The sequence below is a fragment of the Scomber japonicus genome, chromosome 7 (genome assembly GCF_027409825.1).
Source record: "Scomber japonicus isolate fScoJap1 chromosome 7, fScoJap1.pri, whole genome shotgun sequence".
Taxonomy (NCBI): domain Eukaryota; kingdom Metazoa; phylum Chordata; class Actinopteri; order Scombriformes; family Scombridae; genus Scomber; species Scomber japonicus.
This window is the reverse complement of record NC_070584.1, coordinates 29730261-29802349: the sequence shown is the minus strand read 5'-3', so window position 1 is coordinate 29802349 and position 72089 is coordinate 29730261. Positions and strand designations below refer to the sequence as shown.

At 38.6% G+C, this 72089-nt stretch overlaps 1 protein-coding gene across 1 annotated transcript; it reads right to left on the bottom strand.

The window, feature by feature from the left end:
- Positions 1-12772: 12772 nt before the first annotated feature.
- Positions 12773-64684, bottom strand: brinp3a.1 (bone morphogenetic protein/retinoic acid inducible neural-specific 3a, tandem duplicate 1). The gene is made up of 7 exons (XM_053322282.1): positions 64431-64684; positions 45833-46023; positions 42782-42966; positions 24892-24997; positions 24214-24450; positions 18949-19171; positions 12773-13889 (listed from the first exon to the last, which is right to left on the bottom strand). Exons 1-7 carry the CDS (start codon positions 64682-64684, stop codon positions 12773-12775), a joined length of 2313 nt encoding a protein of 770 aa, XP_053178257.1.
- Between the last annotated feature and the right edge of the window lie 7405 nt (positions 64685-72089).

The following is a 72089-nucleotide window of genomic DNA, read 5'->3' as shown; positions in this document are numbered from 1 at the left end:
TCTCTCTCTCTCTCTCTCTCTCTCTCTCTCTCTCTCTCTCTCTCTCTCTCTCTCCCCTCGCTACAAGATTGCTTCATCCTCCGAGAGCAGATGCCCCATAATGCAATTGCTAGTCAGGCAGCATCCGGCACATTACTTACTCCATTAGCTGCAGTCAGATAGAAAGACACATGGAATTTGCCCAAAAAAAATACAAATTTAAAAACAATAAATGATAGAGAAGGAAGCAGAAAACAGGAAATACACTAAGTGGTTTGGGAGACGGGTAATTACAGATGGCGTTTAACAGGGAATGAAAATTGCTTCGGAAATATTTTTTATGTTCTGGTTTGCGTGGAGAATGAATTAAAAACAGCACAATTTTCATGTAACTCCTTTAAAAAAGGAGAGCAAAATAATATGGCTGCCTGTACAGTAATTAGATTACATTGTGTGTATATATAACGTAATACACCTACTTTTTTGTATGTGTTTATCCAAAACCAGCTTATAACGATACACCCTAAAACATCTTTGTATTTAGGTCAACCGTTCCTATTTTGTTGCTATTAATGTATTAAAATAAAATAATGAAAGGGGAATTTAATACAAAGTTAACACGTTTCAAGACCCTATACTTTATTGTGTTGGTGGTGTTTGAGAGGGGACTCCTATCTGTGGATAAACAGAGTCAAATTCAATGACAATTCAAACTATTCACATGCACAATAGTGTTTTGAGTGGCTTCATAGATTTCACCAAAAGAGTCTTTCACCTTTTTCCTCTTAGTCCTCTATTCAACACCATAAGATTATTGTTATTATTTGGACACTTTCTAAAAGCAGCTTTTAGTGTTTGTAAGATAGCGAATTGATTGAAGTTTACACACTCTCAACACCGAAACCTTGGAACACGATGCATGCTTTCAACACAGCCTAAAAACACTTGAACTTTTCTCATTAAATGCCGCCACAGCTCTGCTAGCCTCTCCAAGCTGAGCTGGAGCGGGGCATCAGCTTTGATTGCTCCCTGGCCTGGAGTGGAGCTGCAGACCCACACACAGGGTTTGCAGTGGGCAGGTGCAGGAAAAGGCCCTGATAATTGGCTGGCTATAGCATGGCCAGGCCTCCGGTGGGGCTGGGCTGTGACTCCTGAGGAAGACACACAAAATGAGCTACTGCATCAAAAATTGAGGTTGGCAACCTCCATGCACGTCTGGGCGATTTTTCAAATGAGCATTTCTTGGCCCCAGAGGATACCACGGTGCTCCTGCTATCATAAGCAATTGGAATAGAAATGGAAACAAAATACTTTTTTTTTTTCTGGCATGCATAAGTAGGTTGGGCAAGAGGGCAAGCTGTGATGTTCAAAGAGTGGTGGATAAGAGAGCAGGAACAAAAAGAGACATGTGTTTTTATTTTCTAAAGAAATGAGGTTAGCATATTTTGGTTACTGGAGTCTTTCCTTTAAGCCTCAAATTTCATTCTCCTGTTCTTTAAAGAGTGAGAAGAGATCTGAGAAATGAGCTTTGAGTCCTAATGAGAACTGTAAAGGCTGCGTGGTGCATCCTGCTGCTGCCTCTGACAGAGCTTTGAAAGCCCAGAGCAGAAATAGCTCAGTTTTCAGATCAGAGCTCCTAAAGCTCTTTTTAAAAGTTTGATAAATGTTACTCTAGACAAGCTTTCTTTAATCCAAAGCAGCTATAATAACACTTGTCTGCATTGTGCCATAATGTAGCTCAGGATGAAATGATGAAATATGAAATAGGGGTTCATTTTTAACTTCTCTAAATTTCCAAGACAGAAAATGCAAATGTAATTCCAGGCGGGATTTGATAATATTGTTCCAAATTTTAATTAGCTCAAAACTGACCATCATTTAGCAAGTGTTGAGTCTCTGGAGACACACACCTGGCTCACCGGCTCTGTTGGATAAGGAGCCAGAAAAGGAAGTAGGAATTATTCATCACAGAACAAATACAGCAACTCTAATATTATGCTAGCAGCAACAGCCACTAGCTACTGGGAGGACTTCACTGTTGGACATATATAACAAGAAAATGAGGATTTTCACATATTTTGACATATAAAAAATGTTGGGCATAAAAGTTCATGCAAGGACCTGAAATAAGAACTTGGAGAGTGTGTTGATTATTTGATATTACTGTGTAAAGTTGCATTGATTGATTTTTTTTGGTCACTAAGGGGCAGTGGAAGAAGATTCATACACAGTGTGAAAATATTATAATCTTAAAAAAATGTTTTAAGTTGGTTAACATATCAACAGTGATCTATTTATTCAGGAGACACAGATTAACATTAGCTTTTATTTGGAGTCTTCTGGCTGATTCCAGTATCCACAGTTTCTTTTTTTAGCTCTTGTTTTGGTATCTAACACCTACTGAAGGAAATATTTGAGAGTGATGAAATTTAACCAAAACAGTACATTTGTAAATTGTTTTAACTACATCAGTTGTGATTCTGGAAACATCATGGAGTTCATATTTATGTTCTTGTCCTTCTTTTTTTATCATGAGTAAAATATATGGCTACATATATGGCTACATCACCCGATTTGACTGTTATGATACCATTGAATAGGCGTCATCCTGATACAATCATCCCACACATATGGGTCAGTAGGGGCATACTCTACCTACTAGTAGGTGCAGGAGGTCATTATCACCCATTCATCTGGTTGATCCAATGCTATTAAAGCCCAGTAGGTACAGAAGGTTTGTTATCGAGCAGAGCAGTCAAAATGGCTTTTACTTTCAGTGGGAAAACAACATTTTAAGATATTTTTGGCATTAGAATCCTGAAATGCATTGGATCAACCAGATTAATGGGTGATAATGACCTCCTGCACCTACTAGTAGGTAGAGTATGCCCCTACTGGCCCATATGTGTGGGATGATTGTATCAGGATTACGCCTATTCAGTGGTATGATAACAGTCAAATTGGGTGGCTACATGGTTAACTTTCCCAGCTAGTTGCTAACACTGCCTGTCTGCTGTTTGTTACTGAACAGTGTGCAGGTGCTTTATTAGAGCTTCTTACTGTAGCTATAAAACAGCTTTCTGCTGTGACTGGAATTGAGGTCGCTCTCACAAAAGAGAGCTTCCAGGTTAAAAAAAAACAAAACTATGAACTAAAAGCGGCTAAATAGCTCCATCGAACAGAAAGGGTAATTGATCATTCTCTGTAAGTTTCTCACTAAGAGCAACACCTTCAACACTGTGCAGCTTTAAAGGAAACCAATTGAACAGGATGAACACAGCGCAGCAGTAACTACTGGGATGTCTGCAGGTAATTCTTCAAGCTGTTTATAAAGTATAAAGTTAGAATGGGGAAATCTAATCTTTCTACTCTATTATCTCAAATAGTTTAATCTCTTCAGAGCTATCCTGAAATCTGATGATTTGGGGAAAAAAAGCTTCCCTCGGATCCAGTTCACATGTCTCGCCTGAACAGAACTTGGCAGAGTTGATTGAGGGACACATTTGCATTTGGCCGACCAAATCACTATTTTTATAGACCCTTTTCGCAATTACATATTCCCCGTGTTAATGTAACTTTCAGATGGAATTAGTTCTTTATGTGCTCCGATGCTTGTAGTCCATTAATTTAGTTTTATTACCGCTAAATTAGATTCACTTACCTCCTCTGGCAAGGCAGCATAATGTGCATAAAAATAACTTATACCCCTAAACATTTGTTCTCAAAATACTCAGCTCAAGTACACTGTAGGTAGGCCACACAAATGTCAATAACCTTCAAAACTCCTTCGTGTTTCGGACTTTTATTGTAATATGAACTAAATAACTCATTTGAATTCTTCTAAAAAACTAATGTCTGCCTCTGCTAGACTAGGGCATCATGTCGCCCTGCCTGCTTTAAGTTTCTAAGGGAATTATTTCTCTGAGGATCTGGCATTGAAATGATGAAATTATTGTCACCTTCACCCACCACATTCTGTGCAGACGGCGCTCTTTCACTTTTCATCATTTAACATTATGTTTTAGTGCCACTATTAAGGCATTATGAGTTTGCATGAGTGCTTTCTTTCTGCTGGAGAAAGAGGCTGCCACTTCCCAGGTCACTTTGGGAATTGTGTCTGATTGCAGCTTGTGTGGTGAACTATGAAGTACATTTTCAAAAAGCCACGAAGATTGCTCTGTTGGGAACTACAGCTAGGAGTAAGCTGAAGGGGAAAGAACAGTGAATGCAGAACAATAAAAGCAGAAGCTGATTGCGGAAATATTTTGACTCACAAATCACACATCATCTGCCTCTGGAGGAGGGAAATGCTGCTACTTGAGTCTTGTAAGCCCATCATGTGAAGAACATAAACTGTCCCACTGAGTTATAATAAGATGTAGACATAAACACGTGATAAAGTAGTTATAAATTAAACATAGTAAAATAAAAGAGCTTGAGCTTCTACTCACGATTAACGCCAATATAAGACATAATCACAGTTTTCAAAGGGTGGCTATTGCGTGGAGAAATTTGTTGTGTCATTTTCAGCATTTGAATTGAACTGTTATTACCCTTTGATATGATTTGTTTGATAGAAAACAAGGCTGTATACAGGCTGTTTTATTGAACTGTTTGCTCACTCATACCTGCATGTTAATGTTTCCCTTTGATGTGGCATCAAATGTACTGCATTACATTGTAGAGGGAGACATAACGGTTAGTAGTTTAGCCCAGCAGCTGTGGAATAGATGACTCTGTACTGGAACTGTATGTGCAGATGAAAAAGATGAAGATGAAAGATGAGTGAATAGACTTAGACGTGTATATATTATGTAATGTAATGTCAGTAATACTCCATGACCTTGGTATCAATAGTAGAAATGAGTTCACTTCATGTGCCAATATTTGAATGATGTTATCTACTTTTCTATTAATGGGTTTGCCAAAAACCAGTTTATTGATTTATTGAGCCTAAAAACATCCATTTATTTAAGTGGACTGTTGCTAATATTTTAATAAGATTGCAAGAAAATGACTGATTTAGCATTATTAATGTACCTTTGAATAGACAACTGTTTCCACTCAGGCGGGGAGTTCCGGTCCTCTGAAATGAGGCCAACGCGGAAGTAACTTAGAACTGCGTTCTATCAAAAGGCCACCAGGGGGTGACCGTTTTGGTGTCAAAAGGACTTCCGTCTCTATACAAGTCAATGGAGAATTCACCAACTTCTCACTTGATTTCTAACCTCAGTAAACGTTTTCAAAATGTGTTTATGGTCTCAATCGCTAGTTTAAAGCCTTCTTCAATGCAGTATGATGTTCATTTGTGACATTTTGGCCTCCCTGATTTTATATGTGATGATAGAGCAGGGTATGCATTAGGGCGTGGCTACGTCCTGATTGACAGGTTGATTGCCCAATGTCCTCGAGATCCAGCCCTCGCAACCATAGCAACCTCCCCGCTCCGCCCATGGCCCCGCCTCATGCCCATAAAAGTAAAATCTGTGTTTTTATTTTTCCCAGCATGCACCTGAAATTTTCAAGATGGCGCTGGGCAGATTCAAAACTATTGGCTTCCGAGCAGCAGTCCACAAACCAATGGGTGACGTCATGGATGTTACGTCCATTTCTTTTATACTGTCTGTGTTTCCATTATCATATCAACTTGAAAAATGATATATTAGTAGTTTTTTTTACAGCTAGTTTATGCTGGCCAAAAATAAGTTAATGCACATTTGAGTTGACAAGTATGGCCCATTATAATAACTTATTTTTCTTCTCCATATGTAAACAGAGCCAAATATGATGACAATCTTATGCTTCACACTCTCAAAAAGTGCTTTGAATACCCGTGAAACTTGATAGTTTTTATTCCAACAGAATCTTATTATCTTTTGCTAATCTTCTATTCAAGACAGTGGATGAAATTTAACATTAATATTCATGTGAAATTGGATTCTTTCAAAAGAGCTCCTCTACATTCTTTAACTAATGAGTTGATTGAAACCAACTTATTTTGAATTTTGTAAATAGATGGAATATATAATAAAGATAATAATTAAGTCATTGTTTCAGTATTTCTTCATCAGTATGACTCATGCATGTATAATGGTTATTTAATTATTACAAAAGAAAGACTTGCACCCTTGACATGGACTAAAGATATGAATAAAATATTCACATATGCTTTATATATTTCCACTATCTTTTTGGTTTGAGTGAAAATTTCTATTAATTTGAATTAAAAACATAGAAAAGGATGGGTTTTGTTCTGACTATAAAGCTGTGGGTTAGATTCCTGATTTCTGTTTTAAAGGTCAAGCTCTAACTCCTCTCAGCATAGATAGAAACCTCCTCATTATTTAGTTATGTCCCAAACATCACAGAGCTGCTATCTCATGATCTGTGTGAGAGAAACAGTCAGTATCACCAAAAGACATAAGAAATAAGACAAGCCAAAGTTAATCTTTTCTTTTTAAATTCTTTGTGGCATTGAACACATTTTCTTTCATGATGAATGGGAAGTCATTTCCTTCAGTTACTGCCTGTGCCGAGCTTGATATCCCATTACACCTTCAGAAAACGTGGATATGTTTTCAATCCTGGTCTGTTGACAATATACTAAAGGTGGACAAATCTTAAATCATGTCAAAATACAAGGTCATACTTTTCCTTTTAACTTTGATGGGGACATTTTTTTAGTTGGGCGGCCTCTCAGCTAGTGTGTGTGTGTGTGTGTGTGTGTGTGTGTGTGTGTGTACCTGCTTTCACTCTTTCCTCTTTTATATGCACACTCATACACACAGAGCCCAAAATGTTAACCCTGAATGCCTGAAACTAGAATATAATGATTTTTCTTCTCTACATTTTATTTTGCTACTAAACTATAAATCTGAGGCTAATATCAATATTTATAAATATATCATAAACTATCACAATAAATGTTACAATTAAATAAATGTGTAGGAATCTGTAGGTAATGCGTTGCTGTTTTAAAACCTCACCTGAGATTCTTTCCTTTCAGTTTGTGGATTTGGGCAACACGACTCAAGAGTTTCACGAGAAAGCTTCAGCGCTGCTCAAACCTCTCTGAAAATCATCTCAAAAATGTCTTTTATTTTTCATTCAACTCCTGAACTTATGGCTAAATTTTTCAGAGCACACCTGAGAAGCTATACGGCTTCAACGGACAATATGTAGCTTATTTAGCTCCTAAATAATGTTCATGTCTTAATGACACACATGCAGTAATAACTCTGCTCTTTATCCACCAACAAACATAAAAGGGGACAGATGGCATTAAATAGAAGATGTTCCTCTCACTAATTTCAAAGATTAGTGTTTGGATCGATTACAGAAGATTTTTATTGACTAAGCTCAACTGTTACTGACTCTTTGGCTCTTCTTTAAAAAGGGACCAGATGTCTTAATTTGCTATTGGGATGAATTTCCACCAAACATAATGCAGTTGTTTAGTTAGAGTGCGTGTCTGAGCAACGATCACAAATAAGCCAACAACACCTAACGCCTGAAATTAAATACAATATCAAATAATCTTAGTTTTGTCCAGTGAGGTTGTTTTTAAACATTTGACATTGGAACTTTTAAGGTATAAATACTAACTCGCTTCAGATTCTCCACCTCACCGACTCCACTTTTTGCTGCTGCTTGGTATCCTGCATCTTTTACTTTTTATCATAATAGTGTTTTTTTTGCAGAAAACACACAAACTCTGCAGAGATCTTACAGTTGACATTATGTGGATTTAAAGCAGCTGGATTGTTTGAGATTGATAAACAAAATAATGGTATAGGGACAATGATTTCAGTCAGGAGAGACTAGAGAATGAAAAATAAAGAGTTGCTTATTATACTGATGAAACTGATTATTTGGTAATGTCAAAAGTATTTGGACTCTGCAGGGACTCTTTTGAATCGAAGGAAGCAGCAGCAAAATAGATTCTCCCCCCCAGTGGGGTCCAGATACTGGCAGTGGTGTCTGATGACTTCTGCTGAGATTGATCGGGCTGATGAGGTTAATGAAGTGATGCACTGATGAATCTGCAAAGACTGGGCGGTGATAGATAGGTGGTGGGTCATGCAAAATAGTATCAAGACAGCAATAAAGCAGAGAGGACATAAAACAAATTTAAAAAGACATCTACATTGTGATAGGCTGATGAAGAAGGTGTGTCACTGTGCTTTTGGTCTTAATTGATGCCCGAGAAATGACAGGCAGGAAATGATGAGCTATGAGAGGGATGGAAAATAAAACTATAGAGGTGAGAATGCAAAAGGATGGTATTCCTGTCTGTACTTGCACCAAGCTTCATATTGTCATAGCAACTCATACCTAAATCCATGCTCATGCAAAATGATGTTGTCTACACTATAGTCATGCACTTTGACTCATCTACTTCTCTATTTTGTTTCGGTAGATTGATTATAATGCACTTATTGGTTGTCAGAGCATGAAGAAATTTGATTTACGCCTTTCCCTCTGTTCCCAGTTGGACCTGTGGTATAATGAAAATATCACATTTTTAGCATCACAGTGAATCTGAATAAAAGTGTTGGCTTGTTTGAGTCATGGAGCAAAAAAAAAAACACAAATTCCACACAGACGTTGGCTTTGATTGGCGTCATGCATAGATAATTCCAAAACCAAATCATTATGCAGGAAAATAATGACAAAAGCAAAACACTAGACACTCCGGTGCATGGTGGGGCTGATGTTTCATTCCATTAAATGCTGGAAGGGGGAAAATTCCCTGCTGGTAGGGTGTAATTACAGTATTAGTATGTTATCCTGGTTCAGCTCAGATACGATGAAAGAAATGATACATTGATACTTATGAAATTTCATTTAGCTAGCAAAAAAAAAGAAAGGTGTTTCCCACGCAACTGTTAATGCTATGACGTGTCAGTCCGAGCTAAATAGGAACATTTTACTCTAATGTTTAGGGTTGCATTGTGCTGGAGCCTATCCTAGCATTTACTTAGTAGGAGGAAGAGTACAACTTAAACAAGACTTGGCAGTATATTACAGGTTTATCAGAGAAGCTCAACTTTATACTCCTAATTCATATGTTTATGTAAATCATCCTGTTGTCCTCGAGTCAAGGAAGGAAGGAAGGAGGGAAGGAAGGGAGAAAGGAGGAAGGAAAGGAGGAAGGAAGGCAGGAGGAAGGAAGGATGGAAGGGAGGAATGAGGAAGAAGGAAGGAAAGGAGGGAGGAAGGCAGGAAGAAAGAAGGAAGGGAGAAAGGAGGAAGGAAAAAGGCAGGAAAGGAGGGGGGAAGGCAGGAAAGAAGGAAGGAAAGAAGGAAGGTAGGAAAAGCGGAAGGAAGGGAGAAAGGAGGAAGCAAAGGAGGGAAGAAAGACAGAAGGAAGGAAGGAAGGAAGGAAGGAAGGAGGGAGGAACAGTCAAAACAGACAGGGTCAATTTGAGGAACAACACAAAGATTAAACATATTCAAAGTAATTCTGTGCTGCTAATATTTTTTCTTTATGCTGGAGTGATGTCGGAAAGCAGCATCTTGGAAAACATGAAGTTGAGAAATCTTCCTCTTCTTCCTGCTCAGAATTTCCACTTGATGCGTGCTTTTATTCCACTATTAAAGTCAGAAGGAGCAATTTGCATTCGGTGGACATCTCTGGCAGGAAGCATCACCATCTTTGCCGTCTAAACGTGCGATGGGGAATACTCCGGGCGATTTGAGTCTCAGAACCTGCTTTTCTACACTGACTGCTTTCATCATGTGAAATAGTTAAACATCAGAAAGAAATAAGAGAATGGCTGTGCAGTGATGCAGTTTGGGGCTTCGTACTACATGTAGCTCGAAGCACATGGGGGACTCAGAGTGTGATGCTTTTATTTCACTGCTTGGAGTAAGACATAAACCCCTGCAAATTACAACAGACTTCAAACCACTGGGAGAACCACCTGAGATAACGGGCTTTGATGCCGTGTTTCCCTGACTGCTTCCAGCAGCCATCCATCAGTGTGAATCCAAAAGAGAGATCTAAAGCCCGGAAATTCTTTTCCCGTTACTACAGAGGACCGTAAGCATTGTTGCATGTCTTTAAAATCAGCTACACATAATCAGCTGCTGAATCAGATGCACAGAAAACGTAAAGAGCTTTCACATCACAGGAGAAAACACTTTTTGGCATAAAGGTCTCATGGCTGGGATTTAATAAAAAATAAAATAATTAATGAGCCAAATAAAAACTAAAATACCAGCCCTTCTTTAAAATCAGTGTTTTGGTTTTATAAACTACTTGCTTTATAACCAAGCCATCAAAGCAAATTAGAATAGTTTCACTTATTTTACTTTTTTTTTTTTAATTTTTTCAAAAAGTTGTATTAAAAAGTTGTGATTATGAGATGCCATTTTTCGAATGTGAGACAGCTCATCATAATACCAAACAACTCTACATTGCATTTTTCCAAAGATGAAATGGTTTTGAATGCAATTATCTGCACAGGCGGTATTGGGTGCTTTTGACTGGGATCCCCTAGGACTAATTAAAACAGAAACAGAAAACAATGATATGAAGTCATTAGAAACAAACTGATTGACAAAACCATAACAAAACTGGAATGAAAGAATAAAGTACCTGTGAGATAAGACAAGAAATATACCTCTGTGGGGGTCTGCACAGTCGGCACTTTAAATACTTACTTTAGTTTACATATAAATTACACTTACATCATTTTTAGTGTTAAAATGATAAATAGACCTTTTTCACAGCTGACATTTTGTTTTGTCATAGTAGGAAAAGCTGAAGTTGTTACTAATAAGAAAAACAATGGCTCTGTTGTACTCCCACTGTGCCATGATACTATGACAGTGAGCCAGTACGCACAATATCACAATCCTGAAACCCAAGAAACTAAATGAGTTCAGCTGCCATTAACCCTCCTGTTGTCCTCGAGTCAAGGAAGGAAAGGAGGAAGAAAGAAGGAAAGGAGGAATGAAGGAAGGGAGGGAGGAAGAAGGAAGGAAAGGAAGGAAGGAAGGGAGGAAAGGAAAGAAGGAAGGGAGGGAGGGAGGAAGGAAGGAAGGAAAGAAGGAGGGAGAAAGGAAAAGAGGATGAGAGGAAGGAAGGAAAGAGGGAAGTTGGGGGGAAGAAAGAGAGAAGGAAGGAGGGAGGAAGGAAGGAAGGAAAAGAAGGAGGGAGGAAAGAAGGAAGGAAGGAAAAAAGGAAGGAAAGAAAGAAAGAAAGAAAGAAAGAAAGAAAGAAGGAAAGAAGGAAAGAAGGAAAGAAGGAAAGAAAGAAAGAAAGAAAGAAAATGACATCTGTAAAAATAGCCTATTCCCATATATGTTATACTTAAATATGTTGTGTTGGTGTTTTTCACATATATTCCAAACTATATTTTAATTATTATATTCATAGTGAGTATAATTAGTGTATATTGTTGTATATGTTTATTTTATGTAGGTTAAATTGTTATAATTACATCCAAGAATTACAGTTGTTTCTCAAGAACCTATCTCAGTCATTATTATATCAATATTTAACACCATACCGCTTAGAAAAAGGTATAGTTTGTATCTGGCAATGACTTCATGTTTGGAGTTTACCGTCAAACAACTTTGTTATGATTTAAATGTGAATAAGCTGCACCTTCACAAGTATGGCCTCAAAAAGTTGGCTCTCTGTCAACAGCTCCTGATAAATTTTAAGCCAGCTTTGAAGAACTGAGAAATCCAGCCTTGTGTCAAGTAATCAACAGTCAAATCAAGGTAACTCGCTTATCCACTTAGGAACGAGGCCAAGAACTTCTTCACAGCAGAGATCTGACACGGCACAGCAGGGGAAGCGTGTGCCAGGTGTTGCTGTTCCTGCCGCTATACGTCAAAAAAGGTCTGTTTAAAACCCGTCGGCGGTATCACACATACGACATGAACACTATCTATAGACCACACATAAAAATGTTTTTTATTTAGTGTATTAACAAATTGTATTATACATTTTATAGACAGTGTTTTTGTAACTTTTTGTTTCACAAATAACAGTATTATAAAAATAAAAGCACATGTAACATATATTGTGATGGTGGTGTCATTTTTTTTATCCTCGGCAAATCTGGAGTAATACATCATCTGTTTATTCATTTGTTTTATTCTTTTCATACAAAAAAATGTGTAATAGAGTTACAAACCAAAAAGAAAAAGAAAAAAGAGGAGTGATTTTATTGTTGCATGGAAAGCATAAAACAACGAGGTGCCCATCATGTCCTACTGTAGGTTAAAAGGGAAAGTGATGATATTAAAACAATTCTTTTTATTTATTTTACCCCCGAAAAAAAAAATGTAATGAGAAAAATCACAAATGAAATAAACAACAACAAAAAGAAAAATCACGCTGGTGTTGAAATGTTTATATATTTGTGAGATGATTACATTGCTTGGGTAATACTTCATCAGCAAAAGCTTTCATTTACGTATGTGAGTGATTCAAATTTGTGCAATCTACAAACGTTAGCACATCGGCAACATATCAGTGATGGCAGAGTTTGAAATCTATAATCGTCGACTGTCAAAGTTATTATATTCTTCTGGAGAGAGAAAAAAAAAGAAGCTATGAGGCAAGTTTGGTGAAATCCTCCTTAATTCTACTATGTTGTACAAATTCATACGAAAGCTGACATGAGAATCTCAAATGCACTCTTGAGATTCACGATGACAATGAAAATGCCCCCCAAATGTCCCTTGCATGGCTCCAGAATTGCTCTTAACCATCATCAGGCATGTGTGATAACTGCTCTGCCATCTGTTCACCTGGCCTCCTGCCCACTTATTAGCTACATAATTTGGTTGTTTCATATTCCATCGAGTTGGGCTGCTTGGCACTGAAAGTCTGCAACGCTGCCTGGATCCTGGCAACGTCTGTAGTGGAGAGTTTGAGCCGGTGCCGCAGCAGACAGGAGAAGAGGTCCAGAGGCTGAGCTCCAGGTGGGGAGAGCCTGTTGACCCGATCCCGGATCTCGAGCAGCTGCAGCAAGGCCGAGTCCTGCGATCCCTGAGTGTACGGGTAATCGAGCTGTAAAATCAAGTCTTGGATCGCTTCTGGGTCAAAGTGCATACTATAGCCATACACCTGGATGCTGTTGATCTTCATGTAGCCGAGATTTCGACCCGGTTCCATGTACTCCAAAGGTTCGTAATATACTGTTCCATTTCCATTACTGGCGGGGCCTCTGATCCGGCTCCGGAGGTAAAAGTGGACTGTCTCAAAAAATGTTTTCCACTTATTGCCCAAAGTCAATGTCCAGTTGTAACAGTCATAGGGGAGGTCTAATTTAGTCCTCTCCCAGTCTGGGTAGTTGTTCTGGTCAATGGGCATGATCCAACTCTCAGAGTGACTACCCCCAAATGGATTGATATATACAGACAGCATGGGATCCAGAGTGCTGTTCTTGGTAAGGCAGATCTGAAGAGACATCCCCAGGAGCATGTGGACATGGTTTGACTTGTATTTATTACTTTTCAGCGTCAGCAGCATCCTCTTCCTCCATGACGGGTCGAACCAGTTATTCAGCCTGACATCATTGCTGACAAAGATCCCGTGGATGCTGATGCGGTTGTCACGTTTCTGCAAAAGGTAGCGTAACTCCAGGTCCTGCAGGTCCGTCTCGAAGCCGATGTAGTGGTCAGTGGAGTCGGGTACTTCGTTGCGGCACAAGCCCTGGCTCAGCATGTAACCTGGGTTGCAGGTGGCGCAGCGGGAGCGGTTCTCATAAGAGCAGGAGGCGCAGGAAGTGCCCTCGCCCACTGTGCAGGGGATCACACCCTGGCAGGGGGGATGCTCGTAGGGGCAGGAGCAACTCCGAGTCTCCTCAAGATATGAGCCAATGTGGTTGTTCTCACTGCAGTACATGATGGAGAGGATGTAGTTCATCCAGTAAGTGAAGGGTCTGAAACAGAGACAGAGACAGGCCAATATGTTAGATTCACTGTACATATAAATACATCTATGAAATATTTTCTCCATGGAAACATATTTGATGAAAGGGAATTCTGCACACTTAGATCTATGCCGTATTCACTTTATTTCTGAGCTTTCCTTTTCAGAGCATGCATGAGTCAATAATGAACGAGGCAGGTAAAAATAATCATTGGCAATATTCAATACACCTCTGCACATCCTGGTGGTAAGAAACTCCACATGTGGGTAACTGTAATTTTTAAGTGAGGCATACAAATGGATGTCACACACAAAAAAGGGTGGATTTAAATATAGAAGAAAAAAAAACATACAACCAGGAAGCACAGTATAATATACCTTTATGCTCCTGAGGAAACATATAAAGATGGATTAAAAACATTTATTATCAAACTATATCTTGAGTATTGTGACAAAGGTTTAATGCAGCTGAAAACTTAAAAGATAAACCTCTCATTTTATATTTTTCTCATTGTTAGCAAGTCCTATGAAACACCCTAACCCCTAACCCCTAACCCTACCCCTACCCCTAACCCCAAAACCCTACCCCTACCCCTAACCCCTAACCCTAGCCCAAAAACAACAATGTGTTAGATTGTCCTTAAATCCTTTCTAACTTGTTCAGTGGCACTCAAACTGAGCTGATAAATTATTGCTGACAGTGTAAATCCTTAAAAACAGGTCACAAATGTTTCATTTCATATTTAACAAAGGCTCATTATTTTTTAATAACACCTGGGCACTGTGGTTTCTTTAATAAATGCCACTTAAACAGCAATAAACAGTGTACGGAAGTATTTTTAGCAAAATGCAGCTCTTTAAGACAGGTGAAACTATCAATTCATGTTTTTAGTCTTTTCATGGCATTTATTTACAATTATTCCCTTATAAATTGAATAAGAGCAAATATATGGGACTAAATAAGCATTAATCAAAGTTAAAATTGAGGGTGGGCGGGGGAGGGGGGGGGGGAAATCCATCAATTATAAATAAGTTAAATACAAAAACAGCCCCAAAAACAGTGCTGTATTAATATTATTGTAAAGTATTGTTTATATTCAAAATTCAGTGCTGAAAATACCAACAAGAAAAGGACAGACATATTTGAAATTCATCAATGTACCAACACCCTAACACTTCAGTAAGAAACCGATAATAAATATATATTTAATGTCTAAGCGCATTGTTTTACATGGCATAGGCTATGTGATATCAAGACTCCATTTATCATTCAGCCCAGAGTTATGATTCAGATCTACTGACAAGGACGATAAAAGTAACAACAGAAAAATGTATTATTTATCCAAAGGCACAAAGTCTAATAGTAAATCAAAATTCTTCAGACTGTTATGTGGAAAGGGAACAGATGGACCGCATGACAAGAATATAATGTCTTAGATCAGTTTTTCACTCTCTTTGTTTCACATCTGTCACATTCCTGGGTCCACTTTTGTTCTGTAGCAGTTTTGTTATTGTGGTCATGCTCAGCAGCTAAATTAATTGAAGGGAAACAATGGTTGCATGTATAAATAATCTACCTTAAAAAACACTTTTCGAAGGGAGGGAAAAAATGTACTCATGCAGCTGCCAACTAAATAATAGCTAGGCTGCATAGTGTTTCCTGGGCAATGGGGAGTTCACAGCAAAACCTTAACGTTAAAGATAAATATTAGATCAAAGACAATAATGAAATGATAAAAAAAGAGTCAGCCAACTTTCTTTAAAAACTCTGCAAACCAGGTTCATATGAGGAATATTTCAGCATTTCAAAACTAGTGACTATCTCAGAGACATAATTATCATAATTCAGGAATCCCAAAGCAACTATAATAATATTATGCTACACTATGTAAGATGATCTAGTAATTATGCACCATATGGGGAAGAAACCTGTTGTTGCACATTTTAATCTGGCTTTTTTTATATGCCTATGTTGTCAGACTCAACAATGCTGAGGAAATAAAGAGGAGTCAGGTTTTGCTGTGTTCATTAAGCAAATATGAAAATGCTGGAAATGTGGTGAATTCTACCATAATTAAGAAACTACTATGGAAGAAAACATACAGTACAGGGCTAATTGTACTTATGTGAAGAAAAAAGACCTGCTAAGTCTAAGATCATGACATATTGAGTTTTCTGTTCCTTGTTTGTGACATACATTATGGTATGTTTATTGCAGTGTACAGTATCACTCCCTATGTGCACATCATACTGTAATCATCATAAGAATGGAAAAGGTAATTTATTAGGGCTGGGCCAAAAAAAATCGATTTTTATATTAATATTTCTGGGGATTTTTATTTATTTAATTTTTTTTTTCTAAAGACCAGCTAAATGTAGCAGTTTAGTTTATTGTAAGATGTTGGTGGATGAGAGTGTGAAGGAAAGGAAGACGGAAGGAAGGATGGAAGGAAGGAAGAAGGAAGGAAGAAGGAAGGAGGGAAAGAAGGAAGGAAGGAAGAAAGGAAGGAAGGAAGGGAAGGAGGAAGACAAAACTAACTGATGTGATGTGTGTATTGTTTTTAGTAAATATGACTTATGATGTATTATCAAGTGTTTGGTTCAACCTGTTCTTGTTTAAGGAAAGAAAATCACAATAATTGAAATCTAAAATCGCAATACTTGTTTAATCAGAATCGCAATTTAAATCGAATTGTGACCCAAAAATCGTTAGAGAATCAAATCGGCCCAGCCCTATAATTTATTATATAGAAAACTTGAGTCGCAGTGTTTGTCAAATCAGCCTCAACAGGAACACTTTAAATGTGCCACTCTAAAACAATGTCCCACCATCACAATGTTGTGGAGCTGAATACAGCATGCAGGGAAATTAAAATGTGCATAAGACATTGTTCTCAAATCATTACATTTTATATCTGGTTACATTTTGTCAAGAGACAGTCAATAATATGTGTTAAAAGTCTTAACAGTTCCCAGCTTCTCAGAAACCCATCAGTTCAGATTCAGTTGTGCATATCTCACCTCCATAGTGGCGGCTGTGCACAGCAGGAGAGAGGAAGCTGTCCCGCCACACTAAAGCGCACTGTGTCAGCAGGACATATAAACTGTTGTGGAGGAGCAGTGTGCAGTACGGGCCAAAGACAAGCCGGGTGTTCACACTGCAATCTGTTCTCTGTCTGTCAGCTCATTTCATTTCACACAGATCAATGCAGCAAACCAACTTTCTTCTACTGCGGTGGATTAAATTTTCACTAGTGAACAAAACTTTTTTACCCCCCCGCAGAAGATGCACTACATTCCTCAGTTAAAAGTGATGTTTATTTACTTTGTGAACCACAAAAAAACCATCTCAGCTATTCTGACACGTCTTTTATTCTTCTCGACAGTGGGGCTCAAAGCTGAGAAAACATACCTTTATGTTTATCTCTAAAGATTGAGGAAGTTAGAGTGGAATCTTCAGAATGGATTTATGGTGTGAAGTTGAAACGAAAAAACAAAAAACAAAAGTATACAATATTTTCTGTTAGCTTTTTCTTCATCTGACAAAGACCATGATGCATCAGTACATGAGTAATGGCAGCAAAGATGCATTAATATTCTCTTTTATAAAAAGGAGAAAACTAATCCGTCGTGAAGTAGGTCATTACACACAAGGCAATATCGAAAGACTGACGATTAGAGGAAATCATTGTACTTTTTTTTGTGTGTGTAGAACAAGACAATTACAGAATATCCTCCAAAGAATTACAACAGGATCCACCAGCTTTCACTAATATCTCTATAGGCAGATTTTTAAATGCAACATATAAAAAAACTATATCCCATAATTAATAGATTTTAATATAGAGGATAATTAAATGTTTCAATAGAGAGAGGTAGTGGATGTTATATTTTGACTGCTTGGTTTTGAACTGAGGAAAAAGACTCTTCTTTAGATGTTTTAAGAGCATCGGATTATATCACAGCAGGGTCCAAACTAAGTATTACTTTCATTAATCCCACTATATCTCATTACTGCATTTACTACTCTCCCACAATTTGTCACAGATACTGTCCAGTTGTATTTGTATTTGGACTTTTATCTCCACCAGCCAGACAAAATTTCATTTAAACTGCCATTTTTTACAGTTTATCTGTCATATTTCGTGAGCTCGGACACAAAAAAGTGTGCACCACCTCCACCTCCACCTCCACCGATCATTGACTTTTGAGCTAAAATGCTAAAACTTAAGTACTTGGTTAAAAAAGTGATAAAGATTATGAGAAAATAACTTTGTAGAAGCTCTACTTTGAGGTTAAGAGTTTGAACGGCTCTGTAGGTGATTGGTAAAATGTTGATAAACGTTTTTTAAAAAAAGTAAAAGTGAAGTGAAGTGAAGGTGGTGAAGGTGGGCAGTGGGCGGCTGTAGCTAAAAGCCAACAGAGGATGAATAGCTGCTTTCTCACCTGAAATAGCATCTAAAATAAACCCAGCTGCATCAGCCGCACTCTCATAATCAGATTTATTTTCTTCTCATAAGCTTCGAGTCTACAGACTGTATGACTAAAGTTTTGAGAGGAACACAAAAATAGAAATAGAACAATCTACCGAGGATACATAGAAAAAAACTTCTTTTTGTCTATGATTTCTTCACAGGCACAGGCATCACAGCGTATTCCTTTAAAACACTGCAAACTTTAATTTCACAGGAGGATAGCTTTGATATGTGTAAAGGAGACCTGGGCTGGGACTGCAGCCAAGCCATCAGGTGTGACACTATAGCTCACTTTAGTGGGACCTCAGTTGAATATCAAAGCGCTAATATATTGTGTGTATTATTAGCATAATGCCTAGTTCAGGGGATAACAAAGCGCTGCGCACAGAGTGAGCTGAAGAAAATAAATGAGCACTGCCGTTCACAGCTTGGTTGAAAGGACTCTGGATTTGGCTGCAGGCTTTTGGAATTTCTTGCTTATTTTCACACATGCACGACCACACACACGGGCACGTACACACACACACACACACACGCACGCTTCCATATCCATGTCAACAGAAAGGTCAGCAGGAATACTTATCAGCTTCTCACCTCTCTCTCAGCATAATAATTTTAGGTTGAGTTCGACATCTCTTGCTGAGGGTGAAGAGCTTGCTGACGATGCGTCGTGCTTTGCTCACGAGCTGCTGGGTGCTGAGCTCCAGCTGTTTGTAGCGCTGGTGAATGGCCGGCTCCATCTTCCAGAAGTACTGGATGGCAGACGTGTTCAGGGCGTAGAACGTGGGAAGCCTTCGGACAAAGTTCTGAAACTCGTCTAAAAGGGCGTAGAGATGAGAGATGAGAGATGAGAGTTAGCAGTCTTTTCTTTTCAGACACACAGGCTAAACGACCTCTCTCACCTTCTTCTAACGATATTTGGCTAATTCAGTCTGACCAAATCTAGAGAATCACTTTGCAGAATTCACATGGGCTGAACAGCTACGAGGCAAACTGCTAGTAATATTGTTTGACACATATGCAAATGGGGAAAAGGCAGCGCTAAATGCAGGGTTAAGGTACAGTCTATTCTTCCTGTTATTAATGAACAGCCAACAGCTTTTCCAGGGCTTATGCTGCAGGACTGCTTGTGGTAAAATATAATGGAGAAAGAGCAAAGAGGGTAATATCTGTCAGACCTTCAGGGCTGCTATCACCTGAATGCACAATGTACTGTAAACAGATTACATTTCCAAGGCATTAAATAACAATATCATTATCATCTTCATGATTATGATTCCTTGTACGGGAAAATCAATACAAGAGCAACACTGATGAGAAAATGGCCGCACTGTTTGTAATTAGTTAACGTTATCTTGATCATACAGCATCTGATTAGAAAACCAATTAAATGTCAATGGTTTCCCTGGTGATTATGCAAGGTATATTACATATTCCTGTGAAATTAATAAGGTGATTAAACAGCTCCTAATAAGGTATATTAAAAGGTTTCGGAGGTGCTTTCCACGGCCTACATTCTTAAATTAGAGACATCATCCCCCCCGCTGTGAAGAAAAATCACACAGCACAGCTTCCGTATTTGTTCATTTAATTCATATGTGACTACAGAGGCTGGATAATCTAAAACACATTAGGTTTTGGTCTTTTCATGGGATTTGTTGACATGGGTATAGATTTATTTTATTGTTGTTGCTTGGTTGTTGCTGGTTATATATTTTTATGGCTTGGTTTCTTTGATTGCTTTTTATTCGATTCACAGAGTGTCCTTGGTTGTCATGAGAGGTGCTTTAAATACAATGTATTATTATTATTACGTATAGTATAAATCACTACATTTGTCCTTTTAGAAATTGCATTCAAATAGCGGTTCATGAGCGATTGTCCCAGTGGTCTAAGCACTATGCTTGGCTGGATTTTAATCCAGTCAGGGGCCGTCGTGGCATGCCGTTCTCTCCTAGCTCTAGTGAATACCAGCTCCTAGTAAAATAAAAAACAGTCCAAATTTTTAATTGCCTCATCAGCGCTGTATTTATTTTGTTTAATAGGCAAGCTCATGCTCTCGTCCATCACTTTCAGGTTGTGTTTAAAGGTAGTAGTAGTAATTTGTTTATGGGATTTATTGAATGTTACAAGAGTTACCTTATAGCTCATCTTAGCAAATAATACCAGCACCATGACATTAACAGTACAAAGTAAAAAAACACACACAAAGGGCACATACAAAATACAAAGCTACACACAATAGCACAGCACTTACAATGCAGAGGCAGTGGTTAAAGAGCTGAGAAGCTTTTAGCCAACATTTTAATTGGTTTTAAATGTACTGATGGAAGTGCAGCTCCTCATGTCATCAGGGAGGGCAGTCCATAATTATAAACATACTGTGTATTTCCCATGTCAATTGTTTTATGCTATAAAGATGTCAAAATGGTCCATATGTGAAGCTGTTAAAAAAAAAGGCAGCTCAAAATGTTTAACAGGGATCACAAGGCAAGAACATGCTTTAATCTTTTAACTTCATTACCACCCACCACCACCACCACCATCATCATCAGCTGTAGACAGTTAATTGTTAGGTGATGAAGAACAAGCTTTTATTTGTTTTGTGATTACATGTATGTAGGTATTACTATTATTATTATTGTTGTTATTACTAGGATTGCCCATCTCCTCTATGCATGAAACTCAATAGCCAAATGATAATTATTATAATGAATATTAACTAATGTACGTTGATATTTATGCCAAGCCTCTCTGGTGAAAGATATTCTCCATCTATATTAAATGAGGGTGCATACATCTAATTAAAAGATATCAGTGAATTACATACTTTAGATGAATCAGTAAGCTCACAGTATTAATCAGCTGGGGAAAGCAAAAAAACTGCAAATTACTGCTAAACTAGACCATTATTTTATCTCCAAGACAATGATACCTCATCCCTGAAAACTCACTCTCTACTCACCCATTATAATCTTGTCAGGCACTGAATTGAGGACGGTAACAGCGTTTCTCTTTTTGTATGATTTTAAAAATAGAAGACACTGTCAGATTTGGAGGAGCACAAATGCAGACACTGTGGGCATTATTAAAAATAACCGGGGTTGGAGGGTAATGATGTGTATCAAGAGGCGCATTTTGGCCAATTCTTATATTGCTAAATTATGAGGTTACAAATAAGACATTGTGTGTATTGGTACCTGGGTTAATTTAATATTCTAAATTAATTGACTTCTACATCAAAGTTATAAACCATTTTGAAAACAGTCTACATTATGTCAATAGACGACCATATGACTAAAACTTAAGTTCTGCAGATGACTGTATCAGGCATTGGAGTAACTTTCTGGATCCATTTACAAGGTCTGGGTGATAAAAAAAAACAATGATATGGATAGATCTATTTCCTGCCACTAGCCAAAGCGGACGAGTCTATGCTAGCAGCAGTAGATGCTAAAGTAAAGTTAGAAAATAAAAGCTGCTCTAACTCACAGACACTCTTTCTCATTTATTTAGTAGAGATATCCTGCCTGCAACGGTTGAACAGACATCACAAGATATTGTTTTAATGAGGCTGCTTTGACTGCAAATGCACAAACTTAACTGCTAAGTTAGGCTAAGCTCAAAGCTAGCAAACGGAGTAGCAACAGAAAGCTAACTGCTAACACCAGAAAGAAAACAACTACTGTAATAAAACACTTGACTAATGTAAAACCAGAACAGATGTATTATTATATATGTATTATTAAATGAATTTAATCTTTTACATCAGTTGAGTGTAAGGTAAGGTGTGACCTACTTTTTATTGTCTCAGATTTTAGTTTTATTTCCGTTATTTTAATATGTTACAAGCTAACGTATTTTTTTTGTTGTATCAAGTGAAGCATGTTTACAAAGTTAAATGTTTACATTGAGATGTTATTCAGTGTATTCTTTTTAATCACAAGATATACACTAGCCTACTGTAAACCAAGCCATGTTTGCACAGTTAAATGTTTACATAATGTTATTCTGTTTTTTAAAATTAATAAACTAAATTATTAACTTTAACTACTGAATGCTTCAGCAATTATCAGGATTCTCCTCAATATTTCCATTTTGCCCAGCTCTAACATTTCCAGTATAATAACAACACAGACCTGGCTAATGTAAAGTTGTATAAATTAAAGCATAATCAGATTGAGAAAAGCTGGGTAGCAAATTGGGCCAACAATCAGCTGACTATGGAAACCTTGTTTAACAGTGAAAGTCATGAATATCAATATCTCTACTACTGATGCACATGTATTCCTATTAGATCAAATACACAAGTGTATTCCAGAGAGTTCAAGGCAACATACTTATTTATGTTATTTTAATACAGTACTGCAACTTTGGTTCTCAGGAAACCTTGCCGCTTCACTTATTTCCAGCTGTGTGCTAATAAAGTTGCCCTTAGTATAGAAACATATACCGATTATGACACACTGAGCCAGCGAGGTTCACAAAGAACAGTTTAAGCCTGGGTTGGAAGTGACTGAGACAGACTGTGGGTGCAGCTCACAGTAACAGCTTTAATAATGACAACAGGACACAGAAACAGAAGTTGGTTGAGAGATTAAAACAAGATGATATATACAGCACTGTGAAGGAGTATCATTTGTGCTAATGGTCAACATGTGTGCCAGACTGTGGACCAAAAAGCTTATTTGAAAGCTTTTGCCGGTGCACACTGTCAATGAATACTGCTCGAATGATTGTTAGTGGATGACGGATATCTCTGTTTTCTGCAGCTGGAATAAATAAAGTTAACTAATAAAATGGCTACAATTGAAACACACACACATACACACACACACACACACACACACACACACACAGGTTACATCATAGAGTACTTACAGATTACAGCAACTGTGGTGTGCTTTTGGAGTATGACAGCTCCTCTTACAGTACAGCAGAGCCCCAATTTGACTGAATCATTGTTGACCCAGGCACATTACTGTCAATGCTACTCTTTCATTTGCAGGACATTGAGATAGCTGCTCTACGCAATTTCTACACATAGACAGAGTCAGGTAGGTAATCATCAAATGCAGAGGGTTAGATGATTTGACATGGTGGTGTATCTATTCAAAGAGGACACATTTGTCAACTGTTGGAGATTTTGCTTTTTTTTTTTTTTTTACTAAGTCAGCTATCCCTTTAATATCTCTGGCTGTATTAGACCACTAAGGGAAATGCTGCCAATCAATAAGCAGGACAGCTGTATGGCAGTATTGGATTTACAGGATTTTTGCATTAAGGTGATGAGATACTTTCATTCAGCAGACATTAAATTCATCAGATTATTGAAAACATTTTCTATCAATAAATAGTTTCTAAAGTGAATTAGCGGGGATCTTACAATATTACAATATATAATGTTATCGCAGTATAAAAATGACATATAATGAGATTTACTTATTTTTTTATTACCACAAAGTAACAGAGTCAAGAGAAATAAAATGCATAAAAGTGCTTCTATTTGACAGATTACATTTTGTTTTCAGACTTTTATGGAAGAATTTATAGGCTGTGTCCAAACCAAACACACAAAGACTTTGGGAAAATGAATCACATTTTTTTGTAATTTCAGTTAATAGGGATGAGATGCCCTTCTGTGTTGTTTTCGAACAATTTTGCAAGATGCTGCTTTAAAATTACCCCTCTGTGTACTGATGTATTCCCATTACATGGATTGGATGTAATTGTCTCTTGTTTTCCTTGCCTTTCTGTCTTTGTTTTCTCTGGCCATCGGCTCCTCTAACAATAGGGTGTAATTTGCTGTCAGTGGGAGGGTCGCATCCATTGAATGAGTGTTAAAAGGAAAACACTGACCTGACTCCTCAAAGTCTTGGTTGGCCATATTCCAGGAATCTCGGATTTGCAGCAAACTGGCTTCCATAGCCCTCAGATCCACCTCGGGGCAATTACACTGTGGGTAGTCCACGGCACACTGGCACCAGCAGTCATTGTCCCTGCATGCGAACTGGCCCTCCTCATTACATCCTATATAGCTGAGAGCTGCCTGCACAAACCTGGCCCTCAGATACTCTGGCAGAATGGCCTGGAGGCCTGGGGCAAGGACGAAAATGGGACAAAAACATGGCAATGTCACACAGATGAATGACAAAGGAACTGTAAGTACTTTAGGTATTGCTGAAAATGTGTTTAGAATATTGTTGGATGCTAGATCTGTAAATCATTGAAAGCCCTGCACTCATTTTCTCTAGTTTTCTGCCACACTTGACATATGCTTGGCGTCACATGCAATATGCCGAGATTCACTTAAAGTTTTATTTTTACTGCACAGTTCTGCTGCTTTTGTTCCGAATCTTTACTGTCTGGGATTCACTTCACAACTATGCAAGCGCGCATGGCAGAAAAAAAAAAAGAAAGATTGATTGAAGCTAAATTCGTTCTGACACTCTCGTGCTGCAGTTATAAGCTTGCCAGAGAACAGACACTGTGACAATTCCATCAGAAATTGGGGGAGTTCAATTATGGATGGCCAACCTTGCAAATGAATCTTGTTTTCAGGGCTCTGAACCAAAACGGAGCTGACAGAGTCGAGGTTGTCATAGTTACTGCATCCAAGAGGTCCTGTCCTTGTTTCGGTCACCTAAAGTGAGAAAAACACAGGCACATAACAATAATACTGAGAAGGAAACCCACTAATGACATTAAATATAGCTTACTCACACAGAGAGAGAGAGGGAGAGAGAGAGAGAGAGAGAGAGAGAGTGAGATAAAGAGAAAAGACCGGAGGAGAAGACTAAATAAGATACAGAATAAGATTAACAACACATCTTTCCACATCTCACTCTCTCTACACAAAACATATTACACATTAGTTAGACTTCTTCATTGTGCAAATCATATTTAGGATAATGATTTTGTGAGCTAGTGGGCTGGAAATTGAGTTGTGATAAGGATCCCTGGAGTAAAGCGTAATGAGGAAGCTACAGTGTCATCTGTCAAATTCATCTCCACATTGTGTTTACCCATTACGATGTCCACTGACACCAGTAACATGCTAAAAATCCAGTTGTGTAAATATGTCCAATTCAGTTACAGTACATATGAGGACTGATGTAATGGCTTGGTACACCAGTTTTAAATGATACAACATTGTTAAAAGAGTACACAGGTTAAATTTAATGTGATAAAAAGGATTGGTGACAAAATCATCTCCGTTAATTGTGGATTTCTTCTTCGAATGTGGTTTAACCTTCCTGTCGTCTTCCCAGGTCAAATTGACCCTGTCTGTTTTGACTGTTCCTTCTTTCCTCCCTTCCTCCCTTCTTTACTTCCTTCCTTCCTTCCTCCCTCCCTCCCTCCTTACTCCTTTCTTTCCTTCCTTCCTTCTCTCCTAAATTCCTTCCTCTTTCCGTCTGTCCTTCCTCCCTTCTTCCTCCCTTTCTTCCTCCTTTCCTTCCTCACTCCCTCCTTTCATTCCCTTCTTCCTTCCTTCCTTCCTTCCTTCTTTCCTTCCATCCTCCCTCCTTTCCTTCCTTCTTCTTCCTTTCCTTCCTTCTTCCTCCCTCCCTCCCTCCCTCCTTTCCTTCCTTCTTCCTCCCTTCCTTCCTTCTTCTTCCCTTCCTTCTTCCTCCCTTCCATCCTTCCTTCCTCCCTTCTCTCCTTCCTTCTTCCTTGACTCGAGGACAACACGAGGGTTAATAATCCTGAAACGAGCTTAATGTTAACCAGATGAAAGGAATTATGTTTTTCATGGAGGGAAAATTACTTTCTTTTTCAATGTGCACTCAACACCAGCCTAAGGTACGCATTAACTGTGCCACAGCCACTAAGCACCCTGCATACCATATGTACATCATTAGTATAATTTTTTAAAATAAAATAAGAAAAAAAACTGTATGAAAAACCCCAAAAGGAACATTATAAACAGACTACTTGATTACTATAGGGAAATTATTTAAGCAGCATCAAGTTTGTATAGAATGATTGCATGATTTCTAAGGTTTCCACTGAATAAATGTAAACACAGCAGAGGGTCATGGTTAGGACTTAATTTAATTTTCTTTTTGCCTTCACAGGTTGAACAAAATGAAAGAGTGAATTAAATAATAAATAAAGAACTTTAACTGAAAGAAGTATTTTAGTAATGGTCCCTTCATAGTTCTTCCATCTTATGTTTCCGAACGCAGACGTGAAAGAAGTAATGAGAGTGCAAAAAGACCATTGACGGAACCATCTTTAGGAGTCCGTTTCCACCCATCAGACCTTATTTGACACACAGCTATATTAAGCTTGACAGTTAACCTGCTACGGAGCATGCTAGCTCTGTGGTGTAAATTGCTTAACGAAATAAGTTTTTCCTTTATCCAGCTTGATAGACCCACCCTAAGGACATACTGTATAGGGGTGACTGGGAATGAGAGATGATTTCCTGAAACATGGTGCAGACTGCAGAACACAACATCAGAGATCTTTTATATTATTATGAGAAGAGTGAGTGAGGAAAATGATATCACCCGCAATAGTCTTGCGCCACAGAGGGAGCTCATGCGTGGGCACGAGCAACAGGATGTCGACAGCAGCTTAACCACTACCAGTATCACTAATGAGAAGGAATTTCTGACTCTTACAGATGAAACCTTTTAAACTTTCAATTTCTACTGGTGACATATCTACAGTAATTGTCAGAAGCTCATTTATTGATCTGTACTCCTACATTATTCACTACAACATGGTAATGATAGGGATTGTTATCTATTATTACCATTTTTGAAAAGCTTCTAGTACATTTCAGATGCATTATGGTTATAACTCGATAATAGAAAATTCAACTGAATGGTGGCTTTAGTGTTACTGGTTGCTCAAAGACAGCCAAGAACTGATAATCTCACACCATGAAGCTGTGTCAATGGTATATGATGTTGAACTTTGGCAATTTTGGTCCACCTGTGGCGAAGCTGAAAGCGTACTATAATGAGATTACATTGTGAGTAGGTGTGATTAGTTCAATTATGCCCAATCAAATAACCTCTTTTTGTTTCATTCTCTCTAAATAAGAGCAATTTGCACAATGACAGCCTGGCAATTTGATGATGGTGATGTAAGAGCAGGTTGCAACACAAAACTTTCTCCCCGGGGGGAAACAAATGCTCCTGTGTGGGTGGTGTAAAGTCTCCAAGAGAGAATAAACGGCGCCCCAAGAAAACTAAAAAGGGAGGGAGGGATATTGAAATACTGGATCTTGGGAGGAGATAAGACATTTGGTTAGCATGAGTTTCTCTAGTCCCCAGAGAACTCTTGTACAAATTTAGGAAATGGTTCAGCGACATGAGATGAGGTGCCAGACATGTTGGCAGAAGTTGTTGATTTGGCTCTGAGAGAAGGTCATCTACCAGCTAGTTTAGAGAGGATATGGCCACTTTATATATCAACACTTTTTTGTCAAACACAAATAGCAATTAACGCTTTTTTTTCTCATTCCAGTACTGTATATCTAAGTCTGACAGCAAAAAGTATTTAAAGGATTTGGAATGAGATAATATGTTTTCTGTTTTATGTGGGCATGTTTGAGGGAGGGAGAGAGGACAGTTGGTTTTACACACCTGTTTAACCCTCCTGTTGTCCTCGATTCAAGGAAGGAAGGGAGGAAGAAGGAAGGAAAGGAGGAAGGAAGGAAGGAAGGAAAGAAGGAAGGAAGGAAGGAAGGGAGGAAGAAGGAAGGGAGGAAAAAGGAAGGAAAGGAGGGAGGAAGGAAGGGAGGAAGAAAGAAGGAAAGGAGGGAGGAAGGGAGGAAGGAAGGAAGGAAGGGAGGAAAAGGAAGGAAAGAAGGAAGGTAGGAGGAAGGGAGGAAGAAGGAAGGAAAGGAGGGAGGAAGGAAGGGAGGAAGGAAGGGAGAAAGAAGGAAGGTAGGAGGGAGGGAGTAAAGAAGGAAGGAGGGAGGGAGAAAGGAAAAGAGGAAGGAAGGAAAGAAGGACAGAGGAAAGGAAGAAAATAGGATGGAGGGAGGAAATAAGGAAGGGAGGAAAGAGATTAGGAAGGAGGGAGGGAGGACAGACGGAAGTAAGGAAGGAAGGAAGGAAGGAAGGAAGGAAGGAAGGAAGGAAGGAAGGAAGGAAGGAAGAAAGAAAGAAGGAAGGAAGGAAAGAAGGAACAGTCTAAAACAGATTGGGTCAATTTGACCAGGAGGACGACACAAAGGTTAAACTAGTAATGTTAATTGACTCAGAACAGGTAAGTAACAGAAAAAGAAATAAATCCTCCAGCCTTTTTTCCAGCTCATATTTGTGAAGAAACTGTTTATTTATGGAAATATGTATGCATACAGGGGCTTATGATCATTTAAGAAGTGGATTTTGTGTGGAAGGATTTTCTGGATTGTCAAAAAAAAAGCTGTTGATTGTCTGAATAAACAGTCTGCGCAGTAAACATCACTGTGTCCTTGTGTCTCGGCTGAAGCTGTGTGAAATGACATTGCAATTTTCTTGGTAAATTCATGAACAAACATTTCTACTCTGAGGTTTTCTTCTCGTCTGTGACAGAAGACCCAATTTTCATAACCTTTAACACCGGTGTTGGGAGAGAAAGTGATAGCTAAAGGTAATATCAAAGCTGTTTTTGTCACAGATGTAAAATTTATGAAGCGTGTCCAATGCTAATGTAACATTTTAGAAAACAAGAACAGCAACCTGACAGCAAAGCTAACACTGTGGAAGAGTAGATATAGATATAGATAGATATATATAGTATCTGATGTTTACTTGTGTTTATAAGAGCAAGTAAAGTGAACCTGTCCTCTTCCTGTTCTTTTTATGACAGTATCGCTGTATGCAAAGTAAATTATGCTTTTGAATTTGTTCAGGCAGATAACTGATCCAAGGCTTCACTGGAAATGAACATGCTTATTTTTATTACGAGTTGGGTGATCTATTTACCCTCCTGTTGTCCTCGAGTCAAGGAAGGAAGGGAGGAAGAAGGAAGGAAAGGAGGGAGGAAGGAAGGGAGGGAAGGAAAGGAGGAAGGATGGAAGGGAGGAAGGAAGGAAAGGAAGAAGGAAGGAAAGGAGGAAGGAAGGAAGGAGAGAAGGAAGGATGGAAGGGAGGAAGGAAGGAAAGGAAGAAGGAAGGAAAGGAGGAAGGAAGGAAGGAGAGAAGGAAGGAAGAAAAGAAAGGAGGAAGGAAGGAAGGAAGGATTAAGGAAAGGAGGGAGGAAGCAAGGAAGGGAGGGAGGAAGGAAGGAAGGAAGGATGGACGGACAGAGGAAAGAAGGAAAGAAGGTAGGAGGGAGGGAGTAAAGAAGGAAGGAGGGAGGGAGAAAGGAAAAGAGGGAGGAAGGAAAGAAGGACAGAGGAAAGGAAGAAAATAGGATGGAGGGAGGAAATAAGGGAGGAAAGAGATTAGGAGGGAGGGAGGGAGGGAGGGAGGGAGGGAGGACAGATGGAAGGAAGGAAGGAAGGAAGGAATGAAGGAAAGAAGGAAAGAAGGAAGGAACAGTCAAAACAGACCTACTTCTTATCCTCTGATGTATTTACGCCAAAACTAATCCTATATTTACATTTCTCCTAAATGAAAATGTTGCTATTCAACATATGGATGGATTTAATAGAATAACACACACAAAGCATGAGAGAAAGAACTGTTTTTAAAGAGACTGCTTCTATTTTCTAAAGCTACTAGGCTATACTCGGCTGTCAAAATTAATCTGACACTGATGCATTGAGGTAGATTATAAAGAAAGCAGCTTTAATACACTGTAACTGAGTGCAAGCGTAACAGTAACAGTCACTCGTTATTCTGGATAAAAAGGTGGATACACTGTTAATAATTTCACAGAGTGTCCATTTGAAAGGCCTCGTAGTGTCAAAATGCTTTTCAAACTTTGATGTGCATCAATAAAGTGGTCCAGGTTGTGCTTAAAAATGAGTTCCTGGGCTGCATGTCATGCAAACTAAAAACGATTGCTCACCCCGCTACTCCACTGTTGGAGAGTATCGCATTTTAGAGGCTTATTTCTAACTGTACTGACATATTTTAGAAGCTGCGGGTTTTCATACAGGCTGGCCCACTCACAATGGACCAAGAGTGCAGCCGATATAATATAACTTCAATAAGAACCTCCATTTCTCTCTCGGAGAAAAAAAAACCTTGTTGAAGCAGCTGCTGTACAATAGGTTATATTATATCCAAGTGCAAGCAGGTGTTGTTTTCACTGAAACATGTGGCATGGGTTGATAAAAACAGGACTAAGAGAAGAAAACAAATGGTACCATTCATGGAAAAAATAAAAAGCCTATTATGCACAAGAGCAAAAAAAAAAAAAAAAAATGCCAGAGTGATAAATCCCTTTAAACAGTCAGATACAGACCACAATAATTGCCCAATATGGAAGGTGAGCTCAGTTAAGCAGATAATGGACTATCTTGAAAGCCTGAAAGGTCAGTCAGAGACTTTCATTTTAACACAATACAAAGTTCTGATGAGAAAGAAACACTTGCTAAATTAATTTGGGTGAGTACAGCAGTAGAAGTTTGATACAAAAAAAATGGAAGTGAGAAATAAAGGAACAGAATAACTTTTTGACAAAGGTATAAAAAAGATCCTCCAACTTTTGCTGCATGTCTTGAAAGACACAACTAAGCCTCAAAGACATAACATCAGATTATTGCTGATAACAACACAGATACACAAAGACAGAAGGAAAAGTTTATAATCTGTCCTCTCTTTAGCATAGTTCACAATCTCAGCTCAATCATCCGTGACAAAAGCCTGATTTAGAGCATGCGTATATCCAGACTCCACAGGCAGCAGAGATAAACTGCCAACCTGAAGGGAAATCCATCTCCTTCGTTGTCACTTTCAAATTATTGCCAAACACCATGACGGTGTCTTATTTTAATATTTTCCCAAAGGTCCAATAAAAGTAACGGCATCTCCTTGCTAGATTAATGACAGCAGCCGTGGTATCCAGCCAGGAGGAAACGGAAGACTTTTGCCGCTGTGGGCAGAAAAGTTGTCTACTTTTGACAACTATTTTTGACAAGTACAAAGTCAATGAGGGAACTACACATAGAGACACACAATGATGAATAACAGCTAGAGCTCTGCATGTAAGGTACTGATACATAGAGTCATATGGTATATTGTCAATTAAATATGGAAGAAGATATCAACTGTGAATTTACAATTACTGAAATAAAGTCTTTTAGGCAGAGAGAGCCGAAAGGAGAACGAGAAAGAGTGAGACTAACTTTCCATTCTTCTTCTTTTTTTTTAATATTGACATGTTAACACAATTAATTAAAATCTGAGCAGGCTCCGTAGGGATCAGCAGATTAATTTCTAACACAGACAGATGTCCAACTTAAAGGGGAAAATTGACCAAATGCAAATCTAATGATGGCTTTTCTATGCATAGCAATGAGACCATCTGCAAAAAGAACCCAGTGGAGCAGAGCATGTGTGCACAGTCAGCCTTCTCTATTAGAAATCGACCCCAAAAAGAAAAAAAAAATCCTTTTTAAATATTTCACTATTTTCAAGTCCTCATGAGGTCCTTTTTTTTTTGCTTAAAGGAAAAAAAAACATTAAAGTTATTCTCAAAAGTGATATGTAAATGACATTTATCGGCTGGTGGGGGAAATATTAATGTGCCGTAATTGAGTACAAGATAATTGTGCTGACTGTGTTGGAATAACTAACAGCTGCATTTAATGGAACATTTAATTGCACTTAAAGGCTTTCCTAGAATAAGCAGTTTGTGAAGCTTACACTTGCTGTGAACGTGATTTATTTATCTTATCACAATGAATTTGATTTTGCCCTCCAGGCATGCCTTTTGATGTTTTCTCACTGTCTAAACAGTCTGTTAGAATTTATTAATCCTGAAAAATATTCTGTGTGTAACTTCTATAAAACTAAAAATCAACCATATATATCTATTATGACAAGAATTAAGCCAAGTAAGGCATATTGTAAAGTGCTTACATTGATGTTCAATGCAATGGACTGTATTATACTGTTCACATGAGACAATAAACTTAGATGTTGTCATGACTTGATTCCACTAAAGTTACATATATTGAATCATTAACCTTCATTGTATTATTTTTCACAAATGCATACCTGATTAAAAGGTGTGTGAGTGTGCTTCCCTTTGCCTCCTTCTAACATGTTAAGTAATGTTTCTCCTGTACTTTATCTGTCTGTTTTTGTCCAATCACTATGCAGAGAAAACACAAACTAGTAAAAGCAAATTGCAACTCACAACTGCGCTAAGACCATAGACTGTATAAAAGAAATGGACGTAACATCCATGACGTCACCCATTGGTTTGTGGACTGCTGCTCGGAAGCCAATAGTTTCAAATCTGGGCAGCGCCATCTTGAAAATTTCAGGTGCATGCTGGGAAAAATAAAAACACGGATTCTACATATGTGGGCATGAGGCGGGGCCATGGGTGGAGCGGGGAGGTTGCGAGGGCTGGATCTCGAGGACATTGGTCAATCAACCTGTCAATCAGGACGTAGCCACGCCCTAATGCATACCCTGCTTTATCGTCAAATATAAAATCAGGGGAGGCCAAAATTTCACAAATGAACATCAAACTGCATTGAAGAAGGCTTTAAACTAGCGATTGAGACCATAAACACATTTTGAAAACGTTTACTGTGGTTAGAAATCAAGTGAGAAGTTGGTGAATTCTCCATTGACTTGTATGGAGACGGTCGCCCCCTGGTGGCCTTTTGCTAGAATGCAGTTCTAAGTTACTTCCGCGTTGGCCTCATTACAGAGGAACAGAACTCCCCGCCTGGCTAAGACTCGTACAGTAAGGCTACTAACAAGCTTCACAAATATGAATTCATCTATACTGCGTCTCTACAAAGCACAGCATCACCTCATAAAGAAAATGGAGAGCTGAGAACCAGCCAGTGAACCATAGATTGACAACAAATTACAAAACATAAGGTTCATACTGGAGGTATGGCTTGTCTGTTTGTGGGTTTGTCACATACGACATGTCTCATGCAGAGTGAAATGTAAACATCTGCGTTCCCTTCATCATTCTGACTATATCTACAAAACTTCCCATCATCATGACAGCCACAAGATGTGATTCCAACACATCCTAATTAAACGATCACATAGGTTGGTTGCAGCTGCACTCCAGAGCAACCCATACTAGCTTTTTACAGAACATGATGTTTTATGATGTGACAATGCTGTGACGGTTTGATTAGGGTTAGGGGAAGATCATAGTTTGGGTTAAAATGATTTCTTGAAACCTAATTAGTAATTCCTTAAAGCTACTCAACCTAAGTCACCATGGCAACAAACAGTAGAAAACAGTCAAACAGTCAGCTTGTGGTTGGAAACATGACACTTTTCTAAGTTTTGCCATCTATCTAACTATTAAGCCATCCTCCCAACCCGTCTCCTCCTAATAAGATAGTCACTTTATATTGACGTCATCTAAACTGCGTCAACGGGTGTTATTGCTTTATTTTATACCTATGTTGACGTTTCTGTTGTGAGAACCGGCTATATGACTCACATCATTTTCATACTCATCAAATATTTCAGTCCCTCTTGCCTGCATGGAAGCATCTGTTATGTTTCTGAACTCATTTATTCAGGTTTTTCCTTTATTGTATCACCAGTGTCTATATTCAAGCAGCAAGTAAACATTCCCAAGTGAGTCCTGAAGGCTTCATATTACACTGTGTAGTGAAAGTGTAGCTCTTCCTGCTGCCAAAGACATTGTTCAGGAAAACACAGCCGCTTGGAAAGTTGACATAGTCTTCGACAGCGCAGTGGCTCAGTGCACAAGTGCGATGGCTCAGGATGTGACGTTTCAACTCTTGTAGCCAGGGACGACATTTGGCATTGTAAGTGGAGGAGAAAAAAGATGCACAGCTGCTAGTTTGACTCTGTTTTTTTCTGTGGAGGAGGAGAAGTACTGGCGTGCCCAGCGCTCCCAGTAGGACGGTTAGGCACACTCACACATGGAAACACATCTCTTTCCATGCCAAAGGTTCAAGTTCAATTATGCTTAAATGATGCATGAATTTGTTATAGCTGCTGCTGCTGCAAATAATAGCAGGTGTAGTGAATAGTATGTAATTAAATGTTGATTCATTTAAAAAATAAAAGTCAAATGGAAAAAAGCAAACATTTTAAAAGTCTTTATCTCAATCTTGGCAGCACTGTGTATTATCTGATATTACTGAGAGGTTGAAACTGAATATTTACAACTAATAAATTGAATAAAATGGGTATGATAAAAGGAAATGATAATACAAGTGTGTTACTGAAGGACTTGTATTATCTAAATCAGATTATACCGTGTCTTTCACAGTATATAGATGGATGACAGCCTCTGTGTTATTGTTATGGGGCCCCAGCAGGGCAACGCAGCACTTAGCCTGTTAACATGGTCCACTGATACAGATGGCTTTGAGGCTCATCCATTATTTAAAAATGTGATGCTGTAATATTATTATAAGACCAGTTAGGCGAGAGCATTTTACTGATGAAGATTCATCACAGCTGCAAATCCCTCATATGAATAATTCCACAAAAACAGCATCCAATGTCATCTAGTGCGCTTGTTTTTTCAGAGGTTTGAGCCACAATGGACTTTAAATGGCTGCACTTTCTGCTTGTTAGAAGAAGAAAAAAAAAAAGTCCGAGATGGCATTAATGTTTCATGAAAATCATGGCTCATTTCAAAATTGCCTCATTGGCTGCACCTTCAAGAATTGTTGTTCGCTTAATCACCAAGGCATAGTAGATGTGCAAATCCACATTTGCATCTGAGATACATTTCCGCCTGTTTATTCAGTCTTTGAGGATTGCAATGCGTGTTTTAAGACCACTTTGTTGCACTGGCTTACACTCTAATGTCAACCAGCGAGGGATAAGCTTATAAACTATAAGCAAAAAAAAAAAAAAAGGGGGAGAGGAGGAGGAAAAAAGCATCTGAATGAGATTATTGTGTGCCCTAAAAAAAAAAAGCCATTGAAAGCCACAGGGGAGCAGAGGGGAACCTTTAGTGGAGGAAAGTGGAATTTAATACTGTATGTGGCGTTTTGTTTACTGAGTCTCTTTAAGGGAAACTATGCCATTTTACAGGAAGTACTAGCTTGAAATGGGGCCAAGAGAGCAAATTTGATTCTGTGTATTTATTTTTGCTCTCTAAGCTTGACTTTTTTCTTTTTTTTAACCAGCTGCAGATTAGAGAGAAATCCTAGCTGGAAGAAGTGGAATTCTTAAAAATCTTTAAATCCTAAGTCAGACATCAAACTAAAGCCAGAAGCTATATCTATCGAACTATTTATACAATTATCTGAGGCCTCTTCACCTATATCACATCAAGGAGAGAAACTTTTATCCCTTGTTTACTGTTAAAAGGTTTGAAAACAGTGAAAAAATGACATTTATTTTCCTATCTGAACGATGAAGATCCTAAAAAGAAATTAATTATTCTTCCACAGCAGTAATAACAGGGGACAGAGTGATTTGTTTTTTTATTTTTTTATCCTACCATCAAAACTGCCCCAAACTCAGAGAGCTGTGTTCGCTTCGACTCTTCCTCGGCAGCCTGATTTCTGAAGCTCAGTCAAACTTGTGTTGTCCTCTGTTATGATAAATGAAGCACAACGCTGCATGACTGACTGAATACTCAAGGCTCGCATAGCAAATTGGGTCAAACATTCCTTATCACTTCTCCTCCCCATCAATGATATTCTCCTCCCAACTTTAGTTTAATGAATCTTCAATACGACGGAGTCTGGCCTGCAAATCAAAGGTAAGCTCATTGATTGATGCAGCATTTCCTGTTTAACTGCCACACCTCAGACTCCGGGCTAAGAGGCTCGCTAAATAGGGCCTGTCTGTCCCTGTCTCATCTCTTCAGTTCAGTCGCATATGACACCTTAACTCATGCCACAAAATGTTTGACAAATGACAGAGGCTCTCAAAGGAAATTACTGAAATGGAAGGGCTGATTCATCACACTATGTAACAGCAGAGACATTTTTTTTTTCTGTGCTCCTATCTATCTCATTTTTCCTGTCTTTGATTATTTTCCAGTGCTGCTGCACTCAGTTCTACAGGCCTTCAGGCTGGGTGTTTCTACCATTTAAAATATGTTATCTTTAAAAACCAGGGGACCAGCGCTCACCTTAAAAGTGGCTTTGTTTTGGCATCCATCTTCATTGGGTTGAGGCAAAAAACCCATGTTCTGAACTAAAGGCTGCTGACGCCTTGAATATTTAACATCAGTCACCTGAAAATGCCTAACAAACAAATGTACCCCTGAGGGCTTTTTCTCTATTCATCTCAATCAGAGAGGTTTTTAGCAGCACTTTGGTTCAGTAGTGGCTGCCAAATCAGCTCAACGTCTGCTTGCCAATTCACTTTAGGGAATATACAATTTTATCTCTGATGGACTGTATAGTGGGACATCACTAAGGACAAGTCAGTGAAAAATTAGCTGTGGCTCAGAAAAAGGAAAGCATTTTAGTTTTTTTTTAGCTGCAGCTACACAGTGAAGGAAATAGACACTGATGTTGGTGCTTTTTCAGTGGAGTTTTATCTTAGTGCTGCTATTGCCTTCATGCTACTCACTGATAAATGTTGAGGGTTTTTTTTTACCTGGTAAATAAAGTGACATCCCCCTTCACAGCACGCCACTCAACCAATTAATTTGTACAAACTAAGCATATAAATGATCAGATAATTGTAAGCAGGCATCACAGGGCATCATAGAAGTGCAGAAATGTTGGTAACCGGAAAATTGAAAATCAGAGTAATGGAAAAGGTTTTTTAAATGTTAATGTTTTTAAATTTCATTTATATTATAAAATCAGAGCTACCCAGTCAAAAATTGATGATTTGTTGTTGAGGCAATGGCAAACATCAGTATTGCCTAATCATTTTAAAAACAGGTCTTGCACACCACAAAGTCTCAAGACCAAGAAGAAGCAAGGAAATCATAATGTTTCTGATGGGAGATTTTCATTTGGTAACAAATAATATCATGTCTTCTAATCCATTAGTCAATTGCAGGATTGTGACAATTACTAAATTATTTAATGCACTCATGCAAAAAATGACATTTAGTTTCAAATTGGGGGAATATTTGTATCAATATTTTGTGGCATTTGATAAACCAAGTGGTCAATATTTTAAAAAAGACAGATTAATGAATACCTGTTTGCTTTATCCCGAAATTACATATCCTGAATATTTTAAATTATTTTTCAGATAAACTTGAAGATGGACTATTATGCTTATTTCCAGCTCTATTTTTTTAGACTTTTGGGGGTTTTTGGACTCTCTAGAGTAGCTTTGTATCATTCATGTTCATCTTATACTGGCCCTTTATGCAGAACCTCAGTTCAGCCTCTGTCTCCTAACAGATCATTTCACCCCCCTCCTGATGAGCCCGAAATTTACAGGAAGTGAAACATGTTCCTCACTAAAATAGCAGAACTTTGTTTGATGAAGAGCACACCTCCAACAGGAAAACTATTTATTTTGCTGTGTATTGGAGTCATGGCTCATAATGTTAGCGGAGAGGAGCACACTTGTACTGTACGTGGAGCAGATGACCTCATTAAGAAATCTGTCACACGCTGACATCAGCTCAGGCTGAAAGTTTAAAAAAAGTGTTGGAAACCGAGCATTCAAAGAAGACTGAAGTCTGCTTTCTGTTCACAGGGATTACTCCTACATACGTTTACCTCATTATGTGACATATGAACCACTTTTAACATCAACATCCAACATTGTAACTTTATATATGACTGAAAATGAAGAAAAACATAATAGGCCATCTTTAAGGAAAAACTGCTTCTTCTAAATAAACCACTAGAAAACATTATCTGATTATCTGACAAAAAGCGTCGTCAGAGAGCCGAAGACAGGGCTGACATTTGGGAGATAGACTTTACAGGTTGTAATAATAATGCATGGTGCTTTGTGAATTTAGTATCATAGTTATCTAAAGCTGTTCTTATGTACATTACCTATTTGACGCATGTGATGAAACCTCCTGCCTCCATTCATTTATGGTAAAACTGCGTCCTTAATGCCAAAAAAAAAGGTAGTAAGTGTACCTTTGAGTAGAGACCACTTTCTGTCACTTACACCTTTCCAAAGGTTGAAATAACATCCATGCTCCAAAAATGTATTTTTAGTCTGCTTTCATCTTTCACATGCTTAATGATCTCATCTCACCTCAGTTTAACTCATGTTAATTAAGATTATCTTGTCTTTTATTAGTATTACACATGTGAATGCACTAATTAAATAACTATATGTAGCATTCTCTCTCACAAAGCACCAGTTTTAAGCCAATGACATTACAGATCACAGACCAATACACAGTTGATATTAAAAGAAGAAATGTGGATCTATTGGTCAGGTCAGATATGTTTGGATCCCGTCACATAACCACCACTACAGGGACAAGTGGAGTCACATCACAGAGCACATCACAAACAGGCTGATGAAACTAAAAGTATATCAGATGGGGGGGGGGGGGGGGGGGGGGGGGGTTTGCAGGTCGCTGATATTACCTGCATTCCATGACGTTAATCTGCTGTTGTTTACCACAAGGGAGCGTAAACACATTCAAGCCATGTGAGGAAACAGATTCCTCAAAAAGCACAGAGAAATCAGTCTGCAGCAAAGGCAAACTCAGCTGATTCAATTCATTCTACTTGATAAGAACTGACAGAGTGATGAATGAACACCCCCCGAGGGTATTAAGCAGTAAAAGATGCAGGGTGATATTTACATCATAAGCATATCTTGATATGCATAGTATGCTGTTCCGTATACAAGCCTGAGAATACACACATGAAAGAGCAGGGAGGGAAATAAACAATACTTCTCGCTTCATCTATCTCTTGGTCGAATCCTCTCTTGCTCATTGTGTGTGCATGTGTGCGTGTCTACTCCAATGTCACATCAAAGCACCATGAGGTGAATACAACACAAGGTTAGTGTTTAACAATAACTTTGGTTTCATCAAATCTAGCAGCTATGCTTGTGGCTTATCGACACCACGGAGTCTTCACCTCATCAATCATTTTCCACATCCAAGATGTTCTTTCATAATCGTGGCAGCTGTAGGACACTAGCACCACAGCACCCTGCGGTGCCTTAATGACAGGCCAAGGGATCCACAAGATACACAGAATACAAATTTATTTATTCTTAAAGGGGAAATAAATTGTTTGCAGAAGCTTGCCACCCAGATCAACTGATACAATTAACCTCCAGCTGATAGAAAATAAAGAAAAATAATGTTCACCACAAGATAAAACAATGAAAGACTATAAATGTATATGTATGTAGAATTACTGAAAACATACATTTATTTTGAAAGTATCGAAATAGAAGACATAAGTATTAAAAGCATTTAAATTCTAGAAACTGGGGAAAAGAAACAACACCAATGAAAGATCAGTGGCTGTCAATTGTGGAAGAAATATTTTTAATGGAAAAACTGACACACATACCTAGGCTACAAGAAGCTCAACTGGACAAGAAGTGGGAGAAATGGACACTATACAAGACTCAAGACGATATCGGACAGGAATAGTAACTGATGAATACTCTAACCCACAAGATAGTAAGAATAAATTGTATTCCCAGGCAGCTTTTGTTATAGTTGATTGTATTTGTATTTACTTTTTTTTTAAGTGACAAAAAAAAAAGCATTTAAATTGCCATTATTTCGCAGCTCGAACTGGTAACGACAGCTCACTCATGGTAGCTTGGTGTCACCGTAATGCACAAAGCTATCTGACAAGCAGGTTTTCCAGGTGCACAGCAGTCAATAACAATAGCGACTGTCAGACCAAGCGATGGAAAGATTAGTCACTGTAAATAGATCTCAAAGAAATGCTGCTACATCTCAGCAGACTGAGACCAAAACCTGGGCTCACAAACAACAACAACAACAACAACAACAAAATAAGAAACCAAAGACTAAAAACAGACTATACAATGAAAGGTACGTGTCTTACAGCTTTTCAGAGATGGGGCAATATCCCACACCTGAAAGTTTTATTTGCAGTATATATACGAATTTGTCATATGAGGTACGTCAGTGATACCAAGAAAGCTCAAGAGCCATGTTGACAAAACACTCCTCTGTAGCCGGCACAGATATTGAAAAGTTAAAGCAACTAAGAGGTGAATGTACCACAGAATCAATGTATTATATATTGTGTTTTTGTTGTTGGAAACCTAAAATAGAAGCTAACTTTTGGGGCTTGTCTTTCATCATTTATAGTCTTGTCTGTCAGAAATGAAGTGCTGCATGTCTGTAAAATGTCTATATTGAAATAAAAATAAATCAGAAATGATTACTTTTGGTCCTCCAAAGTCTCCCTGTCTACAAATATCAAACCTGCAAACCTGACATCTAATATTTAACAGTGACCCTGATGTTTGAAAAGTCAGCTTATGATGTTTTTTTTATGAACTGAGGATCATTCACTCTCTGGATCAGAACTCGAGGTCATTCATGCTTTTATATCATCTCAGTTCATTTATTGTAATTCACTGTGTTCAGGGTTCAGACTATTGACCTGCTTGGCCTTTAACAAATAATAGAAGCTCAGATATCATACCACAGGTTACCAGTACGACTGAAAGATTTTACTGATTATCTTTAAACTTCATGGTTTAGCCTCCAGACACACTATGAGTCAGAGTGCAGGTTCAGGTCTTCAGGCCGAGTCCTTCTGACATTTGATTTCTTAAGTCTTGGCTCAAATCTGAAGGCACCTTGGCTTTTTGCAGTCACGGTGCCTCAGCTCTCTGATATCCCCCCCCCCCCTCCCAACCTCCTCCCCACTCCCCTGAAGATCAGAATTGGCGATTGGAGCCTTTCATCACTTGCTACCAACGTCTTATCTGTTTTATTATTATTATACTTTTTATCTCATATTATTGTTGGGTGTTTTATTTTGTGTTATATTGAAGTGTCTGACTTTATTTTACTTGTCGTAGTTCTGAGATATTGTAAGGCTGCTGTGAAACCAAAAAAAATAAAAAATCACTGTGCGGGAGTACCGTGATTTACAAAAAAGTTTGAGAACCACTGGTGTAGGACATATTTCACCTGACAGTTTTTGGGTCTAATGTGAAATAAATCCATGCCTTACAAAAATCTCTTCTCTCTGAATAAATTTTGCACATAGTATGATGGGAATATTATGTTGGAGGAGCTCTTCTGCTGACTGGAGGTAACCTATGAAACAGCTGCCATAGATTTTTGGCTGGAACATTAGGTGAGGTTGTAAAGTGCATTCGCTATGAAAAAAATCATTAATTAAAAATGGCAGAAGAAGTGGCTTAAGTTTATCAGTCCATGCTGAGGGTAGTCTTTAAATGAGGTCTAAATTTGTCAACCAATGACTGAGGTTGCCTTATGTCCTTTAAAATATGTATTAATCATTTGCTGCGTAATTATATTCTGCATTTGCAGCAGACCAGCATAACCCATTGAGGGCCTATTGATGGGTCGTAAACTGCATACAGTAATTAGCAGTAAGTGGTAAGTACTTGGCAAGTACTGACCACTGTAGAGCATGATTTTTCTTAATTTGTTGCAATACTTACACCCAGAGGGGAGCAGAAGGGTCATTATTATCTCAAAAAACGTAATCACATCAACAGCTGTTTCGGATTCAGTCCATTATTTATACGTCTATTAATCAGGAAGTCAAATTTAAGTGTGCACATGGGGAACAAAAAAAAAAGTTAGATCTTTGTGTGTTTTTTAAGGGTCTTCAATCAACTTGTCAGCATTCAATAAGACTGCAGGATTGTACAGTACGGACCAATATGAGCCAATATTTCATGGTAAAGATCCTTTGCTACTCTGTTGTCATTATATTGTTTTCCTATAGTGAAGTACACTATGTCATTACATCAATAATGATGTATGGGTCATATACATTTAGTGGGTAAGGGGTATACACAGAATGGATTTGGAGACTAAATCCACAGTGACAGAAAATAAATAAATAAATAATACAATAAAAAAAGAGGGGGCCTGGACACTGATTGGTCATAAATAACATCTATTATCATTAAATGACATTAACCTGCTGATTGTAGGGTTTCCATTCAAATGCCATGGCCATGATTGCATTAGTGTGTTAGTGGGTGATCTAATCAAGACCACTTGCCATGTAGTGAAAAATACAATAATTATATTTATCCCCTGAATAAAAATCCAATTTGAACAATACCTTCATGAAATGACTGTAATCATACATTAAAAAATAAAAAAATAAATCAAACAATGAGGCGAGTCAAAGCTTTGGCAATTGATTATCAGAATATTTTTTTATATATTCCTCCTGTGTTTGGCAGAAGGTAAGAGAGCAGCAGGCTTTTTTTACCTTGATGGCAGTGGAGGCGATTTGGATGTGGTGCAGCTTGTGCAGGGTGCTCTCTCTGTCAATGAAGTAGGAGGCGGCCAGTTGGTGCAGGGCCTCCAGAGTCACAGCTGTGCCATTAGATTCACTCACTTCAGATGTCCGAGTTAACTTCCGCTTGTCCACAAAGATCATTAATGACTCTTCCCCTAAAAAATACACACAGACATGTACACACACTTCATTAATAACTAAAACACGTATAACAAACTCCAACAATAGTGGGACATGATAACCGATGATGAATACCTTTTATACACCAACTAAGCTTCTACCTGTATAGCTTAGGCCAGAGGTGTCAAACTCATTTTCATTCAAGGGCCACATACAGCCAAATTTGATCTCATGTGGGCCGGATCATAAAAAAGAAGGAAGGACGGAAGGAAAAGAAGGATGAGAAGGAAAAGACTACAGGAAGGACAGATGGAAGGAAGGAAGGACGGGAGGAAAATATTACAGGAAGGAAGGAAGGAAGGAAGAAGGGAAGAAAAATAAGGAAGGAAGGAAGAAAGGAAGAAAAATGAGGAAGGAAGGAAGAAAAATAAGGAAGAAAGGAAGAAAAAGAAGACAGGAAGGAAGAAAGGAAGAAAAATAAAGAAGAAAGGAAGGAAGAAAAATAAGGAAGGAAGGAAGGAAGGAAGAAAGAAAGGAAAAGAAGACAGGGAGGAAGGAAGAAAAAGAAGACAGAGAGGAAGAAAGAAAGGAAGGAAGGAAAAGAGGAAGAAGGAAACTGGGTCAGATTGGACCTCTCCGCGGGCCTGTTCTGGCCCACGGGCCGCATGTTTGACACCCCTGGTTTAGGCAGTTTAAAATGTTAAAACAAAACCATTCCTCTACTTTAAACATAAAGAAATCATGATTAAAGTCATTCTGGAGTTTCAGATGAACTTAGCAACCTCTGCTAATTGTAATTATTGGTGATAAAAACTACCGCTATAGAGCACAAATTGAGATGCTTTACAAAGACAGTGAAAGCTTTCAGAGAACAGTGTATTGACAGGCGGTAGAAGAAGCGAGAGATCGATGGAAAAATCCTTTCTAACAGCGTCAGGTTTTATGGGGGAGTGTGGTTTTAATTTGGATAGACACCGAGCTAACATATAGTACATTACCAGTGGGAATAGATAAAGGTTAAGATTTGTCTCTAGCAAACTGAAAAAAAAAATCTCCATCCTAAGAACTCATTTAGTGTTTTATTGACGCCTGAAATCTTTTAACAAGCAGAGAAAGTAATGTAATAGGGTGAGATAATTTCAAGTGTTTCCAATCATGTTTCATGAATTCAATTGAATCATTTTCTTGCCTTCTTTCAAGACACTGACACTCTTTTCGAGAGGCATTCTTGAACACTATCGCTAATGCTCTATTCTAGCATTTTATTTCTCTCTTTCTATTTTTCTGTACTTTGTTTTTATTATTAGTGTGGGGGGGTGGGGGGTTAATTGTATGTTTTATTGTTTCTCAAATTACATGTTTTTCTGTTTTATGTAAAGCACATTGAGTTGCCATTGTGTATGAAATGTGCTATATAAATAAAACTGCCTTGCCTATTTCTAGTTGGGAAACATGTTAAATAATTGCATTTTGTTACAATAGCAGGATTGTTTATGTGTAGGAGCATGGTTAGGTTTATTTAGTGATTATAGAAAATATTCAAAAGATATTTTATGATTGCATATTGATGTTTAAAATCCTATATAAAGCACATTTAAATCACTTCTGCTCAAATAACCTCTAGTAATATGCTGCTTAATGATTAAAGTCCTGTTATTTAGCATGTTTGTAGCATGTTCGGAAAGACACCTGTCCAAAACTACCAATACACTCCAAAACAGAAGCTCAAGTTCATAGGTTTCAGTAAATCGATTAAGCCGTACTTTAGTTGGAGTATTGTCTTGTTTTTGTTAGGATGTATGATGCCCAGGACTGTTTCTTCAATCTGTTTTTTTTACTCTGTTGTAGCTCCAATCTGTTTTTTTACACTCTCAAAGCTGTCATAGCTTTGAGAGTTTTTTTGCTCAAGAAACAAAAGATGAAAAGAACAAGCAGAGGAGCTGTGAGGAGATTGAACAGCAGATAGACATGGGAGCTTTGCTGCACATTACAGCACTCTGGCTAACTTGTATCTATTGTTATGGAAACAGAGGATGAACTGACTTAGATTTTCTTTTTTTTCCTTTTTTTTTTGTCAGACAACTTTATCCTCAGATTTTCGATTTTGGATCAAGGGTATGAGCAAAACATTCACAAAACAACTTCAGAATCACATCTAAGCTCATATTTAGTAAACACAGTATATTTAGTTTTATGAGCAGAGTGCAAGAAGCTTTACAGCTCCAAGAATGTTTAACTGAGAAATTGCTGCCAGAGCTTTACTTTACTTTACTTTACTTTAAAAATACATACATTTGTATAACATGCCATCTATGTTTGAGATAAACAAGGATGGACAAGTATTGACTAAAGCATTCAGGAGCTATATCAGGAAATGAAAGTGCTGTTTTCCTTTCAGGATTACCATCACATCTGGAGATTGGGTTAGGTAGACTGATTACAGAAAGCAACGACATTTCAGAGATGCAATTTGAAGCACGCGATGAAGTACCACACATCGATCAGAGTGTTTGGAATTTACTGCTGCATGAATGTGATGCATGAATAGATGTTGGAAAAGGAGATAATTAGTGGTGGAAAATGTTGACTGAAACTGCCAGAAAAGCAGCACGTCTGTCTCTAAAGGGGGGGGGGGGGGAAAGAAAAATCTACTTAGCATTTCAAACAATTAGCAATTACAGTTATATTTTGTTTCAACACCATTACATTCACACCATTGTTCCTCCAATGGAAACAATAGTGCAGCTCCTGAGGTCCTGAAAAGATTCCTGGAAGATTTCCTGTGGTGCATACAGGCAACGTGCTCAGCTGGATGAAGGGTTTTTTAAACTCGTCTCTTCTCCCTCGTGCTAAGGTAGGTCAATAAAAGCAAAGAGATCACATCCTGTCTACTTTATTTACCTCCGAGTGTAGCAGAGAGCAGGAAGTGGGTTCCGTATTTCCTGATAATGTTGTCAGTGATGGCGGTGAGACTGGGCCTCCTGCCCAGCTGCCTAATAGTCTGGAGGAACTCGGGGTCCAGCGGCAACGAAAAGCCATTGTTCTCTTGTCTCTCCAGGGCCAAGCTGTTCACCTTCCAGCGGCCAAACTCCCTGCAATGTCACACAAACACACACACTCAGCAAAGGACACACAACACAACACAACACATGAAAGCTGCATGCAGGCACATTCGAGAAAGGCCGTGAGTCCAACAGAAGCAACCCTTCTCGCCATTAGGACAGCCTTTCCATCATTGTCAGAAAGTAAAAGGGATCTGGGAGCTGTTTTGAGACATTTCCATTAGAGACACAATGAAAATAGTAAATCCACCAAGTCGATCGGAGCAGTTGTTTTCTGCCTCTTGAAAAGAAGGAAAATTGAGCCTATTGTTGTGGTTTTAAAGTGGACAGGCCACAGCTTGCCCCTCACCAGGAGGCTCATATTCAGATCTGCTCCTTGCCAGGCATAAAATATGATGTCTGCATGACCTCTAAGTGAATCTTGTGTGCCACACTTTGAAAGAGGAATGGTCTCTTGCTGTTTCTAGCTCCGGCTCAGAGAATTGCTCGGCACCATACTGAAAAACATTGTGTTTCTTTACCAATTTTAAATAATAGCGCAATCTTTTCTCATCTCGAGTCACTTTTTGAGGCGTTGCGGTTGGACGGGCTGTAATCATGGATGGAGTCTTGCTGCTTTCAGGGTCTCTTTTGGAGGGAAAAAGGATTCATCTGACATCGTTTGATATTCAGCTTGGCCTTGGAGCATGCCAGCTGCCTTTATCTACCAAGTGCAGACTGAGTGCTGCTGCTGATGCATAGATTAGCACTATTCATATACAGCTGGTAATAAACTGGTTGGTTCTACACTGACCTAGCAGGGGAGAAATTGAACACCTTTCAATCACTGTTGGGTAGATGCTTGATATGGTTTTTTTGGGGGGGGGGAAGAAAAATTAATTCATTTAGTTTTTAAAACTACTTTTGCTTTAAGAGTTACATATAAAAATAAGTTTGCTGCAATAGCAAATGCATGTCTCCTAATTTCTTATCACTACTCATTAAATCATTAATTTACTCATCTGATGATGTGCGGATAATTCGTATTTAAAGCATGTGAAGTTAAAATATAACACAAAGGAAAATAACGTGTCTCCTTGGTTAACAGCTCAACTTATTCACCCTATAAAGACAATGACATCATTTAAAAATGGCAATTTACTAACTAATGAAATGAACTTGTAGTCCTTTACCTCAAAGTGCTTAATCAATACTGAGAGGAATTAGTATGGATGATTTAAACAATCAACTGTAATGCAAAACCTGAACAAAACAGTTAATTACAGCTATTTTAAAATGAATATACAAAGAGTTTATTGAGCACTGCAAAACCCAGTTAGTGGCATTATGTTGCACTGAACACAAAGAGGTTGTAAGAAAATACATGTGTTTGCACTGCTGGCAGCCATCTCCTATCACTATCTTCATTTTTTTAACAACTTCTTCTGAATTTTGGCTCCTGAATTTATTGGTGGCAGTAATAGGGGACGCTGACCATTATTTGCAACGTCCCGGCTGTCACATCTCTATCCTGTCTACTTTAGACTCCATAAGAAAGGCATACAATGTACCACCTCTGACGGTTAGGCTAATGTAATATTATTGTAACCCTAACAATAATGTACTCAGGCTAACGTGTTTGGCAAACAAAACTCATAAATCCAGCAGACGTGGAGCAACATTTGCATTCACTTGAAGTTGTGTTTCTGTCCACCTGATGGATGAAACTCCAATACTCACTGTCCATTTAGCTCTAGTTGGGTCTGCTATAAAAAAAAATATACAGCTGGCTCTTTAGCAGCTAGATGTTTCACTCTCTTTAGCAGCTAGGTGCTATCTTTGTCCATCTGCTATTTGGCACTGACCAGGCAGAGTACAGTGGGTTATCAGTGTTTGTTTGCTGCCTCTTGAACCACCATGCCACAAAACCAAAATAATGAGATAAAATAGGTTAAAAATCTCCACTGAGTTACACTTGGGTCATAATTAGCTCAGACAAGAAAAAGAAAATAAAAGTCTAGTATCTGTGGGTGGCACAGGCCTATAAATCGACTAGCTGCCTATCTACTCACACTCTGTCTGTGCGCATGACGCAGAACGTTTGGAGGCCAGACGAGCTGTGAGATACCGACGGATAGGAAGTGACGGGACTGCATGAATTGCAGAAGGAGAGAAGAAAAAAAAGACGAGAATATCAACAGAAAGCAGAATGAAGAGCATTGTGCAATCACAGGACTATCGCCTGTAGTGCTGGGGAAAGTGAACAGCACATAATCTTATCAACAACACAAGAGACTTTCAATGGAAATGAACCCAAGCTCCCACATGTGAAATGCAGTATCACTCAAATTCAAACAGGGAGACGGGACACATTTGTGGGATACTTATAAGGCGGACTTCAAACGAGTGAGAGCTCCTTTTTTTTTTTTTTAACCATTTACTGGTTACTAAAGGTTGTTGTGCCTTGAGAGGACACTGTGTGTGAATGAGTGCTGTAGTAAGTGCATGCATACAAAGAGGAGATGGAGGAGAGCTGCAAGAGGAGGCCTTTAATTTTTTTGTCTTTCCAGAACACTCTTTAACCCTCCTGTTGTCCTCGAGTCAAGGCAGGAAGGAAGGAAGGGAGGAAGAAGGAAGAAAGGAAGGAAGGAAGGAAAGTATGGAGGAACGAAGGGCGGAAGGAAAGGAAGGAAGGTAGGAGGGAGAGAGTAAAGAAGGAAGGAGGGAGGAGAAAGGAAAAGAGGAAGGAAGGAAAGAAGGACAGAGTGAAGGGGGAAGGAAAGAAGGAGGAAGGAAAGAAGGAAGGGAGAAAAGAGAGAGGAAGGAAAGAAAGAGAAGGAGGGAGGAAGGACGGATGGAAGGAAGGAAGTAAGGAAGGGGGGTGGAGGAAGGAAAGAAGAAAGTAAAGAAAGAGAGGAGGAGGAAGGGAGGAAAGAAGGAACAGTCAAAACAGAAGGGGTCAATTTGGCCCAGGAGGACGACACAAAGGTTAAGTCTAAAGTCTAAATATACTACAATACAAGATATATATAGTGTAATATACTGTAAAAAGATAGTAATTGAACTGTACTGCTTCAAGTTGTATTGGGAGCATCAGTGTGATTATGAATCTTGATTTGTCAGGTATATGTAATGGATTAACCACAATTTGGAGAAAAACACATAAGTATAGAGTTTTAAATATACTAAATGGCAAACACTATCTATAACACACACCAACCCCTTGTAGTCTCAATGTAAGTTACTCTTGTGATGGAGAAACATAATGTAATGTAATTATAAGATGACTTTCAAGAGCAATAAAGTGGTACTGTGATTTCTACAGTGTTTCACAGCATAAAAGGTAATTATACTGTCTGCTTTCTGGAATATAACAAACTTTCAAACATTTAATGTCCTTGAAAAATAATCTATGCAAATAAGCAAATGGGAACTTTTTTATTGTGTTCTTCTCTCTTCCTTAACATAGATACGTCCCCCCGTCACCCTACAGAGATGCACCAACTCCCCCATGTAAAGACACATGCCCACACATGCATTAACAAACATTCACCCAGCAGCTACAAACATCTATACAAAGCTGCCCTTGCTGCAACAACTTCTCTATCGCCCAGAATACCACAGGGCCCCCATGGGTACAAGCCTGCTGCCAATCAATTTCCCACCAATAACAATGACCCCCGAGAAAAATACAAAACAGAAAACAGCTCATTAAGGCCTGTTTCATGTCTCTGTTTCTCTATAACGAGCGGCCATTAGCGTTTCTCTCCGTCCGCTGGGGCCCGGCTGAAGAAGGGAGCAGCGGGGAGAGAAAAAAGGGAGAGCTTAACTGTGATCGACACACTGCCTTGCTATGCTGCTCACTGATGGACATTTATGAATGGTGCCACGGCTAAGCTGGGAAATACACCACACACAGATACAGAGATCTATTGTTGAAGACCTCAATTCAACACCTATTGCACGCACGCACAAAGAATCTGGCGTTACATGGAAGACTGAAGGTTTATTTCACCCTTAACTCTTCTCAGTGAGATGCTGAGTGACTGGAATAGCCTATATCGCAGACACACACACACACGCACACGCACGCACACACACACACACACACACACGCAGACGCACACGCACACACACACACATAGATATCAGGTATATTTCACCCGCAGCACTGTGCAGCAGGGGGCTCACTGCACATCTACCTGTCAGCCCCCCTTTGAGTGAACTGAAGCGCTGTGCACCAGGAGGTGAAGAGCTGCAAGAGCTAGAGGGGCTGCGACCAGAGCAGGGGAGTCATGCCCCGCTATGTGTCCATCACAGCCCAGATGGCTAACATCTATCACAGTGTACAAGCAGTCAGAGGCTTCAGCTCGGTGCCCAACATAACAAATCAGGAAATCAAGCCAGCGAATAACCTGCTGATGCAGTTGAGACAGGCTACTGAGCACAGCGATGCAGATTGTGTTCAGTATGTGACTGAGCAGGTATGCCAGTCTGTGATGCTACTGATGTTATCTGCTGAGGCATGTTTTTTGTTTCAAATGCATGGCTTTGCATACAAAACTGTATTTTAATAACAAAAGGTGAAATTCGATTAGGAAAAGAAAATGTAAACAATGTTAGAGCAGCAATCTAGAAATCTGAAACTGCCTCTTAGTTCAAACAAGCCTGTAGGTTAAAAAAAACTGATTGCTATGATGAAATAAACAAATGCTTTTTACTCTTGCCTTTAATCAATTCTAGCAATAATATGTAATTTTCCCTTTAATTATCTCATCTTCTCGATGTATTTCAAGCACCAAGCAGAGTTTTATCAAATTGAATACACCATAACTATATGTGCTACTGTACTATACTGTATACCACATGAACAATAGCATTGGCACTAATCCATATACAGTACATTATTGTCGGGATCAGCCTCAATGTCAGTTTTCATTATGAAAAATGCCGAGGGATGCAGCTATATAAGGTCAGGCCTGACTACTTGTTAATAAAAAGCCCACAAGCTGTGTCATGACAGCAGCATAATTCTATTAGATGATTGAAAACCACACAGGGGATCACAGCAGCATGTCTTTCAAAACTTTTGGTCAAATAAACAAAAAAATGAGCTCATCATTTCAGAGGGATTCTTACATGAATTTAGTTGTTTGCTCCTATTAGCCTCAACAATCACACAACATTGATAATATATAAGGACATTATATAATTGATGCATTATCCAAACTTCTGTAACATGAAATGAGTTTGTACAGAATAATAATAAGACATTGGAATTACCAGCGTCTCCAATGAAATTAAAAGATGTCAAAATTAGCACACCCTATACAAATGCCGACATTTCATTTAAAATTCAAATGAGGAAGTACACTTATTTATATACTTGTTTTAAAAATATAATTAATGGTTGACATCATTCAATGTCTGCAAGTTAATAGTGTGTCATGAATAAGCCTGACAGCACTGTTTTGTTGCCGCTGTCTCAATCATGCTTATGTTAATGTAGTGAGCTCCGATGCATTCTCATTTCAAGTCATCATAAGACCATTTGAATGTCACGGGGAAAGAAAAAAAAAAGAAGGAATGCACAAATTACTCGACTTGTCTTTGCAGGTGTTCTCAATATTTGCATTTTTACACTGTTTCCAACCGTGAGCTGATTATCTCTAAAGACACTTTTCTTCAATTTGTCATTTCCTGGCTGTTTTTACTCAGATACTGTATAATGACTTTACAACAGTTAGGTCCAGATCACTGCTCTACAAATCAAAACTGGGTTTCAAGCTGTGACTTATGAACCAAATGAACAATATTTACACATTGAAGACACAGTGAATTGCAGTACAGGTATTTTTCTTTAATTTTATTGTAATTAATGCACATTGTTAGCCCTATAGTCATAAATAGGAAAAACAGGGGAATTATTTAAATGGCTTTCTTTATTTGCTTGACTAAAAATGTAAATTTCACCTGTGATTGCAAAAGCAAATCATTATTTTATGCTGCAATCTTATATTTAATGCTCTATTCTAGCATTTTATTTCTCTCTTTCTATTTTTCTGTGCTTTGTTTTTATTATTAGTGGGGGGTGGGTGGGGGGTTAATTGTATGTTTTAATGCTTCTCAAATTGCATGTTTTTCTGTTTTATTTAAAGCACATTGAGCTGCCATTGTGTATGAAATGCGCTATATAAATAAAACTGCCTTGCCTTTATTAAAATGAAATCTTAGTCTTTCATAAAACTTCAGAATTCTGTTACATTGAAGGTGCGCTAAAGAAATTAAGTCACAAATGAATTCCTCTTAATTTCAAAATAAAGTTGTTGGATTATAATCATGTTGCATCCTGATTCCTGTGTGATAGATTTAGGCAACAGGACACTTTGAGATGGTTTCAGTAAACATGTTAAAAAAGTAAACTTGTTTAACTCATCCTCTGCTTCTGTCAGTATTCTATCCAAGACTGAGAACTTTCTCTAACCTTTACCAAGTACCTAAATATAAGCATAAAAAAGGTTGAATCATGCTTTAGATGTCATGAACAGACGCATATTGCAAGAGCAGATACCTGTCAAGAAAACAAACGTTTAACCAAACCGGTGCCTTCAGTATAAACATTTGTCAGCTTGGCAGACATTTAGTAGACATGTATTTTAAGTAGTTTGTCAAAGACCTAAAAGTACATGTTTTACATATTGAAAGCTCTTGGAGGCCTGAATCTGATTCCATTACTAAAATAAAAAGAGGAAAACATTGCATCAGGTGAAAGAAAATCATTGCATTCATGTATAATGGTTTGGTTTGTCTATGTGGATTCAAACATTATTATGGAAACAACGAAAAAAAAAAAAAGCAATCCTCACATTTACCTTACACTGATACATATTTACTTATTATCAAAAAGGCCTAAGCCAGAACACATTGTTGTGTTTTGTAGCTGGGTTACCCCAGATACCAAAATAACCCGCTGTGCAAAACAGTTGGTTGATGCAGACTCAAAGTTATTTCAAGGACCTCCCATAAGAGAATTGCACAAAATGGGAGAAAAGTCCTTCATGCTTCATTCAGTAAGATAAACCAAATTACATTTCTTTGGAAGACCTTGTAAGGAAACAGCAACCGCTCCGCTGTTTTTCAATGTTACTGATTTATTCTTTGCCGCAGTTTACTTTTTTTTTTCTCCTTTTGGTTTTAATCTGATGTGACATTGATCCTTCTCAATATTCATGCGCCATTAGGAACAGAGAAATGATTTTTAGAAATTAAGAATTACAGACGAAGAGGCTTTTCAGTTGATCATCATCAAAGGCAGTTCTACACATGCCAGAAGCATAGCGGGCATTTTCCTGAAAGGCACCTTCATAGTGCCGCATGTCAACTTAGTTAACTGAGCTACTGATGATCCAGTCTTAATAAGAGGAGAGCAGGAAAGTCAAATGAGAGTTGGGAGTAAGACAGAAAAGAGACAAAGACGGAGAGACTCACTCACCAACCGTAGAGACAAACAGGGAATAGAAAGTGAGCTCAAGACAGAGACGGAGAGTGTAATGATGTAGTTAATAGCCGCCGGTTGTGATCGCTTCACAAAATTGCCACCAACTGTTTTTCTAACAACATCAAACAAACATCAGACCATTAATTTGTGAAAATCATATTAAACCTGCAGAGAGGTCCCATAAACAAGACAACATATTGCCTCCTGCTCATTTTGCTCTCCCGTGCCTTTGGTGCTACTGTTCAAATACACATTTCAAACACTTGATTACCACCTTATATTATGACCATTGCCATGCACCTTTTTAAAACAGCTAGAGAGGATTGGGATGCATTGAATTGGGGATGCAAAATGGTGCAAAAGAAAGCAACATAGGGTTGATCTGAGCAGTTGAGGTAGATTCCAACTTCATAAAGACACTTATAACTTAATGGATGTGACTACATTTTTCCTCAGTCATGTCTAGATAATACTCAGCAGATAGACTTAACACATTTTAGACTCATTTGTGTTTAAACGTTAATGTTAAAAGTTAATGAACAATATGGCACCTCAAATATTAGTTTGTTATTACCATAAAATGCTTTCTGATATGCCACCTCATTGATTAAGATGTGTTTAAGGTCAGAAAACATTTGTGGTCATGGTTAAAAAATTACAACAACTTTACAACAAATTTCCACCTTTGCTTCTGAGAGAGAACGATCAGACTTAAAGAAAAAAATGTGTTAAACATGTCATTTTAAGTATTTCAACAAAGGGCTAATTGCAGAGCTTCTCCTTCAGTTGTGTTGGAAATGTGCCGTGTTGACTGAAGATGTATTTAATTGTTGAGAGGAACCTTTCTTTTTAAGATTCTTCTAGAGACGTTTTCACCAAATCTAACTATGAAACCATTCATTGTCTCTGAATGGACTATGTGTATTTAATTTCCACTCTAGACCTTTTTAACCCTCCTGTTGTCCTCCAGTCAAGGAAGGAAGGGAGGAAGAAGGGAGGAAAGGAGGGAGGAAGGAAGGGAGGAAGAACAAAGGAAAGAAAGGAGGGAGGAAGAAAGGAAGGGAGGGAGGAAGGAAGGAAGGGAGGAAGAAAGACAGGAAAGAAGGAAGGAAGGAAGCAGGGAAGGAAGGAAGCAGGGAAGGGAAGGAAGGACAGAAGGAAGGAAGGAAGAAAGGGAGGAAAAAAGGAACAGTCAAAAAAACAGACGGGGCCAATTTGACCCGGGAGGACGACAGGAGGGTTAAACCCTTTTAACACATTTAAAATGAACTTATTATACAAATATAGAATTGGATATTGGAATTGGATATCTTGAATCTTTAATGTTTCTCTACCATTTTTAAAACATAACAGTAACACATGCATTTGTATTTCTTTCATTTTTACCATTTTATCTTCCTTTAACCTATTGAGGTTATTTAAACACAGGCTGATTTTGTGTAACTGAAATACTGCAGTGCTTGGAGAAAAAAAACCCCAGCTAAAATGTGGTAGGAGGGTGACTTTTGTTAAAAAAGCAATTGCAGTATTGATTTGTAGCTCCCATGAATATCACTACAACTCTGATAATAGAAAGCAAGGGCAAGTCAGAGAGAGATAGCATGATTTGCAGGAGCATTTGCTGACATGAAGACTGCTGATCCCTTTTGTACTGCAATTTGTCATAACACAGTTGACAAGAGACTTCTCTTCACACTCAAAACAAGGAATGCCTGGAATCACATTGTGTACATAATGAGGCATGCACATACTGTTAATACACGCTGCGCTGTGCATGCACACTCAAACCTCACAACAACACATTGACACACACACACACACACACACACACACACACACACACACACACATACACACAAACAAATGGAGCAGAAGACAGAAGACCCACCAGCTACGCTAAATCCTGCTCTTCATGACACAGTTGCTTTCTGTCAATGAGGCTACATGGGCTCTTTTAAAATTGTAATCACATACTGTCGCTGCACACAGTGGCTCATCACACACGTGTATAAGCACATCACGCATTTCTGGCCCCATTTTCTATTCCTCAGTTAGTTGCTAAACACTTAAACAGTTGATAACAGTGTTTTGGAGTTGGTTAGAAATAAGGTCCTCTTGAGCTTAAAGAGGCAAATTCACACATCATTGCCTCAAAACAGTCTTCTTTGAAAATAGTAGAGGACTTGTTGTTGCTGAGACGTAATGCAATGTCTTTGTGAGGATGTTGAAAACACGAGGAGAGAAAAAATGGTGTTGTGAAGAGCCGTTGGTGGTACTTGCTCTCTGTCTTATGGGCTGAATCCAAATGTCCAGACTTCAACACATTTGCAGACTCGTGATCTTTGCAGGCAATTCTCGGGAAGTCGGAAGAGATTGCTGAAGGCTGTCCAAACCCACAATTCATCAACTCCACAAGGGGTCTCAAGTGGACTTTCTGCAGACTTCCAGAGATACTGCTTGGGGTGCAGAAAATGACCCATAATCCTGCTGCAATAGGCTATAAAGTGAGTGATGTTAGAAATACCATTTATCATTATAAATAATTAAAAAAAAACAATAATACTGATAATAATAGGCTATGTAAAGTATTTGCTATAAATTAACTGATATAGTGATGGGATAAGGTTGGATTTTGTCCATATCCGATGTGAATGTCCACAGTGAGGATTTAATGTGAATATAATATTAGAAGTGTTTAGCAGCTCGTGTAAAAGGAAAATCTCCCTGAGTGCTCTCATCAGATTTGTTGACTGTAAATCAGCAGATGTGTGTATCAAAACCGTGAGGAGCCGTTCAAGAAAAACACTTTGAAATGAGGTCAGGAATTTTAATTTATCTCCATGGAAACACTGGGAGTCTTTAGTCCCTTTCAAAGAGCATTTAATCCCCTTGTGGCCCAGCGCCCTTGCAGACCTGACGTAACAATGGTGAGCTCATTACAGTACAGTACGGACTACTGATGTCCGTGAGGGCTCGGTCCACAAATCCAGACGATATAGACATTTGGATTCAGCCCTAATGTTCTATTTACTTTGTCATTAGTCACTTCCTGAGCAATTGAGAAGGTGTCCCGCCATTGACCACTAAGGACCAAGCCTCTGGAAACAGTGCCAGGCTTTGATGCCAATTTGACAGAGTGGCAAACAGTGGAATAACAGAGTCATGGAAAAAGAAGCTAATTGAATGTAAATTATATTAATTTGATTCAAGTTCAACCAGAAGATCAACTGGAAGTTAGCTGACTTGATTTGGCTTCATGTGCCACTGAACAACTTTTATAGGAATTAACAGAACCCCATCTGTGCTGCTGTAGTCAGTTCTCTTTAAACATTCATGCTCATGACACTAGCTTTAAATTTGGGCTATTTCAGTTAAGGGTGGATGGGATGTTATTTTTTATTTGGGGGCAAAATCTCTGACATAAGATAATACTTTAACTGTATATTGATATAAAATGACACAGCTTTGACCATTAGGAGAATAAAAAAAGGCTTAATCAAGATTAATTCATCTATAGATCCTACTCCAATGATTTTTTTTAAGCTCAAGCCATCCGTACAAAATACAATCCAATATACAGACTCTCTCTTTCATAAAAGCTGCTTCCGTGGACCTCTGGCCCTGATAACTCCCCCATCACACAGTTGTCAGAAGCCATAAGCTCTCTGCTGGATGAAGTCCTCGTCACTGTCATTGCTGCTGGTGATCAGGAGGAGGCTGATGTGGACGCTGCTGTGCTTCTGTCCTGAAGACACGTTCAACCTCTGACTGGAGGACGATAGACAGACTTGTCGCTTATTGAACAAGCTGCTCAGGCATTCACACATGAAGAAAAAAAAAATTGTAGTTCAATAAAAACTGTATTTCACTCTACTCTTCTTTCTCTGCCTGGATCTTTCCTGTCATGTGTTTGCAAAATAATAAATAGAAATCTTTACTACAAACATTTCCAGATATTAACATATTGATTATGAACACCCAAGACCATCGCAGTAAGGATCAACGGGCAGCTACTTGCAACTGCATTTCATACTGTACACAAGGTCAGATTTGATTTGGTTATGAGAGTCAGATGGGAAGCAGTTGGATTTCTCACAGATGTGTTGTGAATTTGGGGAAACATAACATCAATTATAAATGGGGCATGAAATGAATCAATTTTATGATTTTATTAGAATTAAACTAAGGTACAGCAGCCCAGTAGAAATTCTGGATTAATATATATATATTTTTTTGGATAGAGAAATTGAGACATAGTATTGCACGAACACATGACATCTTGGGAATAAATGGTTTGTGGATAGTTTACTGTATAAAAACATACTATGGTGCAATGCATCATCCCAACAAATCCTCTACAGTAAACATTTCCTATCAACAGGATGAACTTGTTTGGCAGTGTCTTAAAAAATATAGAGCCCCCCAAGTAACCATAGAGAGATAATAATGCATATATAGAGGCAATTTTGTACTATATTGAGTGCCTGAAATGCTATTTATATACACTATACAATCCTTCTCACATGTTATAATCAATTTGTGTACACAAGATATACTTCATTCCCATGTATTAGTTAATTTGTGTGTACATATATAGAGCGTGTTTCTCCCCAGAGCAGTACATCTGCTTCAACCGTCAGGTGTCAGTCTGTAGCTGCTCACTGCTAATAAACGATGGCGTACAATACAGGCATATAATATGTAGGGGGCGGCTGTGGCTCAGGAGGTAGAGCAATCATCCTCCAATTGGAAGATTGGGGGTTCGATTCCCGGCTCCTCCAGTCCACATGTTGATGTGTCCTTGGGCAAGACAACGGTGTATGAATGAGAATTAATGGTTAAATTCCTCCTGATGAATGTGTGTGAATGGGTGAATGAGATGTAATGTAAAGCGCTTTGAGTGGTTGTAAAGACTAGAAAGGCTCTATATAAGTACAGTCCATTTACCATTTACCATGCAACTGATCAGTTAACTGTATAGCTAACATTTGGTTAGGCTTAGACATAAAAATGACTTGATTAAAGTGGATAAAATCAATATTCTGAAAGGAATGTATCAAATGACAATATGTAATATGAGAAGCATCGCTCGTAGTGATGACCCTACCATTTTAGAGACAACTCTCTGTAGTACCTGCTCATGAACATACTTAGCAAGTAGCTGGTGAACACAGTGGAGCATTCAGCAGCTAAAGAGCCACATATTTCCCTCAGGAGTTGGTAGAGAGCAAAGAGAGAGCTTAACGAGAGGGAATATTGGACTTTCACCAAGCGGACAGAAACACAACTAAAAATGAATGATAATGTTTCTCTGTTACTGCTGGATGTTGGAATAAGTTACAAGTTTTTAGCATATCAACTTAAAAAGGTTATGTCAATGTTGTGTTGTTTCCACTGCCTGACAAATGATTGTTGTCAAAGTTAAAAGAATGAAAGAAGGAATTGAGATGTTTGGCAGCAGGAAGCGTGAACAGTTTCCTGAAATGTAAATGAAAAGCTGTCGTTTGTTCAGACAGTCTCAGTTTTAACAAAGCAGTAGTCATTCCTTTAAGCAGACTGTAAAAGCATAAATCCACCATTTTGTTCGGTAATGATCGTTTTGTGCAACATTTCCTTTTGTGTTTCCAGAAAAACACAAAAAAAGTTAGTACTGAGATGCCCCAAAAAATGCAGCCCTCCCATTTATCTGAATGAGGGCAGTGTGTTTACACAGCGATGATGTCAGCACAGATGGCTCAGCAAAAAAACACAGCTGACCAGCCAACAGTTGACCAAGATTCATCTTTGGCCACTGTGTACAGTAACTCAGCATCATGCAGCAAGCCACTGCGTCAGCTAATCACATACATGCAAGCACATACTCCTGCTGTATTACTTTGTTAATGCTTTATATGACTGTTAACCTTTCGATCGTCATAACCAAAGAAAAAGTATTTGCCACCATGATAACTTTCCAGAACTGTAAAATCATGCCTGTGAATACTAGAAAGCACTGTGTGGTGTTTTAGTGTCTGATAAGGCTTTAAACGCTCCGATGCTCCAACTCGACTTACTGGATCATATTTCATTGTCTCAACAGTAGCTCTAAAAGCACATCCCCACCACCACCACCACCTGCCCCCTTTACTATTTTAATACAGGGCTTTCGTTTTCAGTCTGAACACGACCTTAAATTAGCTTCGGCTGAATTGTTTTAATGCATTTTTGTGCAGAATGTGAACTATGGATTTTTTGTCCCTCATCTTTTACAGTGTAGGACATTCACATTTGCCATTTTGGAAGGCGCTTTTGCATTGCATTTGAAGTGTTGAGCAATTTCAATTGTATTCTGCACTCTGCATACAGTTTGAAGGTATGCTCAATGGCAAGATTGGTTGAACCTACCATTACTGCATATGCATATAAATGGCAAGTAAATATGAAGTTTAATATTATTTGTGTCTTAATGAAATCACTAATAAAACATAACAGACTAGCTTTACCATTCAGTGACTTTCACCTTTCTGTATCTTCTCAATGTATTCAGAGCCATAAAAAGTGCAATCAAGTCATCTCACTTTCTATTAACTTTAAAACTATAACTGTACATATATTTTGATATAAGAATAAAAAAATAAGTTAAAAGCTGAAATGATTTTTCCTGTGCATTCATTTGTTTGTGATACTGTTTACTATAGTATTTGATTTTCTTGTGATGCAAATTATATTATTTATCTGTAATTGTCTCTTTTCTCTTCTTTTCTCTTTAGTGCTTTATATACCCATGCAGTTGTTTACTTGCTTATTCTATTATGTTTTATAATCACTCTTTTTCAATCTAAAGCATTCACAATGCAGCAGCACAGTCATAAACATGAAAAAAAGATAAAACACAATAGGCTCCAGTTCTTTCAAATCTAAATTACATGATTATATAGTTGCGACTCAGGTATTGTAACATCATGCCTGTGCACCCCTATCTTCTATCCAAACATGTTTGCATATAATTGAATCACTAATCACTCCGTAATTACAAGAGAAGACTCCTTACATCAAATGAAGTCACTGTAATAGCCTGTGGGGCTGACAGGAGAAAAGAGTGGAGAAAACACAGGATATGAGGCGTGATATAAAAGTTATGGCCCATGAAGAAGAAGAAAGGAGGAGCTGACATTTTGACTAATATGCTACTGTCTGCGGATATGGCTCGACTACACACAAGAAATTGTGGAGCGAGAGTTTCTCACATTCGCTGAAATGATTTCACAACACCACAAGCTTCTAAATTATTAAATGAAACATGCTTTTGTTCATTTCACACCCACCTCCACCTCCACCTCTGATGCACGTGACAGCAGCAGTTGAAAATATATATATATAATTCAAACTCAAGCTATCAGTGTGAACAGGAACATCAGAAATGCTTTTGATTCCTTTAATTGTCTATTTTTTCAAATATACCATCTGGGTGTTTATGGTGGACAAACATAAACACCCTGACTGCTTTCAATATAAAAGAAAAACCACAGAACTGTTATGAGATTTGCAGGAAAAGAGAAACACTTCATGAATAAATAGGTGTTACAAAACCGTGATTTGCCTGATAACAGGTGCATTTTTCTGCAATCACAGTGGAAGTAATACTGTTAAGTGCCTCTGTGTCTGGTTTCCACTGCTTCTGAATCCACTGAATCCATTATTTCATCATTCCAATTACTCCATCTGATCAGACCTTGAGAAAAAAGAAAACCTCTTTCACTCAAAGGACTTATAGTTTGAAAATCACAGTTTTTATAAAACAATAGAAAACTGTAACTCTCTAAGCTTCTTGATCTCAGTTTGAAGACAGTGTAGACTAAAGATTAATCTGTAAAATCATTTCACTCCTATTCTGAATATTCCATAAAAAAATGCATTTTATAACATTTCTTATAATTAGAAATGGCTACAAGCTGTTCCGGTGCAGTGACCAACCAGCAGGGGGGGATAAAGCTCTGGTTCCTCTCATGTTCCCTCCTCTTTACTCCAATTCCTCCAGTCCTCCTCCTCACCCCCTACTCCCCCCTCCTCCCCCCTCCCCTGCCCCCTGACGGGAAAGGCCAACCGAGCTCTGGAGAATATTTATGAGCGAGGGAGAGCAATTGGTTTGAGATCATTCGACAAGGGAGGGAGGGAAGGGGGGAGGGAGGGAGGGGTGGCGGAGGGGAGGGGAGGGGAGCGCAAAAGAAAGAAGATGTGAGATAGACACGGAGATAAAGGCAGAGACAGAGGGCGGATTTTAATGTTTTTGTTTAACCTTCTTTTAACCTGGTGGTTAATTAAGAGTAATTCTCTACTGCTGTTCCTTTGTTCCTCTATCTCTCTCTCTCTCTGTGTGTGTATGTGTGTGATTGTGCAGTATGTGTCACTGTGTTTACTCATGGGGACCAAATACTCAGACAAGGATGGAGGAAAAACTGCCCAAACTGGGGACAATCTGACTGTTCCTGAGTTTTTATAAGAGACTAATTTGAGCTTTCGGCTTTGTATTTCGAATCACAACACATAGCGGCGACGAGAATAACAAGAATTTTACTGACCCATAAATGACCGTAATGTGTCTGCAAGGAGAAGAATAGTGTTGTAGGATACAAATGACTCAAAGATTACTGTGCCTGCTGTTTTCTTCCTTTCAAAATTCATGAATCTGTTTTGGAACACAAAAAAAAACCATAAAGCCATCGCAGTTTGAAGGCACGTCTGATCTCTTCAGTTCTCAGCTAACTGGCATCCTCAATTGCTCAGCGATGGGTGACAGTGCTACGGGTGCAGGATATATAAAGCCTAAAAAAAAAAAGACTTGTTTTTTCGAGCCCAGGAAAGGAAATGACAAAGTCTGAATAGTTTTTTAGCATAGTGATACCTCTTCACTGGGTTTTTCCTCTAATTAGCCAGCATACTTTTCTTCTACTGAGAAGCTGGAAAGGCCACTCTAGCTCGAGGGGGGAAAAAAAGGAGGGTTATGGTACATGTCAAGTTTGCTTTTCTGGATATTTGCTGATAGAGGTCTAGAGAAGTCATACTGTACTGTAAATGGTCTTTTTGGGATTAGGGCTACAGCTTGGGGAATAAAAAAAAATGGTTCAACAAGGTCTGATAGCAGTGTAAATGTGTTTGTTTCTGTTACATTTTGCAAGCCAAGCGTGGGGGGTGGGGGTACAAACAGAGCAGGGTGATAAAAAACCAAACTCGAGAGAAGAAGAGAAGTATAGAGACATCCTGAGAGACGGAGAGAAGAGGCCAACAGAGAGGCAGCGAGGGAGGAAGTGATGGATGTGAGGAAGCCAACAGCGCTACATTCTCTATCTTTGCCTGGCATTGTCACCCCTGTCAGCTGCTAAATGCCAGTGTCAGTCAAACCTCTGTTTAGCTGGCATCAGTCCCTCCACTGCACGGCTGTGGACGCTCTGACAGCATCGCTCTCATGACAGGGTATCAAAACACTTACCTGACACATAAGAAGCCACAAATACTGTACGGCTGCTCTGTGTGGTCATGCTAACCCTAAACCAGATGTGCAGTATGCTGTAATGAGGCTCACTGTTGATGTTGGTTGTTAAGCTTTTCTTTAAGTAGGAAAACTAGCTTTATTTGGCTACTGTAGATTTTAAAAAAGAATATTTGAAAAGGGTTACACATCAAATACATCCCTCAACATTTTAAGTTACAACAGGAAAGTAGGCAAAAAAACACAAACTATGCTAATTTGTACAATAAATATATGCATAAGATGAAATACTGTATGCATCACACAAACACACACACACAGACACACACACACAATTTTTTCTCCCCTACAGTTAAACACCGCGTGGGGCCAACTGCCTTAAACACACACTGAGCCACCGCCTAAAAGAATTTTATCAGTCTAAGTTTCAATATAGAGTTTAAATGCTTCAGAGGCGTTTCTATTCTAAAGAGAATAAAACTCAAGAGGAAAATACCAGTATAAACACACACCCACACTTGCACACACACAGACACACACACACACACACACACAGACTACTAATAAATGAAGGACGACTGCCGCCTGATACAGTTAAGATTTACAGCTGTTACACTACAGCTTGATGGGTACATAAATCATTCAGTTCAGATGAAAAATCAACTTTAGTGCAATGTGTGAAATGATAAAATGGTCAGTATTGCTTTGATGATACAACATTCGTAATCACTCATTTAATGTTACTACTAAAAATAAGACTTTGGACAAATAGACAACTAATATCCAGCATCCAATGTGCATTTAACCCTTGACATACTGACTTTTTCTTTTAATACCAGTTTCTTGTCTCCATAAATGTCACCATACCATGCTTTCAAACAATACCCCTGCTGCCTCTAAGCATTCACCCTTTATACTTCATACCCCACACTTCTGAAGCCATTCTGTATACCCACTGTCACACATCAACTGGCTCAGTCAGATATCTGTAATGTCCTGCTGCTTTGCTCAAACCCTACTGCGGTATCGCCACTTTTTTTTCTACTGATATGCACCATTCTGAGGGTTTTGTATTGTACTCAAACCCATATGTTTCTGTTGCCCATAAAAAAAAAAAGAGGAAGCAGGCAGTCACACCCAAAAGGAGCTTGCATCTATACAGAATCCACGCCAAGCTTTCATTTGTATGCAAAACTCCACTAAGTAATCTCCTCTGTGCTCATCCCTCAGTTTGCCACCTACTTAATCTGCATCTTTTATAGTCTAAAGAAAAGTATTATGTGGTCTCTTGCATATAGTTTTTTAAAAATCCTGCAAAAAAAGCCTCTTTTCTTCTAACCAAGACAACAAGAATTGGAAATACTTCAATGTGATGTAACTGCAGATTCAGATTTCACACACACACACAAAAAAAAAAAATCAGGCAATCATCTCAGCTCTGCAAACAAGACATGTAGAGTGTCAGCCAGGACCCTGCTGCCCCCTGTCTCTCACCTGTAAATCTTGTACTTGGTGGTGAATCCTTGCTGGTAGCGCTCTGTGAAATCAACAAACTCCTGCGAGTGGTGAAAAGGACCCTTGTCCGACAGGAGCCAGCCCAGGGGCCCAGATGAGCCGCTGAAGCCAGCCCCGACAGGCTCCGCTGCCCTGGCCCCTACTGACACCCAGCACTGGAGCAGGCTTAGTGTTAACCACTTCCATAGAAACATGAGGGCCGTCAGTCTAATGGAGATGCACGGGCCACTCATGCTGCTCCCCCCGGCCCCGGTGACTCCTCATTCTCCCTGCACTTTGAATGAGTCCTGGTGGAAGGGAGACAGGAGAGGAAGAAGGGAGAGGAGTTGAGAGGCAGAGTGGACACAGAGAAGAATAAGGTTGTAATTTTGGTCTGGGCGTGAGTGGGATAAAGATTAACTGAGAGTGCTGCATTTGTCCAGTGTTGCTGGGTCAGATATCATGGCAAGGGGCCACTATTTTTGAAGGTTAAACTATCTACAGTGGATTTGCTGGACATTAAAAAGCAAATTATCTTTGAAATAATGTAGTTAAATTAGGATGTTATGAGATCTTTAACATGCAAAATCCCATCATTGATTTAATGTGATGATTTTTTTTTTTTACCTTGTTCTGTAAGTGTTGTGGTCCTTGACTGGTAGGAATTAGTCTCCGCAAAATCCCCTGATAGGACCGTGAAGTTGGGTTTGGCTCGGCGTATAGACGGGGTGGCATTGGGAAAAAGACTTTTTAGTTGAGTATTACGCCACAAATGCAAACTGACGCACAATTAGGAACATCTTGAGCAACTTGAGCTAAACAGAATAGGACATCCAACCTCCTGACTGTGCGCTCTTCTCTTTTCTTTTTTTTTCTCACAGTGGCATATTTCCAGCGGGGGAGCCTCCGACGATGCGCAGCAGCTACAGTAGGTCCAATCCAACGGAATGAGTCGCAGTGGACAGGGACAATCCTTCCAGGTAGACTAATTCTTTTTTTTTACCACACCACTATGTTTTGGATTAAGTGAATTCGCAGAGAGCAAATGACTACCAGCGTGTGAGAAGTCCACTTTCTCATATCTTCTTTTGATTGGAGGGACGCACTCGGGGCGCATTCAGTGCGCACGGAGAGCTGCTGATGCTGCTCACTGTGGACTCCCAGCGCACGGAATGTGTGAATGGCATTCGCATCTCTCTCTCTCTCTCTCTCTCTCTCTCTCTCTCTCTCCCTCCTGAACCATACCGCAATTTAATTTATTCCAACAGCGAGCACACTCCCGGTTGGCTGGGACGTAACTGGAGGAAGTGAGAGTAGGAGGTGTTCATAAGGGCGAAGGGGTGGGGGGGGAGGAGGGGGCACAGGCAGGCTGGATGAGGCGATGGTCAGAGGATGTTGATATGCTGGAGTCAGATGCCTCATTTTTAGAAACCCGATAAAGAAGTCACCAGATGTTGAGATTATTATAGATTGGAGGCAGGACCCAGAGAAAGGAGGAAATCAGGTGGAAACCAGGCTAAACAATAAGACTTGTCAACTTTAATAAGTCGGCTGTCCTCATATGCAGCCTATTATTTCTTTTAATAACTGAGTCATTGTGTTCATAGAAGCAAAATGGCACGATGTATTGTCTGATAAAACAATACAAAAAGAAATCCTCTTTATCAAGAAAATCTTAATTTCAAAAAGGTATTCGGGAAAGTTTCATAATTTAAAGAACAAAATTAGAGACTCTACTAGATGTGAGTCAGACTACTTGTTAAAATGGACATTATCTTTCCTGTGAAGTGTGAATACTGTCAAAAAAACGTTTGAATTATCTGAATAATGACTTTAATGATGGTTCTGGTGGTTGTGGTGGTGGTGATGATGGTGATGATGATGAACATGAGGAGGAGAAAAGAGGAAAGGGTGTATTTGCCCCCCTGCAGTTATTCTCGTTATCTGCTTTGCCCTCTTCCTCCTTCTCCTTCTTCCTGCGGAATAATCATCACTTTCACCATCAGCAAACTTAATTAGATCTGCTCTATCCCCTGCTCTATCCGAGTGCTCGTGCGTCGGACACTGAGCGTGGATCAGAGAGGCAAGGAGCAGGCGAACGGAGGGAGGGATATGTGCTGCCTTTCAGCTTTTTCTGTAGACGTTCAAAGAGAGGGGTTTTATACAGGGATTGGATTAGAGAAATGAACACCATTGAGTCGCAAGATTCACGGGCTCCCAAACTCAAAGAGAAGCTGAAATCCCGTGGCGCAGCAACTTGCCGAATCTGGAGTGAAAGAATGAGTTGATTTGTCACGGTTTCATCATCTTGTCTTGGGATTGGGTGCCTTTTTCTTTTGACCCCGCCTCGCAGCTATGATGACTTGTGAAGGACGACTACCTCATATAGGAAGAGACAGGTTTATAGTGGAGCTATAGTGGGGTTTTTTCTTTTTTGCATAAAGGTTCCTCAAGCTTACCTGTTTTGAAGCTGCATTGTTGCTGACCATTCAAAGTTTCCCTGCAAGCATAGGTTATTTGTTTATTTATTTTCCATAGCTTTGAATAAAAGATGTTTTTTTTTAGCAGAGAGTGCTATGGCTCATTACTTCCTTTGGATTCACATTGCATTTCAGGCAGTTTTTAGAACACTGTTTTGTGGTTTCATAGCCCAAAAATCTCACGAGTAAAGAGGAAGACTCATATTTAACCTTCTCTAATAAATCATTAATATCATATGTGTGTGTGCACAAGAGGGGATGCATTTATGTGTGTACTGTAATGTGCACCCCCCCAAAAAAAAAAGAAAAAAGAAAAGCATGCTTGTTTATGGAAGGCTGCAGAATTGATTGGCAATAGATGAAACGTACCAACGGTCCATGTGAGACCATGATGTAAACCAAAGCACTCAGAAGAAAAAGAAAAAAAATCAAAGTGAATGTCACAGCTAAGGGATCATTATAGCACCAGAAAGGCGGAGGAAATGTGTAGGTCACAGTGGCTAAGCAGTGACCTACAACAAGAACTCATCCTTGTACTGACTGAGGCCATAATTAAAGTAAAGAGAAAAAGGTCTGTGAAATAGTGAAATAGTACTAGTATTAGAAGTAGAAGTACTGGTAAGGACAATTTACAACATAGCAAAGCTTATATGATTGTTTTTAATAAGCTATACGTGGATGTGGATGTGGATGGATGGATGTGTCTTAAGACTAGACCCTGGCAGTTTAATAAGAAAAATAAATTAATCTTGTTCTTCTGTCAGAATGAAACTTATTAACCCTCCTGTCGTCCTCCCGGGTCAAATTGACCCAGTCTCTTTTGACTGTTCCCCTCCTCCCCTCTTTCTTTGCTCCCTCCTCCTTCCATCCTTCCTTCCTTCCTCCCTCCCTCCCTCCCTCCCTCCTTACTCGTTTATTTTCTTCCTGCCTTCGTCCTTACTCTTTCCTTTCTTTCCTTCCTTCCTTCCTTCTCTCCTAAATTCCTTCCTCTTTTCATCCTTCCTTCCTTCCTTCCTTCCTCTTTTCCTCCTTACTTCTTTCTTTCCTTCCTTCCTCCTGTCCTTCCTTCTGTCCTTCCTCCTGTCCTTCCTTGACCTGAGGACAACAGGAGGGTTAATATACACATACATACAATATTTCTGTATCTTCCTTCCTTCCTTCCTCCTTTCCTCCCTCCCTCCTTACTCCTTTCTTTCCTTCCTCTTTTCATCCTTACTCCCTTCCTTCCTCCTTTCCTCCTTCCTTCCTTCCTTCCTTCCTCTTTTCCTCCTTCCTTCCTTCCTCTTTTCCTCCTTCCTTCCTTCCTCCTGTCCTTCCTTGACCTGAGGACAAGGGTTAATATAGACATACATACAATATTTCTGTATCTTCTTCTGATTGCTTGGTTATAAATAAGTCAGAACAAATATAGCTATTTCAGGTGTATTGTCTTAATTGTGTGTATAATAATAATAATAATAATAATAAAAACATACTGAGCTTTGCAAAAAAAAGAAAAGTATCAGTTTAATTTAATAGATTGGAAATGGTATTAAAATGGAAAACATCGTAATAGAAAAGGTGTTGAGCATCTTGTTCTCTTTAAACACTATTGGTATAGAGTTTAATAGTGTATGGTTGCATTAGAGAGCAGCAGCAATGTGTGGAGTGGTGCTGCAATCTTATAATTTAACATACTGTGTTATTTAGCAGACAAGAAGGAACCTGTAACAACTTGCAGATAGGGAATACAACTTGGCTGCTGCTGGAAAAAAATTTCAGCGAAACATTTTCTTTTCCATTTCTTTTTTTTGCTTTCATTTTGTGATGAAAGGAACAGTTAATTAAAAAGTAATCGCTCTGTAAAAATAATTTTCTCCCAAGTATGTGCGTGTATCTTAATCCTGACTCCAGAGTCCAGCCTCTCCCCATCATCCCAGGTCTCACTGTGCAAGGTAAGATATTTATTCATTTATGAGTACTTCTTTTAAAATACACAGACAAAACCAATTTAGTCAGCTCTGGTGGCAGTTGTCCTTGTTATATTGGGCCTATTTTTAGACATTTTATATTTATATTTTACATTTATTTTGGCTTCAACACAAGCACCTCGGCAGTCATCATGTGCTTACTCACATTAACAATGCTGTGTGTAGTGGAAGTTTAGTTACAGTAGTTTACACACAAAAAAATAGTATCTTCAGTGTTAGATTAATACTCACCAGGAGAATCTGAACTTCCTGTTAGTGATCAGCTGTTGACTATAAGGTGAAAACTACAACTAGACCTGTCACGATAACTACTTTCGTCGGACGATATATTGGCTCTGAAAAAATCGCGATCAACGATATTATTGTCATTTGAGGATCATTTTATACGACTGATGTAATGATGATGTAATAGCATAGTAAAGCAAGCTTTAATTCCATATAAGTGGCGTCACTCTTTTCTGCAGTCTCCACTCAGGATGTGGATGTTCTTTCCTTCCTTCTCCCCTCTGTTTCATTTTTCCATCCTTCTTCCCCTCCTCCTTCCTTCCTTCCTTGCTTCCTCCTTTCTTTCCTTCCTTCCTTCCTTCCTTCCTTCCTTCCATCCTCCTTTCTTTCCTTCCTTCCTTCTCTCCTAAATTCCTCCCTCTTTTCGTCCTTACGCCTTTCTTTCCTTCCTTCTTTCCTTCCTCTTTTCATCCTTCCTTCTTTCCTTCTTCTTTTCATCCTTCCTTCCTTCCTTACTCCTTTCCTTCCTTCCTTCCTTCCTTCCTTGACCTGAGGAAAACAGGAGGGTTAAAAGATTATTAGGTGTAACATATCTTGTAAAAGCTCACTTCTATGTTTGACAGTCTACAAAATGCATCTTTTGATCATACCTTACAGTTACTGTAGCTATAACACTGCCAGTAATGATATAACATCTTTAGTTTTTCTGTCATCTACAGTAGCTGTCATTCAATTTGATGAAATACAAGAAGAGGCAGTGGACGATCACATGCACATCACACCAATGGCAACACCATTTTAAAGACTCGATGGACACCTGTCTACTTGACCTGTCTACCTCACACAGTCGAATATCCATGTTTAGATTACCTGGGAATTTTTTTGTGTCAAGAAAAGCAGCCTCTTATATATTGTTAAATTCAGTGATCTGGGCTTAAGAAAGGACTTGTGTGACTGTGGCTACATTTAAACTTTTTCCATTTTTCTTTAATCTTGTCTTTGTATAATTTGCCAATGTATTGCTCATATATACATTTGCTTTGTTGACCATATCGGTTACAAAATGATTTTAATAGGATAAAAAATTGCACATGGTTCCTACTTCCTTTATGGCTAGAGGTCTTACTGTAATGTGTTAAGTTGATGTCCATGTGGTCCAAACATTTCCTGCTTTTGCCACTTCACATTAAACACTTCTCACTGGTGTACCACTGTGCTGTTGGTAACTATTGGTCTACACAGCAAAATGTTTAGTGCTGTTTGGTCAGCACATCAGAGTTTTATTATTGCAAAGGAGGGATTGGTAAAAGAAGGAATAGCCACAGAGAGCTGGTAGACAGATATCAGCAGGCAGCAGCACCTCTAGTACGTCATTGAGGGTAAAAAAAAAACAACTTATTTTGTTCTGCTGTCCTGTCCGAGGGAAAACCAATTAGCAATGTGCATCACAGATATAATTGCAGCATTTCACTATTCCACATTTGGAAGAAAGCCATTAGATTTTTGTAAACATAGAAGCACACTATCCATACACACAATGAATATAAGTAAAGGTGTTCAACAGTTAATAAATAATTGCCATTTACAGAGCTGGTTCTGTGCTAATTTACTGAAATGTAAAAGTGTGGTTTAAAAGTTAACATTGCATAAATAACTAATCTAATTTGCAGCAAAATGTCTGGTGGTGCAATCCAGTACACATCAACATAAAATTACTATATTTTATTTTACAGTGGTGTACAGCTACTAATTCTTTATACACTGTCACTATATCACTGTTTCATTTTACAGTTATAATATTACTACGGTTACAATATTTCTGACTATAAACACTTCAAAATAAAACCAAACTAAAACTGGTCAATTCCTTCAAACTAAAACTAAACTAAAACTGGTCAATTCCTTCAAAATAAAACTAAACTAAAACTGGTAAATTCCTTCAAAATAAAACCAAACTAAAACTGGTCAATTCCTTCAAAATAAAACTAAACTAAAACTGGTAAATTCCTTCAAAATAAAACCAAACTAAAACTGGTCAATTGCTTCAAACTAAAACTAAACTAAAACTGGTCAATTCCTTCAAAATAAAACTAAACTAAAACTGGTAAATTCCTTCAAAATAAAACCAAACTAAAACTGGTCAATTCCTTCAAAATAAAACCAAACTAAAACTAGTCAATTCCTTCAAAATAAAACTAAACTAAAACTACTAAATCACTCGTTGAACTCACTAAGACTAAAATGAAATTTAAAAAAAAAAACTACAGAAAAAAACAACTTTCTTACAGTGCAAGGTGGTTAGAATGAAAATGAATAGTCACCCAGGTTTTGGCCCTGGTCTGCTTTATTTGGTTTGGTCTTGGTTGATATGCGGCATTGCTATGGCTTGATTATGGCCCAGATCTGGCAAACAGGAGCGGACCGCCCAAGTGCCATCATTACATGTAGTATGTAGGCCAGATAAAAGTGTCAGGTGTGAGCCAGATCTGGGCCATAGCAATTTTGCTATTTGGGCCATGATCCGGCTCTTTTTTATTTTTTGGAAATAATAATACAACAATATAGCTCAAGCAGATAACTTATTAATTTGACTATGCATGTTTGTTTTAACCATTAGTTTACCAGTAATTATATGCAGATATATACTATCCTGGGTTTGTTTGTTTTGCATTATATGTGGTTACAATTTACATTCAGCAAACTTTTAGTTAAAGTAAAACAGATGTATAAGGTTAATCTTTATTGGGTTTAGTTTTGAGTTTCATAAATTATGCATCGTCTTTGTTTGTTACTTACCAAAGCCTCCATGTGCTCACCAAACAAAAGGAAGAACCGCCCAACTACTTCCTGTATTCATACACTGGTGATGTCAGTGGGTTGGACTCAGCATGGGGGATTTATTTTACTTGGTTGAAAGAGCTGATTTCATGTTTTTGATTCTTTTTTTTGGCTTATGGAAATGTTGGGAATTATTGGTGGTAAAC

Coding starts and splice junctions, on each gene's coding strand:
- brinp3a.1 (XM_053322282.1), bottom strand. CDS start 64,684: ATGAGTGGCCCGTGCATCTCCATTAGACTGACGGCCCTCATGTTTCTA. Junction 24,998..42,781: donor TCGCCTCCACTGCCATCAAG/GTAAAAAAAGCC, acceptor TTCTCACTTTAG/GTGACCGAAACAAGGACAGG. Junction 13,890..18,948: donor ATTATTATGCTGAGAGAGAG/GTGAGAAGCTGA, acceptor TCTCTGTTTCAG/ACCCTTCACTTACTGGATGA.